Genomic DNA, 72,089 nt, shown 5'->3' on the forward strand with positions numbered 1-72,089 from the left:
CGAACATCCCCACTAACCGGACATAATCCTCCTGGGATCCAATATTCCCAAAATGGGCCAAAAACTGCAAAAAATTCGAAAAAAATCTGACTTTTTTCCCTCCCATAATTTGAAATTCCCGCCTGGCGCCAAACAGCTGTTACACCATGGTCCCTTCACCCCTTCCTTCCTCCCCCTCCCCCCACCCCTGTCAGGTTGCCATTTGGTATTTTTCATTACCAAGTGTGGGCCAATTTGGTAATGAAAAATTCGTTTGATAATGCATTAGAATAATGCATTACCAAATGGATTTTTCACATGTATGAGGATACACAGGATGGAGATGGTGGATTGTTTGCTCTCTCTGATTAATCTGCTACCCTACATAGTGTGAAAATAATCAACATGGTGTTAGTTATAAGGAGAGTGATTACATGTATTTCCACTTGTATATATAATTAGTGAAGAATATATGCTAGCTTTACGAATTTGGTAATGAAAAGTTATATTTGACAATGAAAGTTGAGGAGATTGGTAATGTGGCTGTTGCGATCTGGCAACTCTGTTACCCCACCAACATCAACAGTCACAGCTTAACTCCGATGGAGAGCAGATACTCATAACAGTGCAAGCCACAGGTGCTTGTTTTTTGTGAATAAACAGTGAATAAACTGCAATACCTTGCCACTAGAACACACAGGAATTTACAGTGTTGTGCAGTGTTAAGAAATTAGAATTTAGAGTGCAGAGGATTAACTGTGGACTGCAAACTGGCGATTCAAACCAGTCCAAGACCAAGGGACTTGTAAGTACCCAGAATGTTTAATATTGTATAAACTCACCTCTAAAACCTCATTTTATGGTTCTTTTGCATTTATATCAGTCTTTTATGTCCCTTATTGGTGTGATTTGGGTCTTAAATAGGTGCTATGCATGTCCAGAGGGAGTTGTATAGGTGTTTTTCAGAGTTAGGGTCCGTAAGTACTAGTCCATAAGCTGGGGCCCAATATCCGGACAGGACCACTATCCGGACCTGCCTATGGCTCTATTGATCCGGATATTGGAGGGGTTACTGTATTTATTATAACATTCTCTCCTAGTCAGTCTCCTGCATAAATTTACTCTCCTAGTCAGTATCTAGTATGACAATTCTCTCCTAGTCAGTCTCTAGCATGACTATTCTTTTCTCATCAGTCTCTAGCATTACAAACTCTCCTAGTTAGTCTCTTGCATGAATTTAATCTCTCCTAGTCAGTCTCTTGCATAAATTTATACATACTCCTAGTCAGTCTCTTGCATAAATTTATACTCTCCTGTCTCTTCCATGAATTTATACATACTCTCCTAGTCAGTCTCTTGCATGAATTTAATATCTCCTAGTCAGTCTCTTGCATGACAGACTCTCCTAGTTAATCTCTAGCATGACTTCTCTCCTATTCAATCTTGCATAAATTTAATCTCTCCTTGTCAGTCTCTTGCATGAATTTACTCTCCTAGTCAGTCTCTTGCATGACTAAACTCTCCTAGTCAGTCAATTTATCTATCTATCTATCTACTGCCAGACACCTCAATCCCGTATGGGGTGGCCACAAACAAATCTCCTCCACGTCGCCCTGTCCCCCGCCATTTTCACTGCCCTGCTCCCAATTCACACCCCCTTCTCTCATATACCTCTCCACCCCATCCCTCCATCTCATCCTCGGCCTCCCCCCCTCCCTCAGTCAATTTAGCAATTATCAATTAACAATATGATGCTAGTCATGAAGTGCTATTGGAAGAAGCTATGTAACAGATTAACACTAATAATACTACTGAAAATAACACTAAAAATACCAAAAATAACACTAATACTACTACTAAAAATAACACTAAATTAATAATAATAAAATACACTTTTCATGATAGAATGTTGGTTTTAGTGCCACTTTAAAGCTGAATAGTTGTACTTTATCGTAGTATGTTAAAAAAAGGAGAACAAAGACAATAAAATGTCAAAATGATGAGTTGAAGTTAGGCAAAAAAAAAACTTTCATACCTTGCCGTAGAAAAATATTCAGCAAAAAATAACGAATAAAATTATATAAATTTGGTTAAAGCCATGCAAAAATACAATAAATTACCTTTACAATGATATATAGATTATGGTAATACTTGCATTTCATTATGCAGTAAAGCAAAACGAAAGAGATGCACAATTTTATTTTAGTCTTGGCCGTATATTCGCTTCGTAATAATTTTCTTTGATCGGTCAGTGTAAATACATTTTTAATGATAGGATGCTGGTTGTGGTGTTATTTTGAAGCTGAATAGTTGTACTTTATCGTAGTATGTTCATAAAAGGAAAATAAAGGAAAATAAAACGTCAAAGTGATGAGTTGAAGTTAGGTAAAAAAACAAATTTTATACCTTGCTGTAGAAAAGTATTCACCAAGAATAAAGTTATAAAGAAACAAAGCCATGAGTCAAACCAGCAGTGCAGTACCGCCACACACACAGCAACCATTCCCTGACATCATGCCCGAGCCTCTTTGTTATGACGCATATACGTGATTTACAGTGAATATTTTACAAACGTTTCTTAAAATGACGAATATAAGCATCATCCGAATCTCTGAGGTTGGATTTGAAATGATCAAACTAGTCATATGAATCTCAAAGGGTTAATAATACTAATAATCTATCTACACTGCCAGACACCTTAATCCCACAAGGGGTGGCCACAAACAAATCACATCAACGTCACCCTGTTCCCTGCCCTCTCCCCAACTTCTACCCCTCTCTCGTATACCTCTCCACTCCATCCCACATTCTTCCTAGTTAAGTTCATAAACATCTCTACTCCATCCCTCCATCTCATCCTTGGTCTCCCTCTCCACCTCACTCACACTCCTAGTTAGTCTCTCCATCCTCTCCACAAATTCACTCACATATCCTTTCATACATGTAGATGAATAAGTGGGTCAATGCATATGTATGTTGATAAGTGTGGGTAGATATGTAGGAAGATGTGGACAGGTATGCACGTTCTGTATGTTGGTAGGTATGTAGGTAGATATAGATAAGTGTGTAGGTAGGTGTGGGTAAATATGTGGAAAGATGTAGATGTGCGTGTACTGTATGTTGGTAGGTAAGTAGGTAGTGTATGTTGGTAGGTAAGTAGGTAGTGTATGTTGGTAGGTAAGTAGGTAGTGTATGTTGGTAGGTAAGTAGGTAGTGTATGTTGGTAGGTAAGTAGGTAGTGTATGTTGGTAGGTAAGTAGGTAGTGTATGTTGGTAGGTAAGTAGGTAGTGTATGTTGGTAGGTAAGTAGGTAATGTTGGTAGGTAAGTAGGTAGTGTATGTTTGTACGTAAGTAGGTAGTGTATGTTGGTAGGTAAGTAGGTAGTGTATGTTGGTAGGTAAGTAGGTAGTGTATGTTGGTAGGTAAGTAGGTAGTGTATATTGGTAGGGATGTAGGTAGTGTATGTGGGTAGCTAAGTGTGTGGGTAGCTAAGTATGTGGGTAGGTGCAGGTAGATATGTGGAAAGATGTTGATGTGAATGGGTAGGTGTGTGTGTAGGTAGTGTATGTGGGTAGAGTAGGTAAGTGTGGGTAGATACAGAAATAGATAAAAATACTCACAACCACACTATCTCCAATCAGCTCCATGCCTCAAAGCCAGACCTTCGGGCAATTTCTCTGGGTGATTTATTTCTTCTCGGCATCTTTTTTGGAAATTCTGGGCAAAGACAATTCTTGAAAAATTAATCTTGAAAATTCTTGCAATTTATTTTTGGAAATTCTTGCAACTTGAAAAATTTAACTTTTTTTTGGGATTTCTTGCAACTTTTTTTTTAATTCTTGCAACTTGAAAATTCTTGCAAATTAATCTTGGAAATTCTTGCAGATCTTGATAATTCTTGGTCAGCATGGGTATAGTTCGTTCTTGGCCATCACTCTCCTTGTTTTTCTTTGCACTGGATTTTTTGGATATGGTACTCTCTCCTTATCACCCTTCTTGTTCTTTATCTGGAATGGGGATAGATGTTAGGCTGTGGTGGTGTGGTGATTGTGGTAGTATGTGGTGGTGGTGGTGATTGTGGTAGGAGGGAGGGAGGAGGAGGTTGGTAGGTGGTTGTGGTGATGGTTGTGGTGATTGTGGTAGGATGTAGTGGTGGTGGTAGTTGTGGCAGTGGTAATAATACTTTAATATTACAAATACACAATTCTTTACACTACAAAAAATTACTATCAAAAATCTATTTCAATATATTTACTTCTTCAAAAAATGGAAAATGAAAAAAAATTATATAAGTAGCAATGGAACTATAAAATTCCCAAAAAATTATATATAAACATGAAGGCAGGTATGAAAAGTATGAATTTATTACTGAAAAGGAAGAAATATTGACATATCCGGTACAGCCAGGATTCCGGGGGCTTGAATGGTAAGTGAATGGAAGTGTGGCCTATTTGGATTGGGCAAGTTTGCACTGTCTGGACATTGCTACTCCTCACCCTGCCCTTGGGTGGGAAAGGAGGTCCCGATGATGATGATGATGATGGAAGAAAAATTAGCAATGTGCAGTTAGGCAGCAACAGAAAATGATTTTAATATTTACTACATAATCAATTGGGGTTGAAAAAACACAGGGCAAGTTGAGGTGAAAATTAACACCTAATTTTTCTAGTTTCTGATTTGCCCAATGATGATTTGGGGCCAGGTTATGATCAAATGATTTTTTTTCCCCCTCATTTAACTTTTTTGGCGTTTTTTAAGTTATGGCATTCACTCTGCTTTCAGGTGATCAGTGACAGTTACCCTTATGAGCCAAACCAAGGGACATGACCTGCCTGCTCTGGTAGCTCCAGTAGATATTTTACCCTGGGTACAGACACCCCAAAGGGGTAATAAACCTATGCTTCTTATTGCATCTATATTTAAAAAAAAAAAAAAAAAAAAAAAAAAAAAAAATATCACAAAACAGCAGTGCGAGGTGCAACAAAGTTTCATATCGAAGATAAACTTCATGGACAGCAATACTATTTTTCTGAAGGTCATGAATGCTGCAAAAATGCTATTTCCTTCTCCTAAAAAGGCAAAGCATTAGAAGAACGTGAAGTTAGTATGGGTCAGTCCAAACAAGTAAGTTGCCAGGACAAGAAAGCACTCAGAGTGTATACCTCTGTCAGTGCCATTGCAGGATCCTGATCCTGATCTGGATCTGCCCCAAAATTTAATCCTTTTTGGCCCATGACCCACCCTTCCACAAAATTTTACTGAAATTGAAATTCATTGAGATACTGTGTGGACAAACAATGAACACAAAGTGAATACATAACCTCCTCCAACTTCGTCTGCAGAGGTGAAACTCACCACTGAACCGCCAAATATCTGTCTACTGTATACCATTTGGCTTGTCACTCAGTGTAGAGTCACCCACAGGCAGAAGGATGAGGACAGAATGAAGGAAAGAAAGACAGAAGAGGCAGTGTAAAGTCACCCACAGGCAGAAGGAAGAGAAAAGAATGAAGGAAAGAAAAACAGAAGAGGGAGTGTCAAGTCAGCCACACGCAGAAGGAACAGGAAAGAATGAAGGAAAGAAAGACAGAGGAGGGAATGTAAAGTCACCCATAGGCAGAAGAATGAGGAAAGAATGGAGGAAGAAAGACACAGGAGGAAGTGTACATGTAAAGTCACCCATAGGCAGAAGGAAGAGGAAAGAATGAAGGAAAGACAAAAGAGGAAGGAAGGGAGGAAAGGGCAGACACCTAAAGCAGAACTACATCAAGTGAGTGGATAACAAGAATAAATCACTCACTATACAGTGTTGCAAGTACTGCCTGGGCCTGCAGCAAGAGACCCATTTTTCAGTTGCAAGAGATGTGCTGCTTCCAATATACTTTTCTTGGGCAGGATTATTTCACCTCCCTGCAAATCAAAATAAAAACAATTGTACATAATGTATAAATAAAAAATCATTAGAGTATATATACCTAAAATAAAAGGAACTATATACCACATTTTTATTTATATACAGATTAGGTAGGAATTTAAAAAAAAAAAAAAATTGAAAATTGAAAGAAAAATGATTGATGTAGAGCCAAATTATTATGTACTCTTGTCTATCTATCTATCTGCCAGATGCCTTAATCCCATAAGCGGTGGCCACAAACAAATCACCTCTATGTTGCCCTGTCCCCTGCCATTTCACTGCCCTGCTCCCAGCTCACACCCCTCTCTCTCATATACCTCTCCACTCCATCTCATCCTTGGCCTCCCCCTCCCTCCACCTCACTCACACTCCCATCAGTCTCATATACCTCTCCACTCCATCCAATCTTTGGCCTCACTCTTCCCCACTCCACCTCACTCACACTCTCCTCGTCAGTCTCTTCCATCCTCTTCACATGGCCAAACCACCTCTCAAGTCTTCAATCTAACATCCCCTGAACCAAGTAGAGGTGAAAGGAGTATATAGTGGCGGCGCATGACTCTGAGGTTGTCATTATCGTACCCTGGCAACCTACCATTCAAAAGTGCATCCGATTTCGTTTCATATTATACACAAATCATTATCATACATGAATAAATTACACACGAATCATCATAAGTCATACACGAATCATCATAATACACGAATATATTACACACGAACATATACACAAATCACTTGCGTCTCATATTATACAAGAAATGGGGACGCACTTTTCAATCGTACGTCGCCAGGGTATGCTAGCCTCACACAATCACACTCATCAGTCTCTCATATACCTCTCCCCTTCTTGTCATCCTTGGCCTCCCCCTCCCTCTCTCTCCCCCTCCACCTCTCACACTCTCCTTGTCAGTCTCACTCTCCATCTCAATCTAACACTAGAGCTAAAACTATCTTAATACATATCTAACACAGGCCCCCTGGATCAAGTCAAGGTGAAAGGAGTATAGAAGTGTTATAATAGGGGTACAGTGATCTCAAAACTCATCTTATTTTTACTGTAGTGGTATGTATAGTGATCTTAAAACCCACCTCATCCTTGGCCTCCCCCTACCTCTCCCCACTCCACCTCACACTCGTCAGTCTCTCATTAACCTCTCCACTCCATCCATCTCATTCTTGGCCTTCCCCTCCCTGACCCTCTCATTAGTCTCTCATATACCCCTCCTCCTCACAACACCAATACATTCCAGTCCCATCCTTCCTCTCAACTCTTCTATCTAGCCTCCCCTAAACCAAGTACAAGTGAAATGAGTACAGTAGGGGTACAGTACTCCCAAAACCCACCTTGTATATCCCCCACCGACGCTTCAACGACTGGTGCTGGCTGGCGAAGTGGCGGGCCTCCAGGACTGTTGGGAGTGCCCCGCATGGCTCAGTCTTCGAGACTCCACCACCCGAACTCCGCTACCCGACCGCCGCTGGATTGACTAACCGCACCTACAGCCTCCCTCCTTCTCCACCCTTTAGTCCCAGGTCATACAGTCATTGGGCAGCCAGCTATGGGGTCGAAATGGAGCAAGGGTGTCTGGCCATGCCTCCCGGATCACGCGAGAGTTGGGCAGCCCCGCACCTGTGGCCACACTGCAAGGAAAAACAGGAAATTAACACCACAATAAATGCTACATAAAGGAAAAACAGGAAAAAATTACTGCTAGAATTAACACCACAAATAATGCTACACTGAAAGGACAAACAGGAAAAAATTAATGCTAGAATTAACAACGCAATTAATGCTACACTAAAAGGAAAAACAGGAAAAAATTAATGCTAGAATTAACACCACAATTAACGCTACACTAAAAGGACAAACAGGAAAATATTAATGCCAGAATTAATACCACAATTAATGCTATATGGAAAAACAGGAATTTAATCAGTCTAATTCTACAATAACCACCACAATTATCAACCACCATTACAGATTATATAGGATATTTTCCGAGCTATGAATCAAGTATATAAATTCTCTTAGCCATCAAGTATAATTTTCTTAGCTATGAATCGAGTACGTACATAAATTCTCTTAGCTAAGAAAAAGTATATAAATTCTCTTAGCTACAAAAAAATATATCAATTCTCTTAGCTACGAATCAAGTATATAAACTGTCAGCTACGGTGTAATTTTCTTAATACGAATAATGTATATATTCTCTTGGCTATGTAGTCAAGTTTTCTTAGCAATGAAAAAAGTATATTATTTTATCTAAGAACCAAATACATAAATTCTTAGTTATGAATAAAGAATGAAAGACTGACTAAGAGGGTGTATGTAGGTGAGGTGGAGGGAGGAAGACCGAGGATGAGGGGGATGGATGGAGTGGAGGTATATGAGGGAGTGGCCTATGAGTTGGGGGAAGGGCAGTTAAATGGTGGGTGACAGAGCGACTTGGAGGTGTTTTGTCTGCGGCCACCCTTTGCCAGATTAGGGCGTCGGGCTAGATAGATAGATAGATAGACGATAAAGTTACATTCTCTTAGCTATAAGCATACGCCAATCAACCTACCTTCAAAAAACCAGCCACAAACAGGGTCCCAGGCAGGAACTTCCCCTCAAAAAACAACTTGGGGAATTCCTCTCGTTGCAGCCTTGCCCAATCCCAGAGTTCACCGTCGACACTCCTAGGCTTCCCGTGCCCCCTTCATGAACCCCGCAACTCTTGGGCATTCATGAGACAAAGAAGACTTCCAGTATCAACACTCTTGGGCTTTATTGACTTTTTTTTCCAGGCGTACTGCAACATCTGGGACCCCTATACTGTAATGAAAAAAAATTATTATTATTATATGATTATTATTATTTTTATTATATGATGATGACTATTATTATCTTCATCATCATCACTACCATCAAAATAAATGTTAGCTATCATTATTATAGTAATTCATCACCACCACCACCACATTTTAATTACTACCATCAGCAGCAGCAGAATAAGATTTTTTTTTTTTTAATATAAACTTTACAAACAAATGAGTAGATGACTAAAATCTCAAATTTTTCTTCAAATAAAGGAAATTACATTAAATGAGTGGATAGTTACCATGATTTCCCCTAAAAAAAAAAAAAAAAAAAAAAAAAAAAAATTTACGAGTGGATGGTTACCAGTCTAGTTTTCATTAAAAAATGGAAAAAAAAAAAAAAAGTGGATGGTCAAGTATAATTTCCCTCAATTATTAGTGGATGGCTACAAACTGTCAAGATAATTTTCCCTCCTCAATTTTCCCTAAAAAAAAAAAAATAAAATAAATGAAAATGACAAGTGAGTGGATGGTTACACTCACCCAGTCTCCACAATCCCCCCACTCTACCCTTCTCAAACTTAAATGGATGTTACAAGTATCAATTATTCCTATATATAAAAAAAATATCAGTAAATAAAAACACTAACTACATCAAGTGAGTGGACAGTTACACTCACCCAGTCTCCACAATCCCCCTGCTCTGCCCCTCTCCAGCTTTGTACCCAGGCTTTGTCGCAGCCGTCGTCTTCTGCCTGTAAATACAAAATAAATACAGCCAACTGTTGATAATACAGTTGTTCCACCATCACAAAAGCCTCCTTGTAATGGCAGCCCAACTGTACCTATGATAGTGCCTGTATCCTGACTATCCTGGGGCTATCATGACTACTATTGACTATTTAATGACACCACAACTATGCATGGTGCCTACTGTGACTATTCTGCAACACTTCTTGACTATCCTCACTCTAATGACACCACAACTATGCATGGTGCCTACTGTGACTATTCTGCAACTCTTCTTGACTATCCTCTCTCTACTATTTCATGACACCACAACTATGTATGGTGTCTATATTGTGACTATTCTTGACTATCCTTCACTATCCTGACACCACAACTATGTATGGTGCCTATATCATGACTATCCTTCACTATTCTGACACCACAACTATGTATGGTGTTTATATTGTGACTATTCTTGACTATCCTGACACCACAACTATGTATGGTGCCTATATCATGACTTGACTATCCTTCACCATGACCATTCCTGACACCACAACTATGTATGGTGTCTACCATCCTGACTTATTACTATTCTCTATGTAGTCATAATTCTTAAATCTATATATATTAAATTATAAATGAATTCAAATTATCGATAGAGATTTAAACGTAAAGCCAATTTTTCTATATATATTTACTGTTAATAGCAATAATAATAAGTTACTTAAAATGAATCTTGCATGGTTGAATTTACGTTACTTTAAGATAATTTGAATTTACGTTACACTTAAAATTATTTGAGTTGCTGATACCAGTACAATATTACAATACTCAATTTTGTACTTGACAGTGCTCAAAATTATAGTACCTCAATATATAGTACAATTTTTACTCAACTGTACTCAAAAACAGTACTTTTCAACAGTACTCAAAACTTAGGTATTTTTTCACAGTACTCAAAAATAAAGTACATTGTGCAAAATAAAAAGCTTAGTACTTTTTAACAGTACTCAAAAATTTAGTACATAAAACAGTACTCAATGTAGTATTTCATAATAGTACACAACAGTACTAAAAAATGTGGTACTATTTAACAGTACTCAAAATATCTGTAAATAAATTAACTCAATTACAGTACTCAAAATTTTGTACACGGCAAAAATATAGTAATTACTGTACTCAAAATACTTAGAATTACATTTCTCAGCTGGTATACTGCAAGATATAGTACACCGTTTAGTACAAATATATGAAATAGTTTACTGTAAGCATACCATAGATAGTTTACATGAGTTTACCATAGATGGGCATATATGTAATTTATATAGTGAATATATGGGTATACTTAATTGAAAAATATTAGTATACTGTAGTGAAAATATAACTAGTATACTGTAGTGAAAATATAACTAGTATATTGTAGTGAAAACAACTAGTATACTGTAGTGAAAACAGAACTGGTATACTATAGTGAAAATATAACTAGTATATTGTAGTGATAAAAGCATTGTAGTAAAAAGAGTATACTGTGATAAAAATACTTAATCAGTATACTTAAAGGAAAGTATTGTAAAACTTAAAATTATAACTACCAGTATACTTAAAAGGAATATAAAATACTGGTAAAAGCACACTCACACCTTCATAGATATACCGGTACCATTTACCAACATGAGTATATCAGTAGATGAAGCTGCAGATGTAGACTGTAGACTGAAGGCTTGAGACCTGAGACCAGAACGACCAAGACCACAAACCCAGAACTCCGACAGACCATTGTATCTATCTAAAATATATCTATCTATCTGAGCCAGTCCTATCCCATTCCCCCATAAGCCTAGTAACTATACCCACACCCCCCTCCCCCCACCCCACCCCTACCTAAAACCACACCACAGGGAGAGAACGGGTTAATTCAAATAGATGTAGTAGGGAAAGCGATAGATAGACTGACAGAGCGACAGGGTGATGAGATGGAGAGAAAATTTGTATAAAACAGACCACGAAAAGACTTAGGAAAAAAAAAGGAAGGTGGTTGAAGAAAGAAATTAAACTCTCCGGCTGTAGAGCGTCGCACCGCCCAATCTCCACACGCCCCTGCTGATTTTATTGCATGATGTGTACACAAAGGTGCACACATCCATGCACACGTACACATGCACCTACGTGCGCATGTGCGGCTATGATGACATCTTGGATTGAATGAGGTGGAGGTAGGCTCTCGCACCTCGCTAATTCAAGCACTTCATAGCATAAAATCAGACTTGGGGGAAGGAGAAAGGGCGGGTTGACAGGCAGAGGAGGGCTTAGGCGGGGCGAGAGGGAACAAGTATACGTACCAGGGGACGAGTCGGACGTTGTGTGTCCTCGGGGCCTCTCTGCGGAAACCGGGGACCCCAACTACCGCGTCAACTACGCCCCGTACTAGCCACCGCTGCATTGGACTGACCCCTCCTCCTCCTCCTCCGATCAAGTCCGCAGGTCATGCAACTTTCGGGAAGCCAGTCGAGGTCGGCCTTGTCGGGGGGATACCCAGCCCCGCCCCAAGGATAAACGCAAGGGTGAGAGGCCCCGCACCCACACCCGCCTTGGTGTGCCCGGGGACTACGCTGAAAGGAGAAGAAAAAAAACATCACCATCACCAAAATATCATCTATAATGAAAAAAAAAAATAACACAAAATCAAAAAATAAATTCAAAATGAAAAAAATCATGAACCATAATCTCTAGTAAAAAATGAAAAAAAAAAAAAAAATCAAAATAATCACAAAAAAATCATTAGTAAAAAATAAAATTTAAAAAATCATGTCTAGTAAATCAAAAAAATAAAAAAAAATAAGAAATCACCACAGCCATCATCTCTAGTAATAACATATCCAACACCTAATTTCATGGGATGTACAAGGTACTGTAATAATAATAATAATAATAATATACTAATAATAATGTTTCTCCCACACACACATCCACCTTTGTAATACAACTTTTAGTGGGCTGATGAAACGATTATTTTAACTATAAAATGCACATGATTATTGTCACTATAAAATGCACACGATTATTGTAACTATAAAATGCACACGATTATTGTAACTATAAAATGCACACGATTATTGTAACTATAAAATGCATACGATTACTGTAACTATAAAATGCACACGATTATTGTAACTATAAAATGCACACGATTATTGTAACTATAATTCCACTTTCTACCCATCAGACAGAAGTTACCTTTGGGAGTATAGTGCCCAACAAATTTGGACAAGCGATTTATTCTCATACAACTGATTTTAGGGAAATTTTGGGTTAGATTATGAGGAGCTATGCAAATCAATTTTGCTTTGGTTGTGAGGAAATAAATCAGTCTTTCATTTAGCCGCTATTATAGCAATACGATTATTTTGACCAACACATTTTTAGGCTTAAGTGATTTACTGCTCTCATGCAGCTGATTTGGGGGGAATTTTGGGTTAGATTAACAGGTGATAATGTGAATCTAATTTGGGTATTATTTTGCACATTGCCAGTATGCGGTTCAGGGATATATATACTGTACCATTATGAACTACGTGTCAACAAGTGGGTAGGTGGAGGTTAGTGTCCCTCCCCGTAAAACAAATAACTCAGTCATATGGCCACCCCTTATGGGATTATGGCGTCTGGCAATAGGTAGACCACCGTGAACGCATAATATGACAGCTAACTAAGGTAAGCATTCCACTGCAGATGAGGTTAGGTTAGGTCCAGAAAAATACACTGCACAACCTTGGGGTGTATTGGCAACTTGTAAAAATGTACCCTGATTTGCCTTGGTTGTGAGGAAATGACTCATATAGCAGCTTTTATAACTATCTATCTATTGCCAGACGCCATAATCCCGTAAGGGGTGGCCACCTGACAGGTATTTGTTTTACGGGGAGGGGCACTAACCCTCTACCAACCCACTTGTTGACACGTAGGGTTTGGTTATATGGTTACCACCCAGCGCTGTAAATGGTTTCTTGGCTTACAGGAAACCATTTGGCTTGTCACTCAATGTAAAGCCACCTGTAAAGCTTTTATAAGTTTATTTTGACCAACACATTTTAAGGTGTATCTTTCCTTCCATCATCATCTATCTTTCTTTCCTCATCCTTCTGCCTACGGGTATCTTTACACTCCCTCTTCTGTCTTTCATTCCTTCTTTCTTTCCTCTTCCTTCTGCCTATGGGTGACTACACTGAGTGACAAGGCAAATGGTTTCCTGTACACCAGGAATCTATTTACTACACTGGGTTGTAACCATATAACCAAATTTTGGTGCCTGGTAGTTTAGTGGGTAATTATTGTGCTCCAATCAGACTGAGCCAGTGAAGGTTTATATCCAAGGGATGGTTGGGGTTTATTGCTCACGTAATGCCACTTAAAGATGAGAGGTTGGTCACTCATCTTAAATGTCAGGACCAACATCCTAGCCCCGGGCTCCTACGCTCCTCATGGGGCAACGTAGGATTGGATGATGGATGGATGTGATTTACTGCTCTCATACAATTGATTTTGGGGGAATTTTGGGTTAGAATAAGGGAAGATAATGTGACGCTAATTTGCTTTGGTTGGGAGGATATTAGTCTTTCATACAGCCACTTTTAAAAACACTATTATTTTGACCAACACATTTTTAGTTGAAGTATTTATTGCTCTCATACAACTGATTTTGGGGGAATTTTGGGTTAGATTAAGGGGTGATAATGTGACGCTAATTTGCTTTGGTTGAGGAAAATCTGTCCTTCATATAGCCGCTTTTAAAAATACAATTTTGACCAATAAATTCTTAGGTTTAAGTGATTTATTGCTCTCATACCTGATTTTCGGGGAACTTTGGGTTAGTGATGCTGATATGAACTTTGATAAGCTGAAATATCACTCATCTTACGACATTTCAGTTTACGACAGTTCTATGGAACTTTCATCGTAAATAATTCTTAAGCCAAAGGTCAGGGTAGGTTTTCTGAGTAACAGTAAAATAATCTATATTTCAACTTACGACAGTTCTATGTCACTTGTCATATTCTTAAGTCAAAGGTTAGGTTAGGTTATCTGAGTAAAAATAAATTAATCACTTCCAACATACGACAGTTCTATGGCACTCTTCGTAAATTATTCTTAAGTCAAAGGTTGGGTTAGGTTATCTTCAAGTAAAAAAAATCTAAATATACCATAGTCTTTAAAATATCAGATTTGTGTTCCAATCACTTCCTTACAACAGTTCTATGTCACTTTCATCAAACCATTCTTAAGTCAAAGGTTAGGTTACGTTATCTTCAAGTAAAAAAAAATCTGAATATACCATAGTCTTTAAAATATCAGATTCATGTTCCAATCACTTCCTTAAGACTGTTCTATAACACTTTTGAAGCTAGTTATTTTTAAGTCAAAGGTTAGGTTGTTTATAGAGTAAAAATTTGTTGAATATGCCATACGCCTAGTCTTAAAAAAATCGGACTCATTTTGCATTCCTAACCACCGTTCTGTATGACACTTCTATGGTACTTTCATCGTGATTAATTCGAAGGTTAGGTTAAGTTATCTTAACCTTGTACATGCTTTGGCTGTCCATGTTAAAAAAAAATATATATTTCTGATCTTATACTGCATTTACTGACAGGAAAAACAAAGAGTATATCTCAAAATATCCATATAAAAAGGGACATTAAAAGCCCGGCTATCAAAAAAAAAACCATCAGACAAAACATGGAGAGTGCCAATCTCAAAACATCCATAAAAACATGAAAAAGTGCAAAACTCAATATAAAAAAACTGAAAAAAGTACAAATCTTAAAACATCCTTAAAAAAAACATGAAAGTGCAATTCTCAAAAAATCCATTAAAGAAAACATGAAAAAACATCCAAATCTCAAAATATCCATAAATCATGAAAAAATTGCAAAAAAGACAGACATGAAAAGTGGTCTCAAAATCCTAAAATCAAAAGTACATCTCAAAATATCTATTCTAAAAATTCCAGATGAAAAAAATGCAAATCTCAAAAAATCCAAGCTGAAAAGGCCTCTCCTGAAAAATGCAATCTCAAAAGGTCCATAAAGAAAAAAAATACAAATTCAAAACACATTAATCCATGAAAATTCTTGACTTCAAAAAACAATAAGTAGAATTCTGAGTCAAAAAACTTACTCAAAAAAGCGCAAATCTCAAAAAATCCATACTGAAAAGGCCTCTCCAGAAAAAGGCAATTTCAAAATATCCATAAAAAAATGAAAATACTGAAATTCAAAACATACTATAATGTATGAATAATCCTGACTTCAAAAACATATGGCCAGAATAAAATCATCATAGGCCTTAAGGGAGAACGGCATCCTAGCAACTTTTCTTTAGCGACAATCTGCATTACATACCCTCTTTGGGGCATAAGCTTTAAACTATGCAAAAATTACTTGTGAAAATTATACAAAATGGCACAAAATATGGGTAAAATATACAATAAATGACTACCGACAAGGCGCTATAGACCCTAAGCGAGCAATCAATTTCACCACGATCATTTAATGTATTTCATTCTTAAAAGTTATTTATTCATACCAGAGGCGTCAAATATGGTATAACTTTAAAAGTAACCAACGTTACCAATTTTCATAATATTAAGTCCCTGAACTATTCTAAGACTTACCTTTTAAGCCTAGTTTGAGTTGGGGGAGCAAATTTTGTAGGGGTAGTCATATAGTGGCTTAGGATACGCTATCGCTCAGTAGCGGATTTATGTCGCGCCATATTGGCTGGTGCAGGCGTGTGTACTCCGTGTATGTCAGGCCCTAGGTTACGCCTAGGTTAGGTTGTTAGTTTGGGTTAGTTTAATGCAAAATTTATTTTAAATTAATTTTGATCATGATTTTGGGGGATAAACCCTCTTTTGGATATCTTACTCAAAATTACAAAAGGGGGATTTTCCCCGCAAAATGGTCAAAACTAATTAAAACTTTTGCATTGGAAAACAAATATAAGGAAAACTTTGGTTACTTCTAAAAATTTACCTCAAATATATCCCAAATTAATTTCGAGACTACCATGGTGCCCTTCAAAATTCAAAAATAACTGCCGAAGGGGAAGAAAATGGGAGAACATGTGAGAATTCGGGAGGCATTTTTACGCCATATTGGAAATCGAGAGGTAAACGCCGCACAATTCGCCAAAAATACCTCAAAATAACCCTCCACTTATTTAATTCTAACTTCAATAGCATTAAAAAGTTCTATATTAACATTTTTTTTCATCTGGGTATATAATATCAAGGAAAACCTTAGAAAAACTTACCTTACAAAGCGAGCCACGACGCTTCATCCCCCCTCGCCTAGAGTAGAGGAGGGACTGAGGCGCCGGCAGCGTTCCACAGCCTCCGGCACCAACGATCTGCCAGACGTACGATTAAAATTTGAGAAAAAACGCCATGTTCTTTTTATATACCTTTATTTCTGATTTATAATTATCAGTTAAATAATCATTAGTCATTTAAGCCCACCACCATGACATATTAGCCAAGAATAAAGATGATACATGCGAGAGTCTACCTGCCAGGCGTAGGATTCAACTTTGAGAAGAACAACGCTATATTCTTCTTTTATGCTACTTTTTCGGCTTTCAAATAATCAGTTAAATAATTATTGGTCATTTAATCCCACCAACATGACATATAGCTAAGAATAACGATGATAAATTATAAAATATGAGTAATTGCCCGACGTACGATCTAATTTGATATACCATCCATATTGTTTTGTTTATACATTTTCAGCTTCCTGTTCTGCTTTCTAATTATCAGTTATATAATTACTGGTCATTTAATAGCACCAGGATGACGTATACATAACAATATGCAAAAAATGATAACAAATTCCAATGCTAAACAAGCTCTTCGCACACACATTCCACACCACTATCTTTTCCTTAAAAAAAAAAAAAAAAAAAAAACTATTTTTATTCTATACTGCTTCCTTGCCTTCTAGTTTAAAAATAAATCACTATAAATCATTTCCTTGCACCACAGGATATCATAACTAAGAAATAACTACGATAAATGACGATAAACGAATTTCTTCTCTGCATTAGCAAACAATCGTAAGCATAATCAAGTACCGTAACTCTGAAAAAATATCTTACGCTTACTTTACGCTAATTATTCTGTCATTTATTCAAGCGATAAAATTTAATCCCACCAACATTAGAGATAAGAATAACGATGATAAATAATAAAATATGAGTCTGCCGCACGTACAATCTAATTTGAAATACCATCGATATTTTTTTCATTTATGCTTTTCTAGCTTCCTATTCTGGTTTCTAATTATCATTTAAATAACTATTGGTCACTGAACAGCACCAGGATGATGTATAAATAACAATAACCAACAAATGATAACAAATTCCGATCATAAACAAGCTCTTCTCAACCACATTCCACACCACTTCACCATCATTTCCTTAAAAACCTTTTATTTTTATTCCATACTACTTTTCCTGCCTTCTGGTTATAAAATAAATCGCTATAAATCATTTCCTTGCACCACAGGATATCATAACTAAGAAATAACTACGATAAATGACGATGAACGAATTTCTTCCCTGCTTTAACAAACAATCGTAAGCATAACCGTAACTGTTTGAAAAAATACCTTACGCATATTTTACGCTAATTATTGTCATTACGCTTATTTTACGTTAAATATTCTGCCATATATTTAAGAGATAAATTATTTACTGATTATTAACACCAAGACGATATATAAAGAGTAGTTGATAAAAATGGTTTTTATGTAGTATTATCTAACGTTATTTTCTATCTACATAAATATAACAATATCTATCTATCTGCCAGTTAATCTACCTCTATCCACCTACCAACCAATATCTCTATCTATCTACCTACCTACCTACTAACAATCTCCTTACTTCTATATCTATCTACCTACCTCTATATCTATCTACCTACATACCTATCTGCCTACCCACCTACTTACCAACCTTCCTACATATCTATCTACCAATCTACCTACAGTATATCTACCTCTTATTTATCCATCTACCTACCTACTTACTAACCTACCTACTTATCTATTTATCTACCTACCTACCCACTTACCAACCTACCTACCTACCAAAACAATCCATAACCTTTTTTTAGCTGGACTGGAGGGTTGATCTGACTAGTAACCAAGGAGACTCATACCCCATAGCTATCATATTTCTCCATAGCACTTCTTCGTGACTAGCATCATCATGGGAACGTGATCAGATTGTAGGAATGATTTGACTAGTAACTAAGGAGACTCATGGCCCAGTGTAGTCTGACTGGAGGGTTGATTTAGTTATCAAGGAGACTCATGGCCAAGTGAATTCAAAATGGAAGGTTGATTTGACTAGTAACCAAGGAGACTCATTCCTTGTAGTTATATTTCTCCATAGCACTTCCTGACTAGCATCATAAGCACGTGGTCAGATTGGAGGAATGATTTGGCTAGTAACCAAGGAGACACAGACGTATTCAAAATGGAAGGTTGATTTGACTAGTAACCAAGGAGACTCATGGCCAAGTGTAGTCAGATTGGAGGGTTGATTTGACTAGTAACCAAGGAGACTCATTCCACATAGCTCTTATATTTCTCCATAGCACTTCTTCGTGACTAGCATCACCATAGGCACGTGGTCAGATTGGAGGAATGATTTGACTAGTAACCAAGGAGATTCACTGCCAAGTGTATTCAAAATGGAGGGTTGATCTGACTAGTAACCAAGGAGACTCATGGCCAAGTGTTGTTAGATTGGAGGGTTGATTTGACTAGTGACCAAGGAGACTCATAGCCACGTGGTCAAAATGGAGGGTTGATTTGACTAGTAACCAAGAAGACTCATACCCCATGGCTATATTTCCCCATACCACTTCTTCGTGACTAGCATCATATCTGGTACACTAGGTGGTTTGGAAGCTTCGTAAAACCTGTTCTGTAGCGATTTATTCTGTGTATTAGCGAAACGACTAGAAACCAAGGGGACTCATTCCTATCTCAAAATTGATGCTGGCGAGTTGTATGAGGCTTCGTAAAACCTGCTCTGTAGCGATTTATTCCGTAAAGTGAAAATCGACTAGAAACCAAGGAGATTCATTCCTATCTCCAAATTAATGCTGGCGAGTTATATGAGGCTTCGTAACAAACGTTCTGTAGCGATTTATTCTGTATATTAAAGTGAAAAACGTCTAGAAACCAAGGAGATTCATTCCTATCTCAAAACTGATGCTGGCGAGTTGTATGAGGATTCGTAAAACCTGCTCTGTAGCGACTCATCCTGTGTATGTGAAATTCGACTAGAAAACAAGGAGATTCAACATTTAAAGACTATATTTGAAGTGACATTATAAAAGACGATACGCAACGCCTCTGCTGTACTGATTTATTCTCGATTTAACTCTATTCTCTCTCTCTCTTTCTAACTACATAAAAATTACTAAAGAATGTCAAGGTGTAAAATTCAAACTAAATCGCTAAAGATCATTTGTAACGAACCTACATCATTTAAAATACTGTCGTTAACTTAAAAATTAATAAAATCTGAGGTTCAGTTTCTTCCTAACACCTCTTCCTTAGCGATTTATTGTTGGATATGGCTGGTTAATATCCTTTTGTATGTTATTTATGCAGAGTATGGTGATATTGGAAGGATTTTTGTAACACAGAAGAGGAAAGAAAGGTGTAATAAACAAAATAAATCACTTAGGAAAAGGTGTCAGGTGGTACTGGAAGGATTTATGTAACAGAAGAGAACAGTAAGGTGTAATAAACAAAATAAATCACTTAGGAAAAGGTGTTAAGTGATATTGGACGGATTTATATAGTACAGTAGAGGACAGTAAGGTGTAATAAACAAAATAAATCACTTAGGAAAAGGTGTTAGGCGATACTGGAAGGATTTATTTAACACAGAAGAGAGTAAGGTGTAATAAACAAACTAAATCACTTTGGAAAAGGTATCAGGCGATATTGGAAGGATCTATATAATACAAAAGAGGAAAGCAAGGTGTAATAAGCAAAATAAACCACTTAGGAAAAGGTATTAGGCGATATTGGAAGAATTTATGTAACACAGAAGAGGAAAGTAAGGTGTAATGAGCAAAATAAATCGCTTAAGAAAAGGTGTTAGGGCAGCAAAATCACAAAATATATTACATTTTTTTTTTTCGAAACGACCTAATAATTTCAAATACTCCCGCCAAAACCCCTGAAGCAACGAAACGAGCTTATATTATTTGAATTTTCGCGCCAAAACTCCTGAACCATTGAAACGGGCCAATTTGATTCGATTTTTCCCGCCAAAGCCCCCCGAAGCAACGGAACGAGCCTCTATGATTCGAATTTTCCCGCCAACGAGGTGATGTCTGACGGCGGGGCTGGAGAAAGAGCAGTATAAAGACAGCAGCTGAAAAGTGAGGTTATGGGGAGGTAAGTTAAAGATATATTGTTTTAATCTTTGATTTTTGTTATGTTAATATATATTTTTTAAAACATGAGAATAATTGTTTTTGAGCGGGTTTTTGAAGTGGATGTTAACTCGAGGATTTATAGCTTTTTAAGTAACTTTTTTCACGTTTTTGTCACTTTTCATACTTCAAGATGACTTTGATTTTTGGTGGGGGGTTAGTTTACGAAATTTAAGTGTTTCGTATTTTTTAAATATTTTTTAGGTCGATTTTCATAATTAGATATACAGTATACCGGTAGTGGCAGTATATTTTGATTATATTAGTCAAATCTCGGTATATAAGCTAGAAGTGACTGTGAAATCATAATATACTGGTGTATTTTGGATATATTTATCTTCAATTAATCTAATATCTTCAACTAATATATCTTCACTACAGATTGGACTGAAGGAAAAGCAAGATTTATAGCGGCAAGAGCAGACGTAGGAAGGTAGCATTCTCCATCTCCATCTTGATTGTACCGGGTGATAAAAATGTATGTGTAAGCTGTTGAAGGATGAAGTTCTTGGGAGCTAAGTAAAGGATATATAGTTTTTATTTTTGAATCATTATTATATTTAAACGTAAGTTTACTTCAATTAAAGATTTTTAATTTTTCTTTGGGGATAATTTTCATTAAGATTTAGTTAAATGTTTTTAAGTATATTGGTAGCGTGTTTTACGAGTCAAATTCCTTCAATAAATACACTAGAATTAATGGAGAAATACAAACACATACTGCGTTTTTGTATATATTTTATAACTAATACAAAATCTTTTTACAGACTCGATCAAAGGCATTGCGGGGATTACTGAGGCAAGAACAGGTGTGGGAAGATCATCTTCTCCATCTCCATTTTGAATATACCGGGTGACAAAGGTGGCGGATACGTAAGCCTCGATAATAGCTTTTTATGCAAGGAAGACTGCATCCAAGGAACTGAAAAGCCTATAGCGGCAAAAAGCAAGCGTGGGAGGGATCTCTTCCTCATTCTCCATCTCCATTTTAAATCTAACGGGTGATCAAGACAACGGATGTTTAAGACAAGCCTCCATAACGAGAACGGCTCTCGTGTAAGGAACAAGGAACCTAAGGCCCTCGCCTTAGGTTCCTTGTTCCAAGAAAACAAGAGCCAAATTAATGACCCGTTAATTAGAAGTTTGGTGTGTACATCAGAAATAATTCTATAATGACTTAAAGTAATGATGTGCTATGGTAGTTTCGTAATGTACTAGAGTAATTACAGGAATTTAGTAAGTGTACTTATTTTCTTTGTAAAGACGCTTGGGATCTTTAATTACAGAAGTCTGGTAATGTACTACTAAAATTGTCTGTCTGGAATGTACATCAAATTCCTCTTAATAAATGTACAAACTGTCAATTATTATTAAACCCAAATTAAACCTTCATCTTGAAGCTTCACCAGGTAAAAACATAAACTGTTGAATCTTGCTCTTTAAAGCACTGCCTGTACTTTTTTTTTTTTTTTAATAGAAGCTAAGATGCACTTGACATGTTAGTAATTGTCTGAAGGAAACGTACATATGAGAAATCTGACGGTAAAATATCAAGTGCATCTTCGCCTCCATAAAAGAAAAAAAAATATATAATATTTATTGCATCAGTAGTTCATTCTTAAAGTCAAAATAGCAACATACCTCCTAATACCTTCTAAATTTCCAATCTACTCGTCACCCTTTCTGTACTAAAGCCTACTGTCCTTATTAATTCTATCTGGGGGTCGCGGTAGCACAGTGGTAGCGCGCTGGACTTTTAATCGGGGGATTGCAAGTTCGACCCTCGCCCGGGCTGCCGTGCCGGGAGGGGTAGCTACCTCCTGTAACCCTAGCGGGGCTATATAGTCCAATACAGGGCTTAGCTCGGGGGAACTCCATTTCTCCCATTATTTATCCGTCTGTCTACCTACAGTAACTGTTGATCTGTCTATATGTATCTATCTATATTTGAGGAATATACACTCTAGATTTGGGTGTTATACTTCAATTTCTATAACATAAAGTATTTAGATTCATAATATTTATAGAGAACGTATTTTCTCTCTCCTCCCTATGTCTCTGTCTACATATTTAACACCAGATATGCAATAGAGAAAAGAAGCAATAGAAGAGAGCCTTGCAAAATTGGTGAAAGTAGGACGGGTACTCATAGTATGGTTTACTTTTCTCCCTCGACTGACAAAAATAAATAAAAAGGTGAATCCACGGTTCTCCCTCTAAGTCAATCGGCCTGGTTGAAAAATTCTCTACAATCTACTCTTTACTACCAAACTGTTCTTAAACTACATGTAAAAATCACAATGGAGAGGGAGACTAGGAGAACGTGTCAGTGTTTTTTTTTTTTTTTTTTTTTTTTTTTTTTAATGCGAGGAAGAAGGAACCAAAGGCCATGAGCCCGCAGTAACAGTTCCCTCCAAGAGAAAAACAAAATACAATATAGAGCCAAATTCAAGATCCGATCATTTTGAGATGCCTGGACACACTGCGTTTGAAAGACTGGAGATCATAGGCAGCAGGAAATACAGACAGAGGGAGACAGTTCCAGAGCTGACCTGTTGCATAAATGAAAGACTGGGAGTAACGGTTAACTCTTGCATTAGAGAGTTGGACAGAAAAAGGATGAGAGTTTGCTGCCAGACGGGTGCTACGCGCCCATCGTAGAGGTGGAGGAATGCAAGCAGACAGTTCAAGGGAGCAGTGACCATTAAAGTAGCGCTAGAAAAGAGATAAAGATGCACCAGTGCGGCGAAGAGACAGAGGTTGAAGGGAGTCAGTAAGAGGAGGAGAGTTAATGAGACGAAAAGCCTTTGACTCCACCATATTGAGAAGAGCTGTATGTGGGGAGCCTCCCCACACATGAGAGTTGTACTCCACACAGGGGCGGATAAAACCCCTGTATAGAGTCAACAATTGCGCAGGGGTAAAGAAAGAGCGGAGTCAGCTTAGCACACCCAATCTCTTGGAAGCAGATTTTACAAGAGATGTAATATGATCTTTCCAAGATAAGTCCCGAGTAAATGAAACCCCAAGCATGTTCAAGGATGATGCAGGATTAAGCTGAATATTATTAAACATTAGTGGGTATACCTGTGGAAGATTTTGTCGGGTTGATAGGTGTAAGAACTGAGTCTTAGATGCATTAAAGACAACCATATTATTTTTACCCCAGTCAGAGATAAGAGCCAAGTCAGACATTAGGTGTGCCATAGCCTCATCCCTTGTTTGGATGGGCGTTGCGGGAACCGAATGGAAAGGTGAAGGGTGGAGTCATCAGCGTATGAGTGGATAGGGTTAGATGTACAGCTTAGAAGATCATTGATGAATAAAAGGAAGAGAGTTGGTGATAGGACAGAGCCCTGAGGAACACCACTGTTGATAGATCTAGGAGAAGAACGATGGCCGTCTACAACAGCGGCTATAGAACGACCAGAAAGGAAGCTAGCAATGAAGGCACAGATAGAAGGATAGAAACCGTAGGAGGGCAGTTTGGAAATTAAAGATTTATGCCAGACTCGATCGAAAGCCTTTGAGATGTCAAGTGCAATGGCAAAGCTTTCGCCAAAGTCCTGAAAGGAGGATGACCAGGAGTCTGAAAGGTAGGTGAGAAGATCGCCAGTGGAGCGTCCATGACGGAACCCATACTGACGATCGGAAAGAAGGTTGTGATAGGAAAGATGCCTTAAAATTTTTCTATTAAGAATTGACTCGAAAACTTTTGAAATACAGGACGTTAAAGCAATTGGACGATAGTTGGAGGGTTGGGAGTGGTCACCCTTCTTTGGGACTGGCTGAATGAGAGCAAACTTCCAGCAAGAAGGAAAGGTACAAGTTGACAGACAAAGACGAAAGAGTTTGCCTAGGCAGGGTGTAAGCACAGAAGCACAGTTCTTGAGAACAACAGGAGGGACCCCATCAGGCCCATATGCCTTGTTAGTACTGAGGCCAGTGATGGCAGAAAATACATCAACTGAAGAAATTTTAATGTCAGCCATGAGGAAGTCAGAGGGGGGAAGTGATGGAGGAACAGCACCGGAATCGTCTAAGGTAGAATTGGAGGAGAAAGTCTGTGCGAAGAGATCTGCTTTATCAGTAGAAGAAATAGCTACAGAACCATCAGAGTAGAAAAGAGGAGGGAAGGATGATGAGGTAAAGTTGTTAGACAGATTTTTGGCAAGATGCCAGAAGGAGCGGGAAGAATTCGAGTAGGAGAGTTGAGAGCATTTAGTATGGATGAAATTATTTTTAGTAGAGCGAAGAACAGACTTAGCACGATTCCGGGCAGAAACGTAAAGATGATGAGATTCAGGGGTGGGTTGGCTCCGGTACCTTTTGTAGGCCCTCTCCTTGTTGCGGACAGCATTAGAAAAAGCGTGATTAAACCAAGGCTTTCTTGCGTTAGTCAAAGGATATGAGAAAGGAATGTATGCTTCCATGCCCGAGAGAATAACCTCCGTAATGCGCAAGGCACACTCAGATGGCTCACGGCCATGGAAGCAATAATCATTCCAGGGAAAATCAAAGAAGTACTGCCTGAGGGCCTCCCAGTCTGCGGCTCCAAAATTCCACAGACGACGTTACCCTGGAGGGTCCACAGGCCGTACCGGAGTGATAGGACAGGTTAAGGTAATAAGGTTGCGATCGGAGGAGCCCAACGGAGAGAAAAGATTAACAGAGTAAGCAGAAGGATTAGTTGTGAGGAAGAGGTCAAGTACGTTGGAGCTCTCTCCAAGGCGGTCAGGGATACGGGTAGGGTGCTGTACAAGCTGCTCTAGGTCATTAAGGATAGAAAAGATGTAGGCTTGTTCACCAGGTGGATCCATGAAAGGAGAGGAGAGCCAAAGGTGGTGGTGAACATTGAAATCTCCAAGAATGGAGATTTCAGAGAAAGGAGAAATGGATAGAATGTGTTCCATTGTAGAAGTAGGATAGTCGAAGAATTTTTGATAGTCAGTAGAATTAGGGGATAAGTAAACAGCACAGATATATTTAGTCAGAGAATGACAGGAAAGCCGAAGCCAGAGTGTGGAGAATTCAGAAGAATCAAGTTCAGGAACACGAGAGCAAGATAAGTCGTTGCGTATATATACACAACAGCCACCTTTGGCTTTGAAATGAGGGAGGGAGGCCGAAGATGAGATGGAGTGAGCGGAGAGGTATACGGGACTAAAGAAGAGAGTAAGATGGGGAGAGGGAGGATGAGATGGAATGCCGTGGAGAGGTATACAAGACTAAAGAGGGGAGTGAGCGAGATGGAGGGGGAGGCCGAGGATGAGATGGAGTGGAGAGGTATGAGAGAGGGGGTGTGTGAACTGGGGGAGGGCAGTGAAATGGCAGGGGGCAGGGTGACAAGCCAAATGGTGTCCTGTAAGCCAAGAAACCATTTACAACGCTGGGTGGTAACCATATAACCAAACCATACGTGCTCCCAATGTGTCAACAAGTGGGTTGGTGGAAGGTTAGTGCCCCTCACCATATAACAATTAACTCAAAGTCAAATGGCCACACCTTATGGGATTATGGCATCTGGCAATAGATAGATAGATAGAAGACTGAACATCAGGAAATATGCTTTCTGTAACAGGGTAATTAACGTATTAAATGGTCTTCCTGATTCAGTGTTTAGTGCGGAGTAAGCGATAGACTTTGAAAAGAAATTAGACAGAGTATGGGCTAATCAGGATAAAAAATAATTATTGTGTGTCTGTTTAATTTCGAGTTTGTAGTACGGATATAGGCCAATACACTTTGTCTAGCCCCCCAAAAAAATCTGTTGAAAATTATTGGTCTGTCTTACCATCTTCCTTCTTTCCTAGATGCGTTGCTGATATTACAATGGCTGGTGTAACATCTGCAATATATAACCTCACTCACATACACTCTCCTCGTCAGTCTCTCATATACCTCTCCACTCCATCCCTCCATCTCATCCTCGGCCTCCCCCTCCCTCTCCCCCCTCCACCTCACTCACATACACTCTCCTCCTTGTCAGTCTCTCTCTCCATCCTCTCCACATGGCCAAACCACCTCAGTGTGTTTCTCCTAACGCTTCCTATCACATCCACATCCACACCACAACACTATTCTTACACCTGAGTTAATTCATTCACATATCTTTTATCCATCTCAACTTATTCTGTCCACACCTTCCATCTCAACATTAAATATGACCCGATTCTTTTTACGGCTTTCCTCACCCCGTTGCTCTCTTATTTTTTTGTCCACAATTGCTTCAAGATCTACAATACCCATCCCACTGTTCTATCCATTGCCAGACGCCTTAATCCCATTCGGGGTGGCCACAAACAAATCACCTCCACGTCGCCGTCCCCTGCCATTTCCCTGCCCTTCTCCCAGCTCACACACCCCTCTCTCATATACCTCTCCACTCCATCCCTCCATCTCATCCTTGGCCTCCCCCTCCCTCCCTCTACCCTCCTCCACCTCACTCACATACATTCTCCTCGTCAGTCTCTCATATACCTCTCCACTCCACCCCTCCATCTCATCCTTGGCCTGCCCCTCCCTCTCCCCTGCACCTCACTCACATACACTCTCCTCGTCAGTCTCTCATATACCTCTCCACTCCATCTCTCCATCCCATCCTTGGTCTCCCCCTCCACTTCACTCACATACATTCTCCTCGTCAGACTCTCATACACCTCTCCACTCCATCCCTCCATCTCATCCTTGGCCTCCCCCTTCACCTCACACACACTCTCCTCATCAGTCTCTCATATACCACTCCACTCCATCCCTCCATCTCATCTTTGGCCTCCCCCTCCACCTCACATACACTCTCCTCATGTCTCTCACTCTCCATCCTCTCCACTGTTCTCACCCTCATTATTTTGTATAACGACCTCAATCACCGAAATAATAATAATAATAAATAATAATTATAATAATTTCCCTGGAACACCACAAGCCACGTCCTATTCAGCCAGATGCAGACCCTAAATTTGATAATGTCATGTCAAAAAAGTCTCCCATGAACAGAAAATAAAATTAAAATCCCTCACTCTCCTTTACTATTATTGATGGAAGTTTATTACAAGTCTAGAGGCAAAAATTTCGACAAAAAAATTATCGCCATTGTGAACACGGGGTGGCTCAGAGATGATGCCGCCTTCACAAATTTCAAAATAAAACAAAACGAATAGAATATATGCTCAAAATTCCTTATTTACCAGAGGCGCTGTTGTCTAGAGGATACACAGACGCTGCGGACATGGAGGTATGAGGGGATTTGACCGCCATAATGAAAGAAAATATGACGCAAACACACACTTCCATCATCAAACGTTCACTCCGCCGACATGCCAAAGTACTTTTCCGCTAATTCCTTTCTCCGTTAAAATTATTCAGTTATTTACCAATTTATCAGTGATAATTAAAATTGTAATAATGTTAATGGATAAATATACAAATAAACGTTTTTAAACTTTGATAGTTGTCTCCCACTCAAAAATTAAACTGAACTTTGATTACTCTTTCCATAAACGTACATTATTAGTAAATATTTATACATACAATATACTTATACTTATTAGCGTACTAGGTGACCAGTTCCCCGTCCCAGAGAAGCATTAATATTAAATCGACTAACCTTGGATCTAAAACCTTATAGGCCCATATTCTCTTCAAGTGAGGAAGCTCCCTAACACCTCTGCTTAACCTGTTTATTTTGCTTTTTACACCTCACTGTCCCCATCTCTTACCTAAATCCTTCGAACATCGTCATACTCTGCATAAATAACGAACAATATTATAATAATCGGCCTTATCCAGATATAAATCGCTAAGGAAGAGGTGCTTGAAATACGGGCCTGAGGTAGCACCACATCTAATGGGTGGATGGTGGATGCCCCTGCCACAAAATATCTATCCTAAAAAAGATCTTGGAACACTCAGAACAATATAAGCAATATGTAAACCATCATCATCATCATCATCACCACCACCACCACGACCATCCTCCTCCTCCTCCTCCTCCTCCTCCCATCTTTTCCTGCCAAAATTTTAAAAAGAGAAAGACAATTTATTAACAAAACAAATTTATCAATATACAAATCATACACTTCACTCTTATGGCAGAGAATCATACATCTTTCAGAAAAATATATATATATTTACAATGACTTACGCCCGTTCTCCCTAACACCTCTTCCTTAGTGGTTTATTTTTGAAACTACTCATTATCCCTTGGTTTGCTTTTTCAATAATGACATAGAGCGCATGAGTATCACAAAATATACAAATGGAGCAAAATAAATCGCTAAGGAAGAGGTGTTTGTAACCTTTCTAACTATACCAGAATACCAGCCATTGACTTAGCAATATTTTAAATTTTCAACATCTTATTCTCCTCAGTTAAGGAAGCTCCCTAACACCTTTTCCTATGTGATTTATTTTATTACATGTTATTGTCCTTTGCAGTATAACTCCTCCTCCTCATCATCATCATCATTACACAGTATCTAACAACGAGTGAGAGAGAGAGAGAGTTATTACTGTACCGTTTATAGTGTTATATTAGGGTAGCATGACTTCTGAGAGAGAGAGAGAGAGAGAGAGAGGTATCATTTATAGTTCTGTATTGTTTATAGTCATCATCATCATCATCATCATCACCATCGTCAACACCATCATCATCATCATCATCATCACCATCACCATCATCAACACCATCATCATCATATCTAACGGCAAGAGAAAGAAAGGGGGTTATCGCGTCGCTTATAATTTTGTTTCGTTTATAGTCTCCTCGTCATCATCATTATCGTCCTTCTCATCATCATCATCATCCTCATCACCACCTTTCTCTTCATCATTAATCTACTCCCTTTCTCCCATTCTCCCTCCCTCTCTCTCTCTGTCTTTTCTCTTCCCCTCCCTTCCCTTTTCTCTCTCTCCCTTCCCCCTCCCTTCCTCCTCCCTCTCTCCCTCCCCCTCCCACACCCACCTTTAGGTACAGTTCCTCACAATGTTCGTCAGTTCCTGAACCACAAGATCCACACACTTCACACTCCCCCTCCTCTTCTCTCCCTTCTCCCTCCCTTTTCTCTCGCTCTCCCTTCTCCCTCCTTTCCCCTTTCTCTCCCTCATTCTCCCCTTCCCCCTCCCTTTTTCCCTCCCCCTCCAGGCCCCTCAAACACCCACCTTTAGGGTACAGTTCCTCACAACGTTCGTCAGTTCCTGTATGACAAGATCCACACACTTCAGGCTGGGTTCCTTCAAGCGGCTGATCTGTCCCTTGACTATCGCGTCGAAAGCCATGTTGGGAGTGAACAGCCCCACCCTGATGCCGTGGATATTACGAATGGCGAACGCGATCTCCCTTCATAGTTCCTTCTCGTCGAACTCCATCCGCATGATATCGTATGGGAAGCATTCGTGGAAGAGGCGGTTTATGCGCGCGCCCCTGGAGAGTTCGTTGGTGTTGATGAGGGTTAAGCCAGAGCCCTATGGCACACTCAAAGTCATTCTGCAGCTGTTGGATCATCCTGGTGAGAAAGAGAGGGAGTTAGAGGGGGTTAGAAGGTAGTTAGGAGGGAATTGGAGGAATTAGAAGGGAGTTAGAGGAGTTAGAAGGGAGTTAGAGGAATTAGAAGGGAGTTAGAGGAATTAGAAGGGAGTCAGGAGTGAGTTAGAAGAATCAGAAGGGAGTTAGGAGTGAGTCAGAAGAGTTGGAAGGGAGTTAGAGGAGTTAGAAGAGTTAGAAGGGAGTTAGAGGAGTCAAGAGTGGGTCAGATGGGAGTTAGGAAGGAGTTTGATGTGATAAAACACTTACTAGCTCATTCTATGCACATCCATGGGTGTTACTATAAAAGCCAGTCATCCTTACTAAAAAAAAATCTGAACCGTCACTCCCAGTGCCGTTTCTAGCCTTTTGGGGACCCTATGAGAAATGTTGTTTGGGGGCCCCTTACTTATATTACTCACTTTATGGCACTTACAATAATTGGCGGGCCTACCGTACCCTCTACAAAATTTTATTTTTTTATTTTTTTTAATGCGAGGAAGAAGGAACCAAAGGCCACGAGCCCGCAATTGCTGTTCCTTCCAAGAGAAAAACAAAATACAAGAGAGAGCCAAATTCAAGATCCGATCATTTCGAGATGCCTGGACACAATGCGTTTGAAAGACTGGAGATCATAGGCAGCAGGAAATACAGACACAGGGAGACAGTTCCAGAGGTGACTCAACACACATTTTAATTTCTAAAAAAGCCAATAATGGCAGCTCGGGGGCCCCTGGTGGCTTCGGGGGCCCTATGCAACCGCGTAATTTGCACATAGTAAGAAACGACACTGGTTAGTCCTGGCGAAACCCAGTTCTGGTGTTTGAATGCCATGACAGTCACTAGATTAGGAGGGAGTGTGCTGCATGAGGACTAAAAGCATGCAAATTTTCAATGTTTCTTCTGTTTAATAATCCAAACACTTTGCTAACCCACTCATAACTATTATTATTATGTAGGAAATAAGTATATATGAGTTATTTAAGAGGAGCCTGTGGAGTCACATGGAGAGACAGGCTGACAAATGTGGAAGTGAAGGAGCATTGTGATGTGGATGTTGATGTGGAATCACATGGAGAGACAGGCTGACAAATGAGGATATAAAGAAGCGTTGTGGTATGGATGTGGATGTGGAGGTACATGGAGAGACAGATTGACAAATGAGGATATAAAGGAATGTTGTGGTGTGGATGTGGATGTGGAGGTACATGGAGAGACAGATTGACAAATGAGGAAATGAAGGAGCATTGTGGTGTGGATGTGGAGTCACATGGAGAGACAGACTGACAAATGAGGAAGTGAAGGAGCGTTGTGGAGTGGATGTGGATGTGACAGGAAGCATTAGGAGGAACACACTAAGGTGGTTTGGCCATGTGGAGAGGATGGAGGGTGAGAGACTGACAAGAAGAGTGTACAGTATGTGAGTGAGGTGGAGGGGGGGAGAGGGATGGGGAGGCTGAGGATGAGATGGAGGGATGGAGTGGAGAGGTATATGAGAGAGGGGGGGGGGTGAGTTGGGAACAGGGCAGTGAAATGGCAGGGGACAGGGCGACATGGAGGCGATTTGTTTGTGGCCACCCTGTACGGGATTACTGCGTCTGGCAATAGATAAATAGATAGAAGTATATATGGGCTAGAAATGGTAATAAATGATGGTAGAACGCATAAAGAGGATGCATTTACGGGCAAAATTCAGTGTACTGTTTAGACTAATAATGAATTATGCTTTATCTTCCTTTGGCAGGCACGTGCATGAAAAAATTATTGAGATTATGCAGATTTGAATTCATATGTGCAAAGTCAATGTATTATTGTATACTTCAATCATCCTGGTGAGAGAGAGAGAGAGAGAGTAGTTGTAGTAGTAATGTGTGTGTGTGTGTGTGTGTGTGTGTGTGTGTGTGTGTGTGTGTGTGTGAGAGAGAGAGAGAGAGAGAGAGAGAGAGGAGTAGTAGTAATGTGTGTGTGTGTGTGTGTGTGTGTGTGTGTGTGTGTGTGTGTGTGTGTGTGTGTGTGTGTGTGTGTGTGTGTGTGTGAGAGAGAGAGAGAGAGAGAGAGAGAGAGGAGTAGTAGCAATGTGTGTGTGTGTGTGCGTGTGTGTGTGTGTTAGAGAAAGAGAGAGAGAGAGTAGTAGTAATGTGTGTGTGTGTGTGTGTGTGTGTGTGTGTGTGTGTGTGTGTGTGTGTGTTAGAGAGAGAGAAAGAGAGAGGAGTAGTAGTAATGTGTGTGTGTGTGTGTGTGTGTGTGTGTGTGTGTGTGTGTGTGTGTGTGAGAGAGAGAGAGAGAGAGAGAGAGAGAGAGAGAGAGAGAGAGACACACACACACACACACACACACACACACACACACACACAAATCCACTCACTGTAACATTGCTTTGGTCTTGATAGAAGGGTCGTCTGACCGAAAGTGCTTGTATAGCTCGACCTCCTTCTCCATTGCAAGTAACTGCTTTTCCAACTTGTCTCTTAGGCTCAGCAACATCTCTCGGATGTGGTTGGTGAGTTGTTGATTGAGTAAGCGCTGGAGGTACGGCGTGCCCATGCGATCAACGACGTGGCGGTAGGCGGGATGGGCTAGGAAGAATTTACGTTTGCCTGCGATGGCTGCCTTGATGTCCTTACGCCCCTCAATGTCCTGAGAGAGGCGGTGTTGATGTTATTGTTGTTGTTATTACTATTATTATTATTATCTATGTAAATAGAATCCTCACTATCATCATAAAGAGAAGCATTATTCATCCATCCATCATCCAATCCTACATTGCCCCATGAGGAGCGTAAGAGCCCGGGGCTAGGCAGTTGGTCCCGACAATTAAGATGAGAGTGACCAGCCTCACTCATCCCTGAGTGGCATTACATGAGCAATCAACCCCAACCATCCCTTGGATATAAACCTTCACCGGCTCAATCCAACTGGAGCGCAATAATTACCCACTAAACCACCAGGCGCCAAAATTTGGTTATATGGTTACCACCCAACGTAGTAAATGGTTTCCTGGTGTACAGGAAACCATTTGGCTTGTCACTCAGTGTAGAGTCACCCACAGGCAGAAGGAAGAGGAAAGAATGAAGGAAAGAAAGACTGAAGAGGGAGGGTAAAGTTATGCGTGGGCAGAAGGACAAGGAAAGAATGAAGGAAAGAAAGACAGATGAGAATGGAAGGAAAGAAGGATGGAGGAGAGGAAAGTGCAGACACCCGACAGCAGCACTACATCGAGTGAGTGGATGGTGTGCACCCCCACCTACCACCTAGAAGCATTATTATTACTATTATTATTATTATTATTCTATCTATCTATTGCCAGACGCCTCAATCCAGTTTGGGGTGGCCACAAACAAATCGCCTCCAAGTCGCCCTGTCCCCCGCCATTTCACTGCCCTGCTCCCAACTCACACCCCCCTCTCTCATATACCTCTCCACACCATCCCTCCATCTCATCCTCGGCCTCCCCCTCCCTCTTCCCCCCTCCACCTCACTCACATACACTCTCTTCGTCAGTCTTTCACCCACCATCCTCTCCACATGGCCAAACCACCTCAGTGTGTTCCTCATAACGCTTCCTATCACATCCACATCCACACCACAACACTCCTTTATATCCTCATTCGTCAGCCTGTCTCTCCATGTGACTCCACAGGCTCCTCTTAAATAACTCATTTCCACTGCTCTCACTCCTGACTTGTGTCCTTCCAACAACGTCCAAGCTTCATTTCCATACGTTAGAGTTGGTATCACAATACTGTCATGTAGTAACTTTTTCACTCCCATGCTCACTTCCCTGTTTCTTATCACTGCTTTCAAAGAACCAGCAACCTTTCTTCCCTGCTGTACCCTTTCAAGCACTTCACCCTCCAAACCTCCATCCTTACTCATCACACTACCCAAGTACTTAAACGTACTCACATTTTCCAATTCCTCACCATCCAACCTCGCTGTACATTCACTGACTTCACCTCTCTCAAAGACCATCACTTTACTCTTCCCTACATTCACCATTAGATTCCGTTTCTTACACACTCTCCCAAACTCATCCACCAAGCCTTGCAGCTCCCCTTCGTCTTCACTCAACAACACAGTATCATCTGCAAACAACAGTACAGGGAGTTTCCAAACACTATCCTCTCTCACCAGGGCCACTCCAACATCCACTACCCTACCTTGTACCTCTTTTATTATCCCATCCAAGTACAGATTGAACAACCATGGAGACATGACACATCCCTGTTTCAACCCAACTTTCAAAGAGAAAAATTCACTTAGTTCACCATCCACACGCACTGCAGCCTTCGCACCATCGTACATACTCTTCACAGCATTCAACAACTTCCCATCTACTCCATATATTCTTAACACTTTTCACAATCCTTGTCTATCCACCCTGTCATGTGCTTTCTCCAAATCCATGAAAGCCGCATACAACTTCTTTCCCTTCTCTAGAAACTTTTCCACTAAAGATCTAAGAATGAATATCTGATCTACACAACCTCTTCCCTTCCTAAAGCCTCCCTGTTCTTCTCCAGCTAATTTCTCTGTTCTTTCTCTAACTCTGTCAATAAGTACCCTACCATACACTTTTCCAATTATACTAAGAAGACAAATGCCCCTATGATTACCACACACTTCTTTTTCCCCTTTTCCTTTGTACAAGGGAATAATTATACCTGACTTCCAATCCTCCGGGACTCTACCTTCCTCCCAGGCCAATCTGCACATCTTCCACATCCATTCTACTACTATCTCTCCCCCATGCTTCAGCATTTCACCACACACTCCATCAATTCCTGGGGCTTTCCCCAATTTAACTTTCTTCATTGCTTCCACAACTTCTATCCTACTGCTTTCTTCCTGTCTTCTCACCTCCCTCCTTCTCCCAGCCATTCCCCAGCCACTTATACTCACATTACTTCCATCCTCTATGTTCAACAATTCCTTAAAGTGTTTTCTCCATCTGCTCATTTTTTCTCCCTTCTCCACTAGTAATCTACCATTTTTATCTTTCACTCCCCTGCTAACTTCACTTCCACCCTGTCTTACTCTTTTCACCTCTTTCCAGAACATTTTCTTACAGTCCCTCCACTTTACACTCAAATTCCTTCCAAATTCCTCATCCACTCTCTTCTTACTCTCTCTTACTAATCTTTTCACCTCTCTCTTTCTTTCTACATATAACTCTCTCTTCCGCCTCTCAACTTCTTCCACGTCCCTATTTCTCATCCATTCATTGTATGCTTTCTTCTTTTGTGCCACAGCCTGTCTCACCTCTTCAGTCCACCACGCTGTTCCTTGCACCCCCCTCCGTCTTCTCTTCCTTCCACACACCACATCACCTGCTGCACATATTTCTTCTGTAAATATCCTACACACACCTTCCACGTCTCCCATCTGCTCCAATTCATATTTGCCCAATCGTTCCTCCACTTCTCTCTTATACTTTGTCTTTTTCTGATCCTCTTGTAACCTTTCCACTCTCCTTGCAACTACTCCTTCCTCTCGTCTTTCCCTTCTTCTATTCCTCCATCTTACTTGAATCCTAATTCTGGCCACCACCAAGTGGTGGTCAGAAAGTCCACTCCCCCAACCTCTATAAGCTCTTGCATCCATTACACATCTTTGCATCCTTTCATCCACACACACATAATCAATCATTGCCTTCCTTTCATTCAGTTCACCACCCACCCTTCTCATCACTTTCCATGTATACCTGTGGATCATTTCATGCCTGAAGAGGGTATTGGCTATCACCAACCCCCTCCCAGCACAAATGTCCACTAACGCACTCCCATTCTCATCTATCTCAGCAGGCACACCCTACTCACCAACTATTCCATCCACCTTCACATTCCCAACTTTACCATTCATATCACCAATCAAAAACACTCTCTCATTCCTTCCAAACTTTTCCATGTACACTTCTACATTTGTCCAGAACTCTTCTCTCACTCTTCTAGCACGATCTTGCATTGGCGCATACACACACACAATCGCCCACATTTGTATTCCAACTTTCAACTTTACCCACACAATCCTTGACCCAACTGATCCATACTGTCTTATGCTCTTCTTCCATCTTTTACTCACAACTATACATACTCCTTCCTTTGCCCTCTCATTCTCACCTACTCCTGCACATATACCCCATCCATACTCCCATTCTCTCACACTTTCTCCTCTCCATTTTGTTTCAGTTATTCCACATACATCCACTTTCGCACCCTCAAGCACCTGGACAATCTCTCTCTCTTTCACCTCATCATTCGCTCCCCTTACATTCCACGTTCCGATAACCATGTCCTTTGTCCGGTCCTTTGTCGTCATCGTTTGGTCAGTCCTTGTCCGAGGCTTACTGTTTGTTTTTTTAGTTAGTTGTTTTCAGGGGAGGAGCACTAACCCTCTGCCAACCCTTTTAGTCGCCTTTTACGACAAGCAGGGATACTGAGGGAGTATTCTTTAAAAAAAAACCTACCCCCAGGGGATTATTATTATTGCAGATGATACTGTGTTGTTGAATGAAGACGAAGGAGAGCTGCAAGACTTGGTGGATGAGTTTGGGAGAGTGTGTAAGAAACGGAATCTAAAGGTGAATGTAGGGAAGAGTAAAGTGATGGTCTTTGAGAGAGGTGAAGTCAGTGAATGTACAGTGAGGTTGGATGGTGAGGAATTGGAAAATGTGAGTATGTTTAAGTACCTGTACTTGGGTAGTGTGATGAGTAAGGATGGAGGTTTGGAGGGTGAAGTGCTTGAAAGGGTACAGCAGTGAAATGGCAGGGGACAGGGCGACGTGGAGGCGATTTGTTTGTGGCCACCCCGAATGGGATTGAGGCGTCTGGCAATAGATAGATAGAACTAAGCACTTTTTCTTTCTTTCTGGCCCATCAGTGCAAACCATTCTCATTGTTCATCAGCTGATAGAAACAAGACAAAACTTTATATATACTGAGAGAGAAGAGAATCAAAACTTACTTGCTTAGGGGCCACAGAAGATTAGCTCAGCCAAGTAGAGGAAGCTGAGGAGCTGAATTTGGGCTCATATGCCAGTGAGCTGAGTTGAGCCCAGTCAGGAGAGAGTGAGCTTGTGGGTCCTGTGAAATACAGTATTACCATAAATGAGAGAGAGAGAGAGAGAGAGAGAGAGAAACAGTTAAAAATTACCAAGTATTTATAATATACTCTCCTAGTCAGTCTTTTATAAATTTAATCTCTCCTAGTCAGTCTCTTGCATGACTATCTTCTCTCCTAGTCAGTCTCTTCAGTAAATTATCATGTAACTAACACTAGAATATGATGCTAGTCACGAAGAAGTGCTATGGAAATGAGTTATATGTAACAGATTGACACTAGAATATGATGCTAGTCACAAAGAAGTGCTATGGAAATAGGCTAAGATATATTACAGATTAACACAAGAATATAATGCTAGTCACGAAAAAGTGCTATGGAAACAAGCTACAGCACTGATTAACACTGGAATATAATGCTAGTCATGAAGAAGTGCATGGAAATATGATAATATATTTAACGGATTAACACTACAATATGATGCTAGCCACAAAGAAGAGCTATAAAACTGACATCTATTGCCAGACGCCTTAATCCCGTAATGGGTGGCCAAAAACAAATTGCCTCCATGTCACCCTGTCCCCTGCCATTTCAATGCCCTGCTCCCAGCTCACACCCCCCTCTCTCATATACCTCTCCATCCCTCCATCACATCCTTGGCCTCCCTCTCACTCTCCCCCTCTCCACCTCACTCTCATACACTCTCCTCGTCAATCTCATATACTTCTCCACTCCATCTCTCCATCTCATCCTAGGCCTCCCCCTCCCTCTCCCTCCCTCCACCTCACTCACATACTCTCATTGTCAGTCTCTCATATACCTCTCCACTCCATCCCTCCATCTCATCCTTGGCCTCCCCCTCCCTCTCCCCCCCTCCACCTCACATTCTCTCCTAGTTAGTTCCATATACATCCCTCTCCACCTCTCATACTCTCCCAGTTAGTCTCATACCTCTCCACTCCATCCCTCAGTCTCCCCCTCACTCTCCTATTTAGTCTCACTTTTCTACTTCGTCCCTCCATCTCATCCTCGGTCTCCCCCTCACCCTCAGTCTCCACTCTCCTAGCTAGACTCACTTCTCTATGTGGGAAGATATATATGTGGGTAAATGTGGGGGTATATACTGTATATGGGGGTAGATATGTGGGTGGATAAGTGAGGCTACATGTGTGGGCAGATGAATATATACCGTATTTCGCGGCATATAAGACGCACTTTTTTGTCTCAAAGTTACCTTAAAATATCCCCATGCGTCCTGCACGTTAGACTAAGGCAGGTTAGTTAGGTTTCACTGAGAAGAAACTCTTATAAAGATGATCATCTCAATGCTTAGCAACCACAGGTGTCTTCTACAGTATGCAGACTTGATTTTATTCTTAAAAATAATATACACTAGTGTGTATATGCAGCAGATTTCAGAAACACCCGAGATCAGAAGCACACTTTCGCGGGTTTGTTTACAGCTCAACTGGCTAACATCGTGAAGATATTTAGCAGTTTAGCAATTTAACAGTTTAGCATCCGCACTATTCCAGCAAGCTAACGTACATGATCACTGGTGAACTGTCTGCTAACCTTCTGAAAGGCAATCATGACCACTTTGCTTGCCATCCATTCACTATCGAGCAAAGCAATCATACTGGAGAGATGCTGGCTAGTGAAACTGCCAAGTCATCAAAACAGACTTTCGTCACGTATGGAAATACAGTAACCCTAATTAGGTCAGTTACTTTTGTGACATTTTGTGAGTGTATATATGCAGCAGATATTAAAACACGCAAGTTCAAAAACACAAAGCATTCACGGTTTGTTTTCAGCTCAACTGGCCAATACCGTCAAGGAGTTTAGCGGTTTAGCAACTTAGCAGTTTAGTGTCTAGCGTACACCCTACTCTAGCAAGCTAACGTGCCCACTGGTGAACTGTCTGCTAACCTTCTGAAAGACAATCATGACCACTTTGCTTGCCATCCATTCACTAACTAGCAAAGCGATCATGCTGGAGAGATGCTGGCTAGTGAAACTGCCAAGTCATCAAAACAGACTTTCGTCACGTATGGAAATACAGTAACCCTAATTAGGTCAGTTACTTTTGTGACATTTTGTGAGTGTATATATGCAGCAGATATTAAAACATGCAAGTTCAAGAACACAAAGCATTCACGGGATTGTTTTCAGCTCAACTGGCCAATACCGTCAAGGGGTTTAGCGGTTTAGCAACTTAGCAGTTTAGTGTCTAGCGTACACCCTACTCTAGCAAGCTAACGAAGTTACAGCTTCACTTTTTCAGCCAAGTGAAGTACTTTAGCAATGTCTATGCAACTCAGGGCACACCCAATTACAGTATTTTGTTATGAAAATAGGATAAAATTCACTGAGTAGCATAACTGATGCAATATCTGAAATAGCAGTGCCTGACGGGCATTCATATCAGCGTCCGCCATTTCTGCTGTATTCTTAGCAGACGAAGCGATCAGAATGATTGACAACGTTCACTCTCTGCATCTCTGCTGCCTAAGCAAAGCTCTCATGATCGGCAATGGGGATCATTTAGGCCGTAACGTCCAAATTTGTTAGGTTAGGTTAGGTTAGGTTAGGTTGTAAAATCGTTTGCCATTTTGGACGTTACGGCCGAAACGACCAGAATCCTAAGGTGTAGGTGAGAGTAAGGAAGTAGAAGTGGGAAGAGTCAGGCTAGGGAACTGATAATCCGCTTATTATAATCCCTTCAGCCCAGCAATGTATTTTATAGTGTAGTTTATTCATGCTCGCCATATGATTTTATTCAGTTCAGGAAACATGTACTGAGGAGGTTAATGTGGGCTGTATCAAATGCCCCAAGTCTGAATATCGCCTGTGCTCAGTTAAACGATTGCCAAATTAAAATCGTATGAAGTGTGGTATAAGCAATTCAATGGATGGTCCTGAGGACCATTTACTGTATGAGAGTGACAGTGAAACAGTGATGATGACCGTGGTGATGACTTCCAGTGATGCTTCAGGACTTGGGGGAAGTAGTGATGAATTCTCAGGATTTGAAGACGAGTGAAATTTTCACCATGTCAGTAATATGAAGTGAATATAGGTTTTAGGTGATCATGACAGATGCAACCATGGAAAATTTAGGATCAATGGTGCTGTACACCTTTAGTCTTGCACTGATGATGTTTGGATGAATAAATTGTTTGAGATGTTTCATGTCCTTAAGTGATGATATTTATATTGAACAACCAAATACATTTTGATGTTTTTGGCATATAATAAAGCCACTGGGTACTCCAAAACGGACTGATGTAAATGTTTCAGAGGTGAGCGAATGTTGCATGTGGTGTGTACGTGTGCGTGTGTGTGTGTACCATAGCGACTAGGAGGCAGCAGTGTTAAGACCAAAAATGGATGTTTTCACAGTACTCGAATGTTTTGAGATGGATGTCTGTTTTTAGCAAATTCTGGTAAGAGAAATATGCATTTTTAATTGTTGATGCTGGAAGGAAAACAGCTGACAGTAAGGGAGTGATACTGGGAGAAGAGGGTTGAGCCAGTTGTCTAGCGCTTGGGATGCAGCAGTGTTGCTAAGGGATAGTTTCACCATTCTCGACATGTTTTGAGATGAATGTCTGTTTTTAGTAAATTGTGATCAGTGAAGAATGTATTTTTAACTGTTGATGCTGCAAGGGAAACATCGCTGACAGTGAGGAAGTGATACTGAGAGGAAGGGGTAGAGACTGCTGTCTAGCGACTGGGAGGCAGCAGTGTTACTGAGGTGTAGCAATGGATGTTTTCACCATAGTATGTTTTGAAATGAATGTTTATAGTAAATTATGATCAGTGAAGCATGCATTTTTAATTGTTGATGCTGCAAGGCAAACATAGCTGACAGTGAAGGAGTGATACTGAGAGAAGAGAGTAAAAACAGCTGTCTATCCTGTTCCCAAGCAGCCTTGCTAAATTGAACTTTGGTTGTAAAACATTGTAATTTGTGTATTTACAAGTGCTACCTTTTTATATTATTTTTGGAGGTAATTACAGGTTAGTTAGAGTGCATGATTAATGATGGTAGTAGTCTGATATTATGCTTGAGTCAAGGCAATGTGAGGAAATTCCGTAACAGGTGTGGAATATGACGGGGTTCTTTTAGGATAAATGAACTGATGTGAACATTCATTGTATTTTATGTTTTCGTCAGTGAATGAAAGAATAGAGTTTATTGACTTCATTTGTGGTTTTAAATTCATAAAATATTAAAAACAGTGTTTATATCAGTTTACTGATACATATTTATCAGCAAAGTTGAGATGGCCTCGTGGTTTGAAGTCACGTTTTGTTAAGACGGGGTTTTGTTTTCTCTTTTCCTGTATCATTCTTTGTTCATAAAAGAAGAAACTAAAGGATGATGAGCAGTACTGAATAGATTCTGAAAGGTGAGTGTTGTATCTAAGTGATAGTGACTCATATCAGTCACGTTTTGTCAAGAAGGGGCATTGTTTTCTTTTCCTGTACCATTCTTTGTATATAAAAAAAGAAACCAAAGGCTGATGATCAGTAATGAATAGATTCTGAAAGGTGAGTGTGTATCTGTGTGGTAATGGCACTTATCAAGAACCCTTACTGCAGTCTTGGTTGGGGCAAACTTTTTTTTCACAGAACTGCCCTGCCAGAATTAGGGTGCGTCTTTCACAATGCTGCGTCTTACATGCCGCGAAATACGGTAAGTAGGTAACTGTGGGTAGATACAGAAATACTGTATATACAAATACTTACAACCACTATTTCTCCAAGTAACTCCAACTCTCAAAGTAGAGAGTTTGGGGTGATTTATTTCTTGCAAGATGGGGTAAATTCTCTGAAACTTTTTTGGAATTTCTTGCAACTTTAGTCTTGAAAATTCTTGCAACAAATCTTTAAAATTCTTGCAACCTAAATCTTGAAACTTGAAACTTCTTGCAGCTTTTAAAGTAATTCTTGCAACTTTTTTGAAAATTCTTGCAACACCTTGAAAAATTCTTGCAAATCTTGAAAATTCTTGATAATTCTTGGTCCACATGGGTATAGTTCATTCTTGGCCATCACTCTCCTTGTTTTTCTTTGCACTGGATTTTTTTGCACTCTCTCCTTATCACCCTTCTTGTTATTTATCTGCAATAGGGATAGGAAGATGTTAGGATGTGGTGGTGGTGGTGGTGGTGGTGATTGCAGTGGTGGTGGGGATGGTTGTGGTGGTGGTTGTGGTGATTGTGGTAGGATGTGGTGGTGGTGGTGGTTGTGGTGGTAGGATGTGGTGGTGGTGATTGGGGTGGTAGTGATGGTGGTAGTGGTGATAAAACTTTAAATATAATCACAGATATACACAATTCTTTACACATTACAAAAAACTACTATCAAATATCTATCTATCTATTGCCAGACGCCACAATCCCGTAAGGGGTGGCCATTGACTTTGAGTTATTTGTTTTACGGGGAGGGGAACTAATCCTCCACCAACCCACTTGTTGACACGTAGGGAGCATGTATGGTTTGGTTATATGGTTACCACCCAGTGTTGTAAATGGTTTCTTGGTTTACAGGAAACCATTTGGCTTGTCACTCAATGTAAAGCCAACTGTAAAGGAAAGAAAGGCAATAAGAAGTGACAGGAAAGATGGAAGAAACAGGAAGGGAGGAGGGCAGGCACAGAAAAAAAAAAAAATTATAAAGGCTAAGGAAGAAGTAGGCAGCACTACATCAAGTGAGTGGATGATGGTCGCCACCACCTACCATTTCAATATATTTACTTTTTCAAAAAATGGAGAACCTGAGAAAAAAGGTACAGGCAGCAATGGAACAATACATATTTATTTCCAAAAAATAAACTAAATATACATGAAGGCAAGAATGAAAATATCCTTTATTACTGAAAGGATGAAGAAAAATTAGCAATGTGCAGTATGTATGGCAGCAATACAACATACTTTTAATATTTGCTATATAATCAATCGGGGTAAAAAAGAAAAAGGGGGGGGGGCAAGTTGCCTAATTTTACTAGTTTTTGATTTGCCCAATTGTGGTAGGTGGTGGCGACCATCATCCACTCACTTGATGTAGTGCTGCCTACTTCCTTAGCTTTTATCATTCTTTTTCTGTGCCTGCCCTCCTCTCTTCCTATTTCTCCTATCTTTCCTGTCACTTCTTATTCCTTTTCTTTCCATTACAGGTGGCTTTACATTGAATGACAAGCCAAATGGTTTCCTGTAAGACAAGAAACCATTTACAACGCTGGGTGGTAACCATATAACCAAACCATACGTGCTCCCTACGTGTCAACAAGTGGGTTGGTGGAAGGTTGGTGCCTCTCCCTGTAAAACAACTAACTCAGTGTCAAATGGCCACCCTTTGCAGGATTATGGTGTCTGGAAATAGACAGATAGATACAGGTCTCCCTCGTTTTACGTTGTATCATTTTACAATATTTCGCATTTACGATCCTTCTTCTTCAGTACCAAGCGTTCATTTTACGATTGAGCTCCCTCGCATTTACGACTGGGCATGTGGAAATCCTGCACTCACAGGCAGATCAGCTAAGAGATGCATGGCATACCCGCCCCACCCACACAGTTTCCTGCGATTTTGCCAGTCTCAACCGTGTACTTGTTCAGCATACAACCTCTGTGCATCTGTGTGCATCAGTGTCCATGATATTACTATTTCTCCTGTTCTTCATATTTTGCACCCCTAGTGCCACCACCGTGATGTCTTGTAAATGCCCTGCAACATCTGGTGCTGGTGATATGAAGCCAAAGAAAGCAAGAACGTCCTTAACCCTGGAGTCTAAGCTTAATATTGTGAAGCTGCACGAAGCAGGTGAGGGGGCACACTCCATCGCTCATTCCATGAGTCTTGCACAGTCGACTGTATCGACTATTATAAAGCATGCTGTCAACATTAAGAAAGCTGGGGAGACAAGCACAACTCTACAATACATAAAACATCATCATTATTATTGCATATTAGATCACTTGTATGGGTTTTGGGTTCCTTATACACGAGTCCAGAAACGCACCCCTATTTATCCCATTAACCCGTGCCGTCCCGAGGACGTACTTCCACGTCCTCACGTTTTGTCACAGCTAATCCCGAGGACGTACTTCAACGTCCTGCAATTGCAAGGTTCATAATTTCCACAATTTTCAATTTTTGCGAGTCATTTTTGGTACGTATACACGGGACACCTGCCTCAACAAGATGCCAGGCAGAGACAATGCCTTACCCAGCATGACCTCCTCCCCCCCCCTGCATGCCCTTTTCTCAGCAATTCACCTGTTATCAGTGACCTGGCCAGTATAGCCATGTCATGCCACGGTACGAAATTCAGGGCCAGAGTGATTCCCCAATCAATGACAATGTGGAGGACAAACTTTACATAGCATTAGAGGAAGAAACAGTTAGAAGTGATGATCAGGTAATGTGGCAAAAAAAGGTCAGGTATTAGCGAGTGAAACAATGCTTATAATGCCTATATTACTGCTTGAAAACCAATATACTTTTGTACTACATATAAATTCGTAACAGTAAATAAATAAATACCGTTTATGAGTGGTGTGAAATAGTTATCCTCCCATAGAACTCGTTTTCTTTGGTGCCAGCCTGATAGAAAACCCAGTAAAGTAAGGAGGCTCTCCTACCTGTAATGAGTATTTTAAACCTCAGGTGAGCGATTTCTCTATGAATTTTCGATGTTTCTCACCAAAAGCGAAAGTTTTAGCAAAAAAAAAAAAGGTCAAAAATTGCCCGGGATTGGGGGGTACCAGTGGTCAAAAAGTGGCCGGGACTGGGCGGGTTAAACCTTAATTTCGCTTTACGATATTTCGCTTTACGATTGCCTTTCTAGGAACGCATACCAATCGTAAAACGAGGGAGACCTGTAGATGATTTGCCCAACAATGATTTAGTGCCAGGTTATGATTTATTTATTTATTTATTTATTTATTTATTTTTTTGCTCATTTAACTTTTTATGCATTTTTTGTTCAAGTTATGCCATTCATTCTGCTTTCAGGTGATCAGTGACAGTTGCCCTTCAGAGCCAAGCCAAGAGATAGGACCTGCCTGCTCCAGTACAGATTTTTTTTTACCCCAGGTACAGACACCCCAAAGGGGTAATAAACCTATGCTTCTTATTGCATCTAAAAACAACAAAGCCAAAAATACAACAAAACAACAGTGTGAGGTGCAACAAAGCTTCACATTGAGATGTGCTTCATGGAAAGCAATTCAATTATTTTTCTGAAGAAACGAAAGTTCATGAATGCATCAAAAATGTACAGTAATCCCTGTACTTTCCGGACATCCTCACTTACTGGATATTGTGGGCTTGGACCTTCGGAACCCAAAAATGGCCCAAAAAAGAAAAAAATCCCCCTAAAATCCAAATTTTTTCCCACCCGTAATTTGAAATTGCTGCACGGTGCCAAACAGCTGTTACACCACGGACCCTCCCCCTTCCTTCCTCTCCCCTCCCCTGTCAGGGTTGCCATTTGGTATTTTTCATTACCAAATATGGGCCAATTTGGTTATGAAATATTCATTTGGTAATGAATCAGTAATGCATTACCAAACAGATTTTTCACATGCATAAGGATACACAGGATGGAGATGCTGGATTGTTTGCTTTCTCTGATTAATCTGCTAACGTACATAGTGTGAAAGTAATCAACATGCTGTTAATTACAAGAAGAGTGATTACATGTATTTCCACTTGTATATATAATTAGTGAAGAATAAATGCTAGCTTTACGAATTTGGTAATGAAGAGTTTAATTTGGTAATGAAAATCGAGGATTTTGGTAATGTGGCCGATGCGATCAGGCAACTCTGTTTCCCCCTCACCAACACCCAAACAGTTATTGCCTAACTTCCATCGCGAGTGGAAGCTTATCGTAATGGAAGCCACACGTGCTCATTTTGTGAATAAACAGTGAATAAACTGCAATACCTCGCCACTAGACCACACGGGAATTTACAGTGTTGTGCAGTGTTAAGAAATTAGAATTCAGAGTGCAAAGAATTAACTGTGGAGTGCAAAGCTGGTGGTTGAAACTGGCCTGATGCAATTAACAATGTGCAGTGTTAAACAGTTATAACTCACAGTGCAAGGAATTACTGTAAGTGCAGCACAACACTGGATTACAGTACATGCTTCAAGGGCATTTTCACCACTGCCAAAGCCTTGCAAAAGGCAGCCACAAATGTGCTGTAAGTACCCTGGCCGAGGTACAGTCACTTCTAATTCCTCATTCTTTGGTTCCTTTTCATTTATTTCATGATTTATGTCCATTATTGGTGTGAATAGGGTCTTAAATAGGTTTAAATAGGTGCTATGCATGTCTGGTAGGGAGCAGCAGTAGTAGTAGTAGTTGTTCCCTAGGCAGTCTGGCCGAAGAGCCCCGAGTCCCTTAGGAAGGCCATGGCCGAGACTGGGCTTTCCCACAGAACTCTCAAAGAGTGTATGTTGTGTTGTTGGCATAGGCGATTGTGTGCAATGCAGTCTTCCATAATGTGCTTAATAGTATGGGGTGCTGTGTTGCATCCTGGACAGGCATCAGCGACGGAGTCATCCAGCCTCTTCTGGTAGCTTAAGAGGGCTGGATGGTGCCCACATCTCAGCCTGGCCAGGTGGCCCTTTCATCACGAGGAAGATAGGATTCAGAAGAGTGGATGTCAGGAGGCCGTGCATGCAGCTGTGTGTTGTCTTTAAGTGACTGAATGGAGCGGCGAGTGATCTGAGTGTGGATGTGCTTCTGGAAGCTGGTCTGAGGTGGGCGAGGGGGAAGAGATGACAGTATTTGTGTATGGTATCGCGTGCTGGGTGTTGTTTTGATGTTCCTTGGTGTGGGTGGATGTGCTCCCATGTACTGTAGTGGATGTTGTGGGTTTGTGGAGGCTGCAGCAAGAAACTGGGTGCCTCTCATGTCTAGGTGATCCTTGACTTTGAGAACTTTGGTTTCTTGATGTAGGTGGTCTGTGGGTGTAGCAGCTGTGCAGCCTGTGATTATTTTTAGGGCCTTGTTCTGTATGGTCTGTAGAGTGTTGTAGTGTGTTTTGGTGAGGTTAGAAGCCCAGGCAGCGCTTGCATAATTCATCACTGAACATATGTATTGTTTGTATACTGTGGTGATGGTTTCTTTGTTGTGTCCGAATGTTGTACTGTATGGGCAAGTGACCTCAAAGCATTGAGTCTTGGTGTTATTTTATTTTTAATGTTTGTGATGTGCTGTTTAAATGACATTGACGTATTGAATGTTACACCAAGGATTTTGTGTGTGTGTGTGTGTGTGTGTGTGTATGTGTGTGTCGTAGGGGAGTGTTGTTTATGGTGAGGTGTGGGATGTGACTGTGTTCTACTGTCCAGTTTGTGAGAAGGGTCACTGTAGATTTGGCTAGGGCTATTTTGAGCCTGTTTGTGGTGAACCATTCGTGTAGTGTGTTGAGGTAAGGTTGAATGATGTGTGCAGCTGTGTTTGCATTTTGGTGTGTACATGTAAGTGTTACATCATCTGCATAGGAAGCTATGTGTATCTGTGGTGTGTGGGGTGTGGGTACGTCGTGCATGTACAGGTTAAAGAGTGTAGGGGACAAAACAGATCCTTGGAGGACGCCGTTTGTGAAGTTTCTGATGTTAGAAGACTGACCGGCAAATGTTACATGTGGACATCTGCCTGGTAAGTAGTTAGCCAGCCACCTTTTTGTGTTATTGTGCATGTTTGTGTTGAGTATTCTGCCTGTGAGTTTGTGGCGGGGGATGGCATCAATACAAGATACCAGTATATATAAAGGACAAGAAGGCACTCAGAGAGCGCATGCCTCTGTCAGTGCGATTGCAGGATCCTGATCCTGATCTGCCTCCAGATTTAATCAATTCTTTTTTGGCCCATGGCCCACCCTTACACAAAATTTTATTGAAATTCATTGAGAACTTTTGGAGATATTGTGTGGACAAACATGAAACACACAAACACACGTGAATACATAACCTCCTCCGACTTCCTCGGCAGAGGTAAAACTCACCACTGAACCACCAAATATCTGTCTACTGTATATCCACCTACCACCCATAGGCAAAAGGAAGAGGAAAGAATGAAGGAACGACAGAAGAAGAAGGAAGGAAGAGAGGAAAGGGCAGACACCTAAACCAGCACTACATGAAGTGAGTGGATAACAATAATAAATCACTCACCATACACTGTTGCAAGTACGGTTTGGGCCGACAATTATCGACCCTTTTTTCAGCTGCAAGAGATGTGCTGCTTCCAATATACTTTTTTGGGGGCAGGTTTTTTCACTCCCCCGAAAACCAAAAAATTTAAACCAAAATTGTATATGTATATATATATATATATATATATATATATATATTTATAAAACCATTAGACAGTACGTATACCTAAAAAAAAAAAAAAAACTAATTACCAGGTTTTTAATATGTAATTAGGTTGTGGACAAAAAAAAGTTTGAAAAGTGATTAAACAAAATTGATGGATGGATGTAGAGCCAAATTATTATGTATTCATTATTTTCTATCTATCAATTACCAGACGCCTTAATCCCGTAAGGGGTGGCCACAAACAAATCACCTCCATGTCAACCTGTCCCCTGCCATTTCACTCCCCCCCCCCCAGGTCACATCCCTCTCTCTCATATACCTCTCCACTCCATCCCTCCATCTCATCCTTGGTCTCCCCCTCCCCCTCCCCTCCACCACACTCACATACACTCTCCTCGTCAGTCTCTTGCTATGCATCCTCTCCACATGGCCAAACCACCTCTGAATTCTTCAATCTAACTTCCCCTGCATTGAGGCAATTGGAAAAAATTCAAAATAAAGTCATTACATTAATCAATAATCCTCCCATTACGCAGGGCCTTCCTCCATTATCAGTATGCAGAGATGTTGCTTCTTTAGCATTATTTTACCGATATATTTACCGTAATTGCACTGACGAACTTGCTTCGATTGTGCCTCCCTTTCACATTTTCTCCCGAAATACTCGGGCAGCTGGGAGCGCCCATGAACTCACACTCTCTCCCGCAATGCACAACCTCTGCTTATCAAAATTCATTTATCCCCAGAACTACTACTCTCTGGAATTCACTTCCTGGGAGTTGCTTCCCACAAACATTTAATCCACTTTTATTTAAATCCAGTTGTTATAAATATTTTATGAATGGACGATGCCTTTAAGCACACGGACTTTTTTATGTTCTTTGTTTTTCCTTCTTAAAAAAGTGAAAGGGGAGCAGTAATCTTAAAACCCACCTTATTTATCCCCCACCAACGCTTCAATGACTGGCGCTGGCTGGCGAAGTGGCGGGCCTCCAGGACTGTTGGGAGTGCCCCACATGGCTCAGTCTTCGAGACTCCACCATCCGAACTCCGCTACCCGACCGCTTCTGGATTGACTAACCGCACCTACAGCCTCCCTCCTTCTCCACCCTTTAGTCCCAGGTCATGCACTTATTGGGCAACCAGCTATAGGGTCGAAATGGAGCAAAGGTGTCTGGCCACGCCCCTCGGATCACACGAGAGTTGAGCAGCCCCACACCTGTGGCCACACTGAAGGGAAAAACAAAATTAATGCATGCTACAAAAGGAAAAACAAAAAATTAATGCTAGAATTAATGCTACAATATATGCTACACTAAAAGGAAAAACAGGAAATTAACACTACAATGCTAAAAAAGCAAAAATGGGAAAAAATTAACGTTAGATTTAACGCTACAATAAATGCTACAGTAAAATGAAAAACAGGAAAATCATCTAATTAAGAATCATCTGATTACATAATCATCTAATTCTGGCCAAGTCAGAGTGCAAGGAGTATAACCATAGTCTGTGCAAATAAAGGTATACAGCAATTTCTCTGAACAAGAAAAAAAAAAAAAAATACTAAGAATTGAATTTTTAACTTCAAAATTATGTAAAGCTATTATTATTATTTTTTTTGTGAAGTTGCAGTGAAGTGACTACAAAAATTTATTTTTTTTTCACAGCACGAATAAGTCTACAGCACAAATTTTAGGCCAAATTAGAGTGAAAGGACCACATTAACTACAAATCAACAGTACAAATGTTCTTAGCTACAAAATAAGTAAAATCTTAGGTATATAAATAATCTCAGCTATAAACCAAATATATAATTTTTTTTGGTCACAAATCAAGAATAATTTTCCTAGTTATGAACAAAAATTCTCTGAGCTACAAATAAAGTATAAATTCTTTTAGCTATGAAGAAATTTTCTTAGCTACAAATCAAGTATATAAATTCTCTTAGCTACGAATCATATAAATTCATAGCTATGAAGCAGGTATATAAATTCTCTTAGCTATGAATCAAGTATATAAATTCTTAGCTACGAACCAACTATATAAATCCTTAGCTACGAAGTAAAATTTTCTTGGCTATGAGGTAACATTACCTTACCTACAAATCCAGCGTACGCCAATCAACCCACCTTCAACAAACCAGCCACAAACAAGGTCCCAGGTCCAGGAACTTTCCAAAAAACTACAGGGAATTCCTCTAGTTGCAGCCTTGCCCAATCCCAGAGTTCACCGTCGACACTCCTAGGCTTCCCGTGCCCCCTTCATGAACCCCACAACTCCTGGGCATTCATGAGACAAAGAAGACTTCCAGTATCAACACTCTTGGGCTTGACTGACTGACTGCTTGTTTGATTGCTTTGTTTGATTTTAGGGCGTACTGCAACATCTTGGACCCGTATGCTGTACAAAAATTATTATTATTATTATTATTATTATAGTAAATCAACATCGTCATCACTATCAAAATACTGTACATGTTAGCTATCATTATTATAATAAATCATCATTATAGTAGGCTAAATCATCACCACCACCACCACATCACTATCTTCACCACCATCACATTATCATCACCATCACCTATTATTATCACTGTTGTCATTATTATCTATTTTTTCCAAGATTGTACAATGTCAAAGATCATAGAAAGACTGTTACATTTTTTTTTTTTTTTCAATTACTGCTAGAGTTACAACAAGTGAGTGGATGGTTATGTCATTTTCCCTCAGATCAAAAATAAAGTTAATAAGTTTATTTTCCCCTCCAATACCATTATCAAATGAGCTGATGGTTCAAAATAATATTCCACCAGACAAAAAAAACATCCAAACAGATCATTTTCCCACAAAAAGTAGACAGCTACATCAAATGAGAGGATGGCTCAATTGTCAATTTTCCCTCATAAACCCTCTGATATATCTCAAATCTCCCCTAAAAAAAAATGAAAACATCAAGTGGATGGTTGTCTCATGATTTTCCCTAAGAAAAAAAAAAAATCCAACGAGTGGATGGTTACAAGCCTAGTTTCCCTCAAAAATTAGTCGACTACAAATCGCCTGGATAATTTTCCCTCAATTTTCCCTTATAAAAATAAATAAATAAATAAATAAATGAAAACTAACTACATCAAGTGAGTCGATGGTTACACTTACCCAGTCTCCACAATCCCCCCGCTCAACCCCTCTCCAGCTTTGTACCCAGGCTATGTCGCTGCTGCAGTCTTCTGCCTGTAAATACAAAACAAAATACAGTAAACCATCGAAAATACAGTTGTTCCACCATCACAAAAGCCTCCTTGTGATGGCAGCCCAACTGTACCTCTGCTAGTGCCTTTACCCTGAATATCCTGGGGCTATTCTTGACTACTATTGACTATTGTGACTGTTCTGTAACTCTTCTTGACTATTTTAGGACACCACAACTATATACAATATTATGTCTATTAACTATTCTTCACTATCCTGACACCATAACTATGGATGGTGCCTATCTTGACTCTTGTGACTATTCTGTAACTCTTCCTGACTATCCTCTCTCCTTTCTGTACTATTTTATGACACCACAACTATGTAATGGTGCCTATCTTGACTATCCTTCACTATTATGACACCACAACTATGTACTGATGTCTATCGACTATTGTGACTATTCTTGACTATCCTTCACTATTCTGACACCACAACTATGTATGGTGCCAATCTTTATCCTTCCTTCACTATCTGACATGACAACTATGTAATGGTGTCTATATCATGACTACTATCCTTCACTATCTTGACTATTCTTGACTATCCTTCACTAATGACACCACAACTATGGTGTCTATCTTGACTATTCCAACTACTATTACTATTCTCTATAAGGTGATAATTCTTAAATCTATACAAATAATTAAATTATATACCAATCCAAATTACAGATATAATTTTGAACTAAAAGGCAATTATTCTGTATTTTTACTGTTAAAAGCAAAAATAATATTAATTCTAATTTACAAGCAAAAATTATCATTAAAAAGAATCTACGTTAATTTGGATTTACTGTACTTTATGATGTCTGAATTTATGTTAGACTTAAAATCATTTGAGTTGCTGATATCAGTACAATATTACAGTACTCAATTTTATACTTAAATGACAGTACTCAAAAATATAGTACTTCAAATGAGTGTACTAAAAAACGTAGTACTTAAAATGACTACTAAAAAATGTACTTAAAATGACTACTGAAAAATTTACTTTAAATGTACTAAAGAATCTAATACTTAAAAATTACTGTACTCAGAAATTTAGCACTTAAAATTACTAAAAAAATTCATAGTATTTAAAATGACTGTACTCAAAAATTTAGTACAGTACTTAAAATGACTTACAAATTACAGTACTCAAAATTTAGTACATAAGTGTACTTAAAATGAAAATTTGGAACATGACAAAAATATGGTAATTACAGTACTCAAAATACTTAGAATACAGTACTCAGCTGATATACTTAAAGATATAGCATAGCTTTTAGTACAAATATATCTGAATTAGTTTACTGTAGTCAGCATACCGTTGATATAGGTTATATATAAATTTACCATAGATGGATATAAACAATCTGTATACTGATGAAATTATGGGTATACTGAAGTGAAAGCAACGTTGGGTCTGGTTAGTACTTGGATGGGTGACCGCCAGGGAACACCAGATGCTGTTGGCATAATGTTCTCCCTGCGTGTCAAGTGGGGTTGGTGGAGGATTAGTGCCCCTCCCTGTAAAACATTTAACTCTAAGCCATTGGCCACCCCGTTTGGGATACATGGCGTCTGGCAATGAATGAATGAATGAATACTGTAGTGAAAATATGACAAGTACACTGTAGTGAAAATAAATTCTGTAGTAAAAAGAGCATACTGTAATAAAAACGCTTAATATAACAGTACCAGTATACTTAAAGGAAATAGTGTATACTGTAATAAAAACACTTAAAATTATAAAAGTACCAGATATACTTAAAGGAAACAGTACACTGGAATATTACTTAAAATTATAACAGTACCAATACACTTAAAGGATATAATGTATACTGTAATAAAAACACAAAATATAACAATACCAGTATACTTAAAGGAAATCTACAGTACTGGTAAAAGCATACTCACACCTTAATACACATCTACCATTTACCAACTGGGGAATACCAGTAGCTGAAGCAGTAGAGGTAGACCGTAGACTGATGGCCTGAGACCTGGGATCAAAACAACCAAGACCGCAAACCCAGAACTTCGACAGACCAGTGTGTCTATCTAAAATCTATCTATCTATCTGAGCCAGTCCTATCCCATATCCCCACATGCCTCTTCTATTAACTATACCCCCACCACCCTCCCCCCACCCCACCCATCTATCTAAAACCACACCACATGGAGAGAACGGGTTAATTCAGATAGATATAGTAGGGAAAGCAATAGACAGACTGACAGAGCGACAGGGTGACACAGATGGAGGGAAAATTTGTTTATAAAACAGACCACGAAAAGACTTAGGAAAAAAAAGGAAGGAGGTTGAAGAAAGAAGCTAAACTCTCCGGCCGTAGAGTGTCGCGCCACCCTATCTTCACATGCCCCTGTTGATTTTACTGCAATGATGTGTACATGTAACGGTGCACACATCCATGCAACGCATACACATGCACCTACGCGTACATGTGCGGTTATGACGAACTCTTGGATTGAATGAGGTGGAGGTAGGCTCTCACACCCTAATTCATGTACCTCATAGCATAAAATCAGACTGGGGGTGCAGAGAAAGGACGGGTTTACAGGCAGAGGAGGGCTTAGGCGGGGCGAGAGGGAACGAGAATACGTACCATGGGTCGAGTCAGACGTTTTGTGTCCTAGGGGCCTCTCTGCAGAAACCAGGGACCCCAACTATCGCGTCAACTACGCCCCGTACTAGCCGCCGCTGCCTTTGGACTGACCCCTCCTTCTCCCCTTCTGGTCTAGTCCGGCAGGTCCTACAGTTTTCTGGAAACCAGTCAAGGTCAGCCTTGTCGAGGGGATGCCCAGCCCTGCCCCAGTGATAAACACAAATCATATTTGGCCAATCGTTCCTCCACTTCTCTCTTCTATTCTGCTTTTTTCTCGTCCTCTTGTAACCTTTCCACTCTCCTTGCACATACTCCTTCCAATCCCTCCCTTCTTCTATTTCTCCATCTTATTTGATCTTGATTCTGGCCACCACCGAGTAGTGGTCAGAAAGTCCACTCCCCCAAGCTCTATAAGCTCTTGCATCCATTACACATCTTCGTATCCTTTCATCCACACATACATAATCAATCATTGCCTTCCTTTCATTCAGTTCACCACCTACCCTTGTCATCACACGCCATGTATACCTGTGGATCATTTTATGCCTGAAGAGGGTATTGGCTATCACCAACCCCCTCCCAGCACAAATGTCCACTAACGCACTGCCATTCTCATCTATCTCAGCAGGCACACCCCACTCACCAACTATTCCATCCACCTTCACATTCCCTACTGTTATATTTAATAATAATGAAGCAGGATCACAATTTTTGGCCAAGTAAAATTGAAAAGAGTATAGGTGAGGACAAAATATTAAAGTTTACCTTTGGCTTGTTCATACAAAGGAGCAGCTTCTGGGTGCCAGGAGGATAGGGATGTGGGTGAGCAGCAGTGCCATCATCTGGAGTGTACAGCATAAAGTCTTCCTGACAACCTTCAAACGTCACATCCACAGCCATACCTGAGAAGGTTGTGTGTCTCTATGAATCCAAAGTCAGCAATGAATAAAGTGTGGATGGTTAGGATTCTGGGGGGTTTGAACTGTGGCTGCTGATCGTTCCTGGTGGTGGTGGTGGTGATGATGATGATGATGATGATGATGATGATGATGATGATGATGATGATGATGATGATGATTCATTCACTAGATTTGGAAGTGCAGGCATTATCCTTCTCTGATCTGCATGATGAAAACAAAACTGTTATACACTTCTGAAACCAAGACGTTATTAATGTTATACTGAGTGGTAGCTGGGGGCACCCACCACTAATTCACTCAATGTAGGTCTGCCTTCCGATGATTCTACATTGCTTGATAAGCCAATTGGTTTCCTGTAACCCAGGAATGTACTTATTACACTGGGTGGTAACTATATACATAACAGAATCATGTTTGGTGGTCTCGAGTGTCAAGGTGCCCTAACTGGATGGGGACCCATAATGACTAAAATCCAATGGAAGGTTATGGTTTACAGCTTGCATAAATGCAATTCAGTGAAATGAAAAGCTGGTCACCCACGCCCTAAATGTTGGGACTGAGTAGCTTAGCCCTGGGCCGCTATGCTCCTGATGGGGCACAGAAGTCTAGATGATGCATGGACTAACAACAGAGACATGAGTCGGACTACATGATTATTCAAATACTGAAATAATCATATGTTACATTACACTGTTTTTTTTTTTAATTCTATTAGTAATTGATGGGTGTTGTATGAAATGCTTGGTATGTGGATGATGAAGCTATCTCCTTCTCAACTGTTTGTTGTTTTGCATGATTGCAGTACACCTGGTGCAATGTGGAGAATCTGACCTGCATACAGCATTAGCGCTATATCAACGCTGTGCATGTGTGGAGAAAGTTATGTTATATATGAATAACTTTTCCTCCCATCTTTTCTGTCACTTTTTATTACTCTTCTGTCTATTTCAGGTGGCTTTACACCGAGTGATAAGCCTAATGGTTTCCTGTACGCCAGGAAACCATTTACAATGCTGGATGGTAACCACATAACCAACCCATACGTGTTCCCTACATGTCAACAAGTGGGTTGGTGGAGGGTTAGTGCCCCTCCCCTTGAAACAACTAACTCAAAGACAAACGGCCACTCCGTACGGGATTATGGCATCTGGCTATAGATAGATAGAAACTCGGACAGATGAGGATATTTTTCACAATATGGAATTAATATACAGACCTGTATTAAGGACAGACAGACATTTCAATGAAAGGAGGGTTTTGGAAAGGAGATATAGACGCATAAGAAAAAAGTCATTAAAAAGGAAACAAAATGGTCAAGTATACCGATACAAGATCAAGAAAAGGAAAATAATTATTAATACAGTAAAAAGCGAAGTACATGAGAAGGAAGCAGCTCAACAGCATCAACTTCTCCTCTGCAATTACCTCCTTTCTTCTATAAGCACAATTAAAAGACATGAAGTATAAGTAAACAGATGCACCTGATATAAATGTAGCCAAAAGACCAAAATCACATGGAAAGGCTCATCATGTGGCAGTAATAAAACTGCAAACAGTCACTGTACTGAAAAAGAAAACAATACAAAGAAACACTGGATGAAAGCAGCTAGTAAAGTATTCCATTCATCCATCCATCATCCTGTCCTTCTGTCCAATTACGAGCATAGAGTGGTACAGAATTGCTCCTGCTTCAGTTCAAAGATTTATGTATTTTACATCCCAAGTGATGTGATAGAAAGTGTTAGGAGAAATACACTGACGTGGTTTGGCCATGTGGAGAGGACAGAGTGGGAGACTAACAAGGAAAGAGTACGTGAGTGAGCAACAGGGAGGAGAGGAAGGGGGAGGCTGAGGATGAGATGGAGGGATGGAGCGGAGAGGTATATGAGAGAGAGGGGTGTGAGCTGGAGGGATGGCAGTGAAATAGCGGGTAAACAGGGCAACATGGACGCGATTTGTTTGTGGCCACCCCTTACAGGATTGAGGTATCTGGCAACAGACAGACAGACAGACTTCCCAAATGCAATGGACATTCAAATGTCTTCTGATCAGTTAAGGAGTTTCACCAGCACTTCTTTCTTCCATCCATCTATTCATCATCCAGTCCCACATTACCCCATTAGGAGCATAGGAGCCTGGGGCTAGGCAAGCTGGCCCTGACATTTAAGATGAGAGTGACCAGCCTCACTCATCCCTGAGTGGCACTACGTGCTAGTCTAGTAAAATATTTTGTACAGTACATTAATATACATTATTTAAGCATATTATTTAAGTATAGTGGATAACACTGAACATGTATATACTGTTCATGGTCACCTAATGGCAGCTCTCCACATTGCTCAATCTCTGGCAGCCTCCCTATTCAGTAAATTATCCCTGATGTCACATTCTATGACTCTGTTCCAGATTTTTTTTCGATCTGCCTCTTGCAACCCTACCCCCGCCGTTCACACTTCTCACTTTCTGCACCCGACTGTCATCCTCCATCTTCTCCAAATGCCCAAACCATCTCAATGTGTCCCTCTTCACAATACCAATATACTCCAGTCCCATCCTTCCTCGCCACCCTTCAATTGTAAACCTAGCTCCCAATCCTCGCATTCCAGGACACACTGCACATCCATCTAATCATTTTCATTTCTGTATGTTTGAGCCTATGAATATCTCCTTCGTTACTGCCCATGTCTCACTACCACACAACATTACACTCCTAACAGATGCCGCATATAAAGATCCCTTATTATGGAGGGGGAGCCCTCTCAATGTCAGGAGAGGCAACAGTTCCTAAACTTCCTCCATCCACTCCTGACCCTAGCCACAAATCTAGCTCCAGCCCCACCTCCAGCACATAAAGTGTCCCTCAAATAACAAAACTCCTCCACACACTCAAGAGACTCTCCAGCAAGATAAATCCTTTCATGCCTGATAAACTTTAGATGCTCTCCCCAACACAATGCGCACATGAAATCAGTATTACTGTACAGTACTTTGTAGCCTACCTCTAATAACATTAATTGTGTTTAAAATAATAATAATAATAATCCAGATATATACTCCCAAGTTAAAGAAAGCTGAAGGTAATGGGTAACACATAACAGACATCACAACACTTAAGGGGTTAACCTTTGTACTGTAACAAGGTCAGTGAACAATACATAAGGCCATACTCAAAGTGGTATCACAGGCTTTGTAACACCTTTTACAAAAATATTAATTATGGGTATTACACACAATTTCTTATATAAATATATAAATATATATATATATATATATATATATATATATATATATATATGTACATAGTAAATCCTCGTTTTTCGCTGCTTGGATGTTCCTCCAAAACCTCGTGAACCGTGAAACGTTGAACTGTGAAGTTAAGAATCAATGGAAAAAATGGAGGAGGGTTCCGGTTGGGCACGTATCTACCCTATCAGAAAGTGCTATAACACCAAACAGGCCCTACCCAAAATTAAATGAAGAGTGTTTGCTACTGATAAAACAGCATAACACAATAAACATGTGCCTGAAAAGACATTAAAACTGTTATAAAAAGCTGCAACAACAAAAATCCTTACCAGAAATAAAGTGAGGACTGGCTTGAATGGCAAGTGAAGGTATGTTGAGAGTGGGTGGGCTAGTTCTCGATGTCACTAACCAAGGAAAAGCTGTCACTTTTCACCAGATTATTTAATTTTCGACATCAAAGTAGGTCAATTAAACCCCGGTCATTTTATGTGCCCTCTTTGTCACTAAAAGGAAGGGACACATTATAACAACATTATTTTACTCACTGCTACAAGGAAGAGAGGCAGTAATATAGTCAAACAGAACAAAAAATTGGTGGGCTGAGTCTACCATCTCTGTATTGGAACTGTTATTATTCTTTCCTTCCTTAAATATCAATAAGCTTTATTTTACATCCATTTACGGTAAGGTATTTGTCCATCAAAACAAAAATAAACTGTGTTAAGAGAAACATGTAACGATTCTTTGTTACGAAATAGCAGCATGACACAGCTGAAGATCGTTCGTTATGATCACAAACAATAATAAACTCACGTGTGTCTGCTGCCCTGCTGGACCTGCTGTGTATTCACGACACGGCTGAAGATCGTACGTTACAATCATAAACAATTACCAATTCACGTCTGTCTATTGCCCCGCTGGACCTGCTGTATAAAGATCATGGAAAACTGTTGCATAGAAAAATGGACAGTACCTACAGTAGGCTGAGCATCGGTACACATCGTCTGCTGAGTGTTGGCTGCCGGCTGGTAGGGTCGAGGTGCAGGGAAACTAGCGAAGTGTGAAACAACACAGAAACTTTTTTCTTGCGCAAAAAACGAGGCATCGAAGCAAAATGCGTCGAAAAACGAGGATTTACTGTATATAAGAATGATACAGGCTACAGAAAAAGTAGGCAGCACACTCACTTGATGTAGTGCTGCCTACTTCTTCTGTAGCCTGTATCATTCTTTTTCTGTGTCTGTCCTCCTCTCTTCCTATTTCTCCCATCTTTCCTGTCACTTCTTATTGCTTTTCTTTCCTTTACAGGTGGCTTTACATTGAGTGACAAGCCTAATGGTTTCCTGTAAGCCAAGAAACCATTTACAACGCTGGGTGGTAACCATATAACCAAACCATACGTGCTCCCTACGTGTCAACAAGTGGGTTGGTGGAGGGTTAGTGTCCCTCCTCGTAAAACAACTAACTCAAAGTCAAATGGCCACCCCTTACGGGATTATGGCGTCTGGCAGTAGACAGATAGATAGAAGGGCACAACACATCCACAACATACACAAGACAAACGCACCACATACAAAACAGCCATACCAGCACTAACAATACTCATACACTGCACTTTCCTCTTCTGCCTTCTTTTCCATCATTCTTTCCTCTTCCTTCTGCCTACAAGTGACTCTACACTGAGTGACAAGCCAAATGGTTTCCTGTACACCAGGAAACCATTTACCACACTGGGTGTTAACCATATCAGCAAATTATGGTGCCTGGTGTTTTAGTGGGTAATTAAGGCACTCCAATTGGATTGAAGCTGTGCAGGTTTATATCCAAGGGGTGGTTGGGGTTCACTGCTCATGTAATGCCATTCTGGAATGTGTCAGGCTGGTCACTCTCATCTTAAATGTCAGGACCAACTTGCCTAGCCCTGGGTGCCTATATTCCTCATGGGACAACACAAGATTAGATGATGATGAAGAGGATGATGATTATATATTTTAACTACTGACTTGGATTTCTTTTTTTCTTCTTTTTTTTTTTTTTTTGAAAGGAGGAAAGAACCAAAGGCCAGAAGTCCACAGATTGTTCCCTCCAAGAAAAAAATAAAAACAAAAATAACAGACAGCCAAATTCAATATTAAATAACTGTACCTTATAAGTGTGGTGGTTCAGATATTATTATACAGTATCAAAATTATTAACTAAGTTTTATGTGCTAAGAATGGAAGAGATAAAAACAGTGTGTTGCTGATTAGAGCTGCTAGTGTTGTACTGCACTGGTATGGTGAGGTGTGGGACAGTACCTGCAGCAACATGAATGTGCTGAGAAGACAGTGGATTCTCTGGTAACACAATGTTTTACAGCATAGTCATGAATAGCATGGTGAGGAAAACTGAGAACTAGTTTGCGAATATAGTAACACAGTTAAAATACACATACAAATACACCCTACAGAATGTATTCTTTCTTATATATGCAATTATGCCCCCAAATAACACCTCATGGTAAAAAACAGTTGCAGAAAGTCCGGAGAAGCCTCAGAACCTAACACTTCTCTTCACTTGATGTTACAGAATAGTATTAAGCAACGCAATTATCAGGGACACAGGATATCCCTGGAATGTGACCCCACATGGTCTAAGAGGGCAACAGATTGTGACAATCTCCTGTTTCTATCCACCTGCCAGTGGAGACCATAGTGGTGCAGTCAAGGTGGGTGATGGCATTCTCACTGACTGCTATCCACACAGGGGTTGGGAGACCATCAGAGGCAGCAGAGGTAGTAGCAGGGAAGAGGGTGGCATCAAAGTGAGGCCACTTTCTAGCACAGGTTAAGCAGATTCGCACAAAGTCACCTTGAGAACAACCACGCAGACTCACCCTCTTTTCGTGTAAAGTGTCTAGCAGAGTTCTGATGAAAGTAGATGGAGTTAGTAGTGTACAGTAAGATAGTTCTGTAGGCTTTAGCCATTTATAACGACAACTTAATTCCTTCATCTCTGAAATTCATTCTCATGTGATAATCCTGCAAATTTTAGACAGTGAAAACAAATATATGGAATACTAGTAACAGTAACAGGTAAGAGCTAAACCCTGTTATATGCTGGCAAATGTTTGCAGCCTGTCAGTTTCTACTGATGACAAATCTATCTATCTATCTATCTATAGCCCGACGCCCTAATCCCGCAAAGGGTGGCCGCAGACAAAACGCCTCCAAGTCACTCTGTCACCCACCATTTGACTACCCTCCCCCCAACTCACCCCCCCCTCCCTCATATATCTCTCAACTCCATCCCTCCACCTCATCCTCGGTCTACCCCTCCCTCTCCCTCCCTCCACCTCACCTACATACACCCTCTTAGTCAGTCTTTCATTCTCCATTCTCTCCACATGTCCAAACCACCTCAGTGTATTTCTCCTAATCTTCTCAACCACATCCACATCTACCCCACAACGTTCCTTCACTTCTTCATTCGTCAACCTGTCCCTCCACGTCACTCCACATGCTCCTCTCAAGTAACTCATTTCCACTGCTCTCACTCTTGATTTGTTCCCCTCTTGCAAGGTCCACGCCTCGCTTCCATACGTCAGGGTAGGGATCACAATGCCATCATGCAGTGACTTCTTAACTTCCATACTCACCTCCCTATTTCTCATCACTGCTTTCAGTGTACCAACAACCTTCCTTCCCTGCTGTACCCTTTCACGTACTTCATCCCCCAAAGTTCCATCCTTACTCATCACACTACCCAAGTACAGTACTTGAATGCACTCACATTCTCCATATCCTCACCATCCAATCTCACTGCACACTCTGTGACTTCATTCCTCTCAAACACCATAACTTTACTTTTGTTTACATTAACTTTCAGCTTCCTCCTCCTACACACTGTCCCAAATTCATTCACCAAACCTTGCAACTCCCATTCATCTTCACTCAACAATACTGTATCATCAGCAAACAGCAACACCGGAAGCTTCCAAATCTCACCCTCATTCATTAGGGCCAGCCCCACATCCACTGCCCTACTTTGCACCTCCTTTACAACCCCATCCATATATATATTAAACAGCCATGGAGACATCACACACCCCTGTTTCAGTCCCACACTGAGATCAAAGAACTCACTCAGCTCACCATCCACTCGCACCATAGCCCTAGCTCCCTCGTACATACTCTTCACAGCACTCAGCAATTTCTCCTCCACTCCATATATTCTTAATACCTTCCACATACCTTGCCTATCTATTCTGTCATAAGCTTTCTCCAAGTCCATGAAGGCAGCATACATTTTCCTTCCCTTCTCTAGATACTTCTCTACTAAACATCTTAGAACAAATATCTGATCTACACACCCTTTTCCCTTCCTAAATCCCCCTTGTTCTCCAACTAGCTCCTCTGTCATATGCCTAACCCTATCAATGAGTATTCTACCATATATTTTACCAGTCACACTAAGAAGGCAAATACCCCTATGGTTACCACATACTTCTCTCTCCCCTTTTCCTTTGTACAGAGGAACAATTATACCTGATTTCCAGTCCTCTGGAACCCTTCCCTCTTCCCAAGCCAATCTACACAACCTCCATATCCACTCCACAACAATCTCACCCCCATACCTCAGCATTTCACCACACACTCCATCAATTCCTGGGGCCTTTCCCAACCTAATCTTCTTCATCGCTTCCACTACTTCCGCCCTACTGATCTCTTCCTCCCTCCTCTCATCTCTTCTTCTGATGACAAAGATGCAGGCAATCATATATAGTACAATACAATCAACCTTCACATACACCACTCTCACTACATAGGCCCTTTGCCAATCCATAATTTACTTCTAGCTTTTGCTCGCCATTATGGAGAAAATCTGATTCTGCAGAGGACAATAAACAGCCTCAAAGGATACTGAATAATATGCAAATCTGATGGTGACAACAGAATGTAGGAAGGAGACTAAGACTCACTTGGTTTCCTCTTCAGTCAGATTTCCTCAATACCGAGCTGGGTAGAACTGAGTGAATACCTGGTGTAAGTGGGTAGAAGAAGGACCTGAAGACCCTGACCCTCTTGATCGCTTGCTGTTTACTTCACCCATGTCAATCTGCGAAGGCCGAGCTAAGTAACACAACTAGAAAATAAAGGTAAATTTATATAAAGCACTTTTGTGAAAAAATGAATAGTATTTACTTCTGAGCAGCTTAGAGGGGACAGGGAGATAATTTCAGTATATTCAGAGAGATAACTTAAATAAGAATAAAATATATACTGAGATTCGGTGGGGGTGCTCACCATCCACTCACTCAATGCAGTGCTGCCCTCGGGTGTCTGCCTTTTCCTCTTCTCCATCCTTCTTTCCTTCCATCCTCTTCTGTTTTTCTTTCCTTCATTCTTTCCTTGTCCTTCTGCCTACGGGTGACTTTACACTCCCTCTTCTGTCTTTCTTTCCTTCATTCTTTCCTCTTCCTTCTGTCTGTAGGCGACTCTACACTAAGTGACAAGCTGAATGGTTTCCTGTACATCAGGCTGGAAACCATTTACGACGCTGGATGGTAACCATATGACCAAATTTTGGCGCCAGGTGGTTTAGTGGGTAAATACTGTATTGTGCTCCAATCGGACTGAGCCGGTGAAGGTTTATATCCAAAGGGTGGTTGGGGTTTATTGCTCATGTAATGCCACTCAGGGATGAGCGGGGCTGGTCACTCTCACCTTCAATATCAGGGCCAACTGCCTAGCCCTGGGCTCCTACACTCCTCATGGGGCAATGTAGGATTGGATGATGGATGGATGGATGGATATGGCATTCTACATAAGAGTTTGGAGGATAAAATTGAAACTGAGAATAAAATGGATGACAAGTATGAAAACAATATAACCTAGGAGAGACTGGAGTTTATAGTAAGGGATCAGATGGAAGAATTTTATTTTTTTTTAATATAGTCTAGAAAATACTTTATCCTAAGAAGACAAAAGCTTTACAGCTGGAGACAGAAAAGGAAAAGGGGAGGCTAAAATTACATAGAATCATTAATGAGAAAATACAGCAAAGTATTAACCAACAGAACAATGCAACTCAGCATGTTTTAGCCAAACGGCATCCAGAGGGGCAGGAAAGAGTCAGCAACAACCACCAGGCAAGACAAGTGTTGCATTACTTTGTATCTGACCACTCATCAAGCATAAACATACACACATTGCAGCTTAGACAAATGTAGAAATTTTGAAATATTAGGCAAGATTCTGGAAAACACGCCAAAGGCTACCAGAATTCCATCTGACAGGCACATAGCAAAAGAAGGGTTACAGTAAACTCTCTTATAATTCAGGGGTTATGGTCTTTCAAAATTCAAATGTCTATTTATCTATCTATCTATAGCCCGACGTCCTAATCCCGCAAAGGGTGGCCACATGACTGAACGCTCATAAAATACAATAATGTATGCTTATATTCTAAACACCTATCTGGCCAAAGAATGTATGGTATGAAATGATACAGCACAATATGTCAGTGCTCCCCTCCCCCACAAGTCAAACCCATGGCCCCCTATTTGAAATTAATTTAAGATTATTTAATGTGTCCCTACTGTGCAGATGTGGCCCCCCAGAATAAGACAGGCTCAGCCCCACTTTGTCCCCCCCCCCCCATTTATGGAGGCCTGGCTAAGTCACTACACTCTGTTGACAGGAAGAGGGTTTGTTTGGGTTCCTAGATTAAAATACATCGTTACATTGCTGATAATATGTGGCAAAAGCAGTTCCATAACCAATCACTACAAACGGTGGCCTACCTATACCTGTAATCACAGCCTAGCTGTTACATACTGTATTCAATTCCTGACTTGGGTCCAGAGTTTGATATTATGATTATCCTAATACTACAGAAATACAAACTACCCACCTGTGCCACAAGAGTTGCAAGTTCATGCATCAACGCTCTTGATATGGAATTTGCCCTGCTGTATCTGCTGGTTGACCTGGCAGCACAACAGCAACTTCTCATGTTTGGCAGCTGCACAGGAATACAGTCGTGATCTGTGGGAAAGCAAAGAAGTTGGTGACAGATGGATGGGAATGAACACAACAGACGTTTAAGTAGAAGAAAAGTTAATTATGTGCCACATGAATGGAGGTACAATAAGACCTCACTATAATGGACTAATTGGGGCCCAAAACATTCCGAAAAATGCGAAATTCTGATAAAAGCGACATCCGGACTTCCTTCTGCTAATCCGGACTTTTTCTGATATATCAGACATTAGTCCGGATCACATGAACAGTTTTAAAACTGTTTTGACTACCACTGCAGTATTGCATGGTGTTATAACTTCACTACATTATTCAGATGGTATAATATATACAATAATACTGTGCTGTACACTGATAAACATGTCTTTCATTTACCTTTTTGTGGTGAACATAACTGAAGTTGTCTGGCGGTCCGGGCTGCTTCTAGTTTTATTGGACATTTTCCGATATATAGGAATTTAGTCCGGTAGCTCCTCGAGTCCAATAAAAGCGAATTCCGGTCTATTGAAGTTCTTTATATCGAGGTTTTACTGTATAAAAGTCACTGCACGACAGTATTGTGATACCAACTCTTAACGTATGGGAGTAAAGCTTGGATCCTGTTGGAAGGACACAAGCCAAGAGTGAGAGCAGTGGAAATTAGTTATTTGAAAGGAGCATGTTGAGTTACATGGATAGACAGGCTGACAAATGAGGATGTGAAGGAGCATTGTGGTGTGGATATGGATGTGATAGAAAGCGTTAGGAGAAATACACTGATGTGGTTTGGCCATGTAGAGAGGATGGAGAGCGAGAGACTGGCAAGGAAAGAGTATGTTAGTGAGGTGGAGGTGGGGGGAGGGAGGGGGAGGATGATGATGAGATGGAGGATGGAGTGTAGAGGTATATGAGAGATGGGGGTGTGAGCTGGGGGGTAGGGAAGTGAAATGGTGGGGGACAGGGAGACATGGAGGCAATTTGTTTGTGGCCATCCCTTTCGGGACTGAGGCACCTGGCAACAGGAGCGCACCCAGAAATTTTCTAAGGGGAGGTCCTGTAGTGAGGTGAGCTCAGGTAATCCAATAATTACAAGGAGGTCACATGTATGTTTAGAGTCAGGGAGCTGCTGGCTCATGTGTTACTCTTTGTTTGTACTTGCCAATTTTTCATGTTTTGCTGTTATCGAAATAAATATATATACATTTTAAAGGACCCAGAGAGCTAAGGGGGGGGCCTGGGCCCGGTGGCGCCTCCCCTGGGTGGGTGCGCCCCTGTCTGGCAACAGATAAGACAGACAGATAGTAACACTTACTTGACAGAAGACGTATGACACTGGTGTTTTCAAACCTGTCAGGCCCTCTTTCTCTGAAAGCTGTTTCTCATTTAGATATGACATCATAGAGCTGTAAAGTACAAAAAATATGAATTTTATTTTGAAGACTTGGCTGGACCTTCAAAATTCTGAAGGGAAAAATATGCAATACTTTAGCTCTACATTGGATTGCTGATTGAACTGAGCAAACTTTGGCAGTCTAGATGCTGCTACTCCTCACCCCACCCTAGGGTGGGAAAGGAGGAGCAGATGAATAATAATCAATCCATCCATCATCCAATCCTATGTTGCCCAATGAGGTGTGAAAGAGCCCGGGGCTAGGCAAATTGGTCCTGACATTTAAGATGACAGTGACCAGCCTTACTCATCCGAGTGGCATTATGTTAGCAATAAACCCCAACCACCCCTTGGATATAAACCTACACAGGCTCAATCCGATTGGAGCACCTAAATTACCCACTAAACCACCAGGTGCCATACTTTGGTTACATGGTTAACACCCAGCATAGTAAATGGTTTACCGGTACTGGTGTACAGGAAACCATTTGGCTTGTCACTCAGTGTAGGGTTACCTATAGGTAGAAGGAGGATGAAAGAATTAAGGAAAGAAAGACAGAAGAGGGAGTGCAAAGTCACCCAAAGGCAGAAGGAAGAGGAAAGAATGAAGGAAAGAAAACAGAAGAGGAAGGAAGGAAGACGGGAAAGGGCAGACGCCCAAAGCAGCACTACATCGAGTGGGTGGATGGTATTATTATTACTTTTATTATTATTATTAAACTTATTATTTATTCATGTGTGCATGAATAATAATAATAATAATAATAATAATAATAATAATAATAATAATAACAATAATAGATACTTACGTTACTCCAATTGGATTGAGCTTGTGTAGGTTTATATCCAAGGGATGATTGGGGTTTATTGCTCACATAATGCCACCCAGCGATGAGTGAGGCTGGTTACATTCATCTTAAATGTTAGGACCAACTTGCCTAGCTCCAGGCTCCTACACTTCTCATGGGGCAACATAGGATTGGATGGTGGATGTGAATAATAATAATAATAATAATAATAAATAATAACAACAATAATAATAATAATCATAATAATAATAATAATAATGATAAAATGGTCTTTTGTTTATCAGAAAGTGCCAGTTCTACCTAAGGAATTCACTAGTGCTCGACACTCATTAACACTTTTACCATCCATCCATCATCCAATCCTATGCTGCCCCATGAGGAACAAAGGAGACTGGGGTTAGGCAAGTTGGTCCTGATATTTAAGATGAGAATGACCAGCCTCACTCTTCCCTGAGTGGCATAACATGAGCTATAATCCCCAACTACCCCTTAGATATAAACCTACGCAGGCTCAATCCAAATGGAGCACCTTAATTACCCAATAAACCACCAGGCATCATAATTTGGCTATATGATTACCACCCAGCATAGTAAATGGTTTCCTGGTGCACAGGAAACTATTTGGCTTGTCACTCAGTGTAGAGTCACCCACAGGCAGAAGGAAGAGGAAAGAATGAAGGAATGAAAGAGAGAAGAGGGAGTGTAAAGTCACCCATAGGAAGAAGGAAGAGGAAATAATGAAGGAAAGAATGAAGGAAAGAAAGACGGAAAGGAGGGAAGGAAGAGGGGAAGGGCAGACACCTAAAGCAGCACTACAATTATGTGGATTGTGACATCACTCACATACAAGACAGAGTAAATAAACAGAAAGTGACAACAAATAAACCCTGTACAGTACTTATGTGGATGTGATAGAGAGTGTTAGGAGAGATACACTGAGGTGCTCTGGACATGCGGAGAAGATGGAGAGCAGGAGACTAACAAGGAGGGTGTGTGAGTGAAGTGGAGGGGGGGAGAGGGAGAGGGAGGCTGAGGATGAGATGGAGGGATGGAGTGGACAGGTATATGAGAGAGGGTGGTGTGAGCTAGGGAGAGGGCAGTGAAGTGGCAGGGGACAGAGCAGCACAGAGGAGATTTGTTTGTGGCCACCTCTTATGGGATTGAGGCACCTGGCAACAGACAGATAGATAGTACTACTTGTACAGAAGAATTATGACCTTGGTGTCATCAAACTTGTCAGACCCTCTTTCTCTAAGAGCTGTTTCCCATTTAGATATGACCTCACAGAGCTGTAAAGTACAAAAACTTTTTTTTTTCTTTTTTTTTTTTTTTTTTAAAGACATGGCTGGGTCTTCAAAATTCTAAAGAGAAAAAATATGCAATGCTTTAGCTTTACATTGGATTGCCCTTTGAACTGACCAAAATTTGGCTGTCTGGAAACTGCTACTCTTCACCCCACCGTAGGGTGGGAAAGGAGAAGCATATGAATAATAATAATAATAATAATCTATCTATCTATCTATTGCCAGACGCCTCAATCCCGTTTGGGGTGGCCACAAACAAATCGCCTCCACGTCGCCCTGTCCTCCGCCATTTCACTGCCCTGCTCCCAACTCACACCCCCCTCTCCCATATACCTCTTCACCCCATCCCTCCATCTCATCCTCGGCCTCCCCCTCCCTCTTCCCCCCTCCACCTCACTCACATACACTCTCTTCGTCAGTCTTTCACCCACCATCCTCTCCACATGGCCAAACCACCTCAGTGTGTTCCTCATAACGCTTCCTATCACATCCACATCCACACCACAACGCTCCTTTATATCCTCATTTGTCAGCCTGTCTCTCCATGTGACTCCACAGGCTCCTCTTAAATAACTCATTTCCACTGCTCTCACTCTTGACTTGTGTCCTTCCAGCAACATCCAAGCTTCACTTCCATACGCTAGACTTGGTATCACAATACTGTCATGTAGTAACTTTTTCATTTCCATGCTCACTTCCCTGCTTCTTATCACTGCTTTCAAGGAACCAGCAACCTTTCTTCCCTGCTGTACCCTTTCAAGCACTTCACCTTCCAAACCTCCATCCTAACTCATCACACTACCCAAGTACTTAAATGTACTCACATTTTCCAATTTATCACCATCCAACCTCGCTGTACATTCACTGACTTAACCTCTCTCAAAGACCATCACTTTACTCTTCCCTACATTCACCTTTAGATTCCGTTTCTTACACACTCTCCCAGACACATCCAACAAGCCTTGCAGCTCCCCTTCGTCTTCACTTAACAACACAGTATCATCTGCAAACAACAGAACAGGGAGTTTCCAAACACTACCCTCACTTACAAATTTGGTATTATTTCAGAAACACACCCAACTAACGTAGAGCAAAATTCATATATTCATCATTTAGCTTATGCAGTTTTAATCAGTTTATCTTCTATATACATCCATTGTAAATGCATACATCCATTGCAAATGCACTTTTTAGAACACAGTAGATAAGGAGAGGGAGTGGGGGTTGTTCAGCTCGCAGCTCCGTCTATTATCGAATCTACGTCCAGACTAGATTAAACTACCACACGTTAGGTTAAGTTAGGTTGTTAGTTTAAATTAGGATAGGTTAGGTTTGGTTAATTATATGCAATGAAAGATGGAGATAGGAGCTGGAGAGACACCCCCTCCATCTCTTTTTTTTATGTATGGAGAAAAGCATTTATGATGAATGCCTATTTGAAAATGCTTAAATTCACCAACGAGCTTATTAATTTCAGTGTCCATTAATTGGGTGTATTTCTGAAAATTTACCACCAATTTTATGCACGGAGCCCTCTTGCATTTTCACTGACGGGTGCAATTTTGAACTATTATCTGTGCTGATTCGTTGTGATAAATATGTGCTTATCACTCTTTAATTCCCTCCAGTACAACCCTAATACTGTACTGTAAAACATTCATTCATTCATTTATTCATTGCCAGATGCCATGCATCCCACATGGAGAGGCCAAGGGCTTAGAGTTAATTGTTTTACAGGGAGGGGCACTAATCCTCCACCAACCCCACTTGACACGTAGGGATGCCAACAGCATCTGGTGTTCCCAGGCGGTCACCCATCCAAGTACTACTCATACTTTTTAGGCAAGAACGTAAACTTCCTGTCTGCCAAGAAAGATCACTTAAAATGTTTGGAATGCGTAAACAACCATGTACTTACAGTCAGTTAGTAATGAGATACAGCATTTCCATCAAATAAGTGTATCTGTGAATTAACACCAGTGACCACCTGCAATCACTACCGCAGTTAACATCGACTATAATGTGTAATGAGTAAAAAAAAAAAAAAATACCACACCACGACAATTACACAGAAACATCGCTTCTTCTTCGTGGTTTAAAGGATAAGCCCTCAATTTATGCTGTTAGTTTGACAGTCTTGGCGCCTCCATAACCTACAGTATGGTAACGACAGTCTTAGCGCCTCCATAACCCATTGTATCGGTAACGACAGTCTTAGCGCCTTCATAACCTATAGTAACGACAGTCTTTGTGCCTCCATAACCTATTGTATCGGTAACGACAGTCTTTGTGCCTCCATAACCTATTGTATCGGTAACGACAGTCTTAGCGCCTCCATTACCTATTGTATCGGTAACGACAGTCTTAGCGCCTCCATAACCTAGAGTAACGACAGTCTTAGCGCCTCCATAACCTATTGTAACACACACGTCAGGCAAAAAATGTCCTGAGAATCGTTTCGTCACCAAACAGACGACCAAGAACAACAGGCGAGAAAAAAAATGAAGTAACGGAATCGGACTATTTGTTTACAAACGCTGGAGACGAACACCGTTCGCCAACAACAGCCTCTAATCCGGATATTTGCCGTTTAATATGCGAAATGCATATTGCAATGCGTAATATGTTTTGCTGAGCAATTCCGTAAAGACTATGAGCAAATGGAATTATGTACCAAACTGCG

At 40.5% G+C, this 72,089-nt stretch overlaps 1 protein-coding gene and 1 long non-coding RNA gene across 2 annotated transcripts; both read right to left on the minus strand.

Moving 5' to 3' along the window:
- Nucleotides 1-5,822: 5,822 nt before the first annotated feature.
- Nucleotides 5,823-8,523, minus strand: LOC145408049 (uncharacterized). The gene is made up of 3 exons (XR_013898853.1): nt 8,462-8,523; nt 7,242-7,538; nt 5,823-5,890 (listed from the first exon to the last, which is right to left on the minus strand). It is a non-coding gene; the product is annotated as an uncharacterized LOC145408049 (long non-coding RNA).
- A 109-nt stretch (nt 8,524-8,632) lies between these two features.
- LOC145408031 (uncharacterized) lies at nt 8,633-30,228 on the minus strand. Its single transcript, XM_080278832.1, has 5 exons — nt 30,112-30,228; nt 16,740-16,835; nt 11,768-12,037; nt 9,377-9,451; nt 8,633-8,712 (listed from the first exon to the last, which is right to left on the minus strand). The coding sequence occupies exons 1-3, from the start codon at nt 30,226-30,228 to the stop codon at nt 11,837-11,839; spliced, it is 414 nt and encodes a 137-aa protein (XP_080134958.1). The 3' UTR covers nt 8,633-8,712; nt 9,377-9,451; nt 11,768-11,836.
- Nucleotides 30,229-72,089: the final 41,861 nt, after the last annotated feature.

This window comes from Coenobita brevimanus, chromosome 75, assembly GCF_032717465.1.
Source record: "Coenobita brevimanus isolate Jiangsu-jjx chromosome 75, ASM3271746v2, whole genome shotgun sequence".
In the NCBI taxonomy this organism is placed as follows: Eukaryota; Metazoa; Arthropoda; class Malacostraca; order Decapoda; family Coenobitidae; genus Coenobita; species Coenobita brevimanus.

Coding starts and splice junctions, on each gene's coding strand:
- LOC145408031 (XM_080278832.1), bottom strand. CDS start 30,228: ATGGCTTTCGACGCGATAGTCAAGGGACAGATCAGCCGCTTGAAGGAA. Junction 16,836..30,111: donor TGAGGAACTGTACCCTAAAG/GTGGGTGTTTGA, acceptor TACGTCTGGCAG/ATCGTTGGTGCCGGAGGCTG. Junction 12,038..16,739: donor GTCGTGGCTCGCTTTGTAAG/GTAAGTTTTTCT, acceptor TTCTCCTTTCAG/CGTAGTCCCCGGGCACACCA.